This window comes from Parus major, chromosome 6 (genome assembly GCF_001522545.3).
Source record: "Parus major isolate Abel chromosome 6, Parus_major1.1, whole genome shotgun sequence".
Lineage (NCBI taxonomy): Eukaryota > Metazoa > Chordata > Aves > Passeriformes > Paridae > Parus > Parus major.
In genome coordinates, this window is record NC_031775.1 from 14,437,503 (window position 1) to 14,509,591 (window position 72,089).

The 72,089-nt window shown below is 44.1% G+C and overlaps 1 protein-coding gene across 1 annotated transcript; it reads right to left on the reverse strand.

Moving 5' to 3' along the window:
• Positions 1–16,839: 16,839 nt before the first annotated feature.
• On the reverse strand, positions 16,840–35,035 carry CXCL12 (C-X-C motif chemokine ligand 12). Its single transcript, XM_015633612.3, has 5 exons — positions 34,892–35,035; positions 29,754–29,871; positions 26,290–26,376; positions 22,607–22,704; positions 16,840–20,821 (listed from the first exon to the last, which is right to left on the reverse strand). The coding sequence occupies exons 1-5, from the start codon at positions 34,950–34,952 to the stop codon at positions 20,790–20,792; spliced, it is 396 nt and encodes a 131-aa protein (XP_015489098.1). The 5' UTR covers positions 34,953–35,035; the 3' UTR covers positions 16,840–20,789.
• Between the last annotated feature and the right edge of the window lie 37,054 nt (positions 35,036–72,089).

The following is a 72,089-nucleotide window of genomic DNA, read 5'->3' on the forward strand; positions in this document are numbered from 1 at the left end:
GATCTCAGACAGGAAAGCTAAAAAATACAGTCTGTGTTTTATTTGAAGGGTTCAAGACAGCCCAGCTCCAAAGGTGCTCATGGTGCTTAGCCCTGGGTCCTTTTCACAGCAGGAACCAAGCCAAGCTTTAAGCCCAATTCAGCCCTGAGCTTCATTTCAGAACTGTTTGGAGTTGAAAGTTTGGTTTAGACCCAAATCTAATTTGTAGGCTTGCCTGCTTCATCAGAAATGCCTGCACATCCCTGCAACCAAAGGCAGTCCACTCCTCTGTGGTGCCAGCCAGGAGATCAAACTCAGCCCCAGCCCTTGTCAGGGCTTTGTGAATGGGCTTGCTGTGTGCAAGATGGAAAAGAGCTCTGGAGCATGGCACCTGACAGCAGAGGGAAGGAAATGCCTGCAGGATATAGGAAGGAGTTCTGGTACCTCCACTCCTGGATTGACAGAGGACAACTATTGGAAAAGGTGTTGGGGAGAGGAGCAGCTGACAGCCACGGTGGGGCAGAGGTGAAACAAACTGCAGGAGAATGGAAACATTGCAGGGGCTACTCTGGAATGGATCCCAGCCCCAGCAGGACAGGAACTGCCCTGGGTGAGAGAACTGCACTTGTGGCTAAAGGGAGAGATCACCTGGTGAGCCCAGAGGGATTTACCCGGTGGCACCAAGTCACTCCCAGCTTTGCTCTCTTGCAAGCCTGTAATGAAGTCAGGAAGCTCACTGCACAGCCCAGCAGTGCAGGACCTTGGTCTTCTGCTGGACACTGGGCAATGGTGGCAACACTGTCTGGTTGCACTGCCAGCTGCAATGCTGAGAAGTGCTGCCAGTGGCACTGGTGACACCCTGCCTTCCACCAGCCGTGCACCAGTCTGGATTGCCTGTGTTCCTTACAGCTAAAAATCCATCTGCTTGCTAACCTCTGCCCTTGGGCTATGCACAGCCCTGTGGGAGGCAGGACAGCATTGTGAGAGGGCCTGTGAGGGAGGGGAGAGCAGTCAGACTCCTGGTGCCATCTATCCACATTTGCATCTTCATCTGCATCAGTATCTGCATCTCCATCTCCATCTGCATCATTCACCTGCCTCAGGGAAGAGTGTAGCCTCCTCTGCCCCTCTAATACAAAGGTTTGGAAAAATGAAGCGAAGGAAAGGAGTAGAAATCAACCTGGAAAGGACTCATATATGCTGCTTTAAGGAGCTGGTTGGTTTGAGCAGTTTGGATGTCTGTCCTATGCTGTGGGAAAGTCTGTGGTGGCAGATGGAGGATGCAAGTGCTCTGAATTTGTGTTTCACACCATTCATCAGAAGGCAGCTTCTCTGGTCCAGATCAGTGTTATTGCTGGGGGTAAAGGCCAAACTATTGGTGCTTCCCATCTCACCTGTGACACTGCATTTTCCAGATGAGGTGTACTGTTAAATAAGTCTCCAGCCTCTTATGTGTTCTTATCTTACCTGAATCGCTTCCCATTAATCACCAGTTTGAAACCCATCACCAGCAGAGGTTTCCAGCATTTTACTTGACTGGTCCCCCAATGAGTATCCAGCCAACCACCAGAGCTGGCTGCTAAAGAAACTGGCTTGTTTTCACCTGCTCCTTCCACAACCAGAATAAAATGAGAAAATGATTGTTCTGAAAGAAGCAGGCAATGAAAACAGATGCAAGGCTGAAGTGCTAACTCCTCTGCCAAGTTAATTGTCTGCCTCTTGCAGCTCAGTTTTGAAAGCTCTTATAGAAATCCAATTATGTGTTGGCTGTGGAATTTTTATTGATAAATAACTTACCAGAGCAATGCAAACTGAGGAGAAGGGAGGGTGATGAAGGGGTGTTATTCCTACAGAAAGAGTGGGGCCATGGGGGAAGCTTAAATTCATGATTGATTTTTAGGCTTTTAAAACTACTCCCATGTGAATTTCACAAGCAAACCCTGCACTGGCAATAAGCCATCAGGAGTAAAACCGACCCAAGAAAAAGAAAGATATGTGCAGATGCAAGCTTTATGCAGAGCTCACAGAGAGAACCTGCTTCCTTGTGCAGTGAGTTATTCACTTAACAGGTCTCTGGACACAGGATTTCTTTCTTTATGGAGGGCAGTGCTAGGCAAAACTATTACAGAATAGTATCTGCCAGCTGGGAGCACTATGGCCCAGTCTTCATTTTGTACACTTTTAAAAGTCAGCCCAGCTTCCAAACAGCACAGCTGAAATCTGAACCTCATTTTAATTCTGAATTTTGTAGTTTCATTTCAGTGAGGATGCTGAAGTCAGTAGGAGTTGTGGATGCTCTGGGAACATATGCTTATCTCTGCCTCAGCAATGGACCTCTCTAAGTGGGGAAGGAAAGAAATTACACTGGGAAGGAAAAGACAAGGATTTCATCATAGAAAGTATTCAGGCTGCTTAAGAAAGGGAAAGAAAAAATCAAATAACATCACCAACCAGAAATGAAAAGTAAGCTTAACCCTAGTGCTCTAATAGCAAATAAAATTCACAGAATATATGGCAATTTTTTGGTTTGTTTTTGTTTTTGGGTGGGTTTTTTGTTGTTTTTGTTTGGGTTTTTTTGTTTTGAACAGACTTTCTGAAAGTGAGGCCTTTGGCCAAAGTTTGTCACCAGGAACTTTCATGCCTAGAAAAACTGCATTGAATTTTCATTTTTGTTTTTCAGTACTTCTTTGCTTTGGCTTGTTTATTTTGTCTTTTGCTGCATTTCAAAATAAAGGTTAAATGTGCCTTCTGCCCACCTATCCAGTTCAAGAACCTGTTGACTGGCTGGAGGCTATGGCTGCTCTGAATTCATTTCAGAGGCATTAAGCTGCATAAAGACCCCGTGCACAGGTTCTTTGAATATTTATTTCCATTCTCTTTTGTTTCAGCCCTAGGAGACAAGGTCTCTTTTTCTGTGATGGAGTAGACTTTGCTGAGACCAATTTGCATGAAAGACCTAAGAGATTAGATGATTACTGGGAATTGATACAGATTTGGAGACTCTGCAAATGAATGCTGGAAATTTTTCAAATACATCTAGACTATTTAGCTGCTCTCCCTTCTGGTCTGACTGGTGGGAGCTGAAGAATGACCTCCTTTGCAGGATTTCTGCCTTTCTTCTTTCATATCTGGCATTCAGACAGAAAATAAGTAGTGCATGAAAATTAAAAGTAAAAAATAACAAGGTTTTCCCAAGTTCAAGGTCTGGATTTAGTGTGAACCATAACTGGGTCATGCCCTGGGCTATTTGCTCCAAGTTTTAGCCTTGAATTCATTTGGTGTTGGGGCAAAGGTCTGGGCTGGCTGTGAGCACTGCATTTGCATTTAGTCTAATGTCATTCTCCTGGCCTCACTGGCCTCATTAATTCTGAACATGACATTGTGTCACCCACCAGCTGACATAAACCACAGAAACCCTTGAAAGGGCCATGACAGAGAAAGAGGGCTTGGATTTCACGTGCTGGTGGGAAACCGAGAGTGGCTGTACATGAACCTCTCCTGGGGCATTCCTGAGCCCCCTTTTCCTTTCCTTTCAGAGCCAGGTGAGGAGGAGGGAGGGGTCAGGGCAGAGGTGTGCTGGGCTGGGGGGCTCAGGAGAGGGAAAAGCTCTTTCTTGGATGCCTGTGCAGCCACAGGACCTGCCAGGGAGCCACCCAGGCCACCAAGGCTGAGGGACACCATGCAGCCACTGCAGCCCTGGGATCCTGCAGCAGCTCTTGTGACTAGCACTCCTCTTCTGATGAAGCACTTTGATGGATGTTAATTTCTTGCCTCAATGGATTTCTCCCCTTCTCCCAAGAAAGTAATTATTCAAATTCTCTTAAAAATACTACTTGCTTTGAAAATTCCTTTCCACAATTTCTTCATGTTGAAGAAGTGGACACTGAGGACTAATCAAGCAGGGTCTCCTCTCACTGCTATTTACCCTTTTCCATTGGCTTCTTTTTTTAAATGCAATTATCAGCAGAAAAAATTGTCAAGATGGATTTCACCCATCGAAAATTAACTGGAGGAACAAAAGCAGAAAATTAAGGACTGGTTTGTGCATTTGAAAGACACACTCATCATTTTCATGCCTTGCTTAGCTGGGTCTCGACAGAAGTGGCAGCTGTTGGAAACACTCAGATGCTTTAGCATTCTTACATTAAGGCATTTACCTCCTAATACCTTTGTGAGGTGAGGACAAGCTGTCACCCATATTCTACCCTGGAGATAAGGAGAGGGGCTGCAGGAAGCCTCCTGATGGGCAGCAGTAGCTGTGGAGTGAGCAAGGAGCTGGCCCTGCCGGGTGACACCATCACACCATGCCCTATAAACTCAGCAGCCAGAGCACAGCACTGGCAGGTGAGCACAGTGCCCCAGCACACAGGGTCACTCTGGAAGCAAGATGCCATCTGTCAGGCCAGGACTTACTGCTGCAGTATCTCACAGGCCTCTGCTCCTCCCTAACCAGGAGCAATGGTCATACCTCTGTCCGAGTGCTCTGGGCTGCACGGGCCATGGAACTCCTCACAGCAACGGGAGGCTCAGGGCTTTATCACTCTCTGGTTCTTGAGTGCAGATGTGTTTAAGCAATAAGCATCCTCCTTCCAGAGAGAAGTTGTGTTTCTGAGCATCAGGGGAAGCAGAGAGCCTATCACAGCTCATACATCATCTCTGGTCCTGGAGGCAAGTTGAAGGCATTCATATGAGGGTGTTTGCTCCTCAGGTTTGTAATGATTCCTGACAGCCCAGCAGTGAAATACTTTCCAGAGTGGGAGTACAGATGTGGGGTGATGTGGATCTAATTTCTCACATAGTCTCAGTCGTGTAAATATGTGGATTGAAATGCGCAGGGTGATGAAGAGCAGATTACCCAAATAGAAGGCTTGCAAGAGGTTTGCCTGTGAGGAAAACAAGTCTAATAAAAGTGATAGACAGAACAAAGCTGGCTACACATCAGCCACAGGCAAGGCAATGCTCACCTCTCCCCCTGTAGAGTGTCTTGTGCTCTTTCTGGATGAACCACCTCTTCAGAGGTGTGTAAAACACCTCAGACCCACGTGAAGGTATTGGGGCTGTTCCAGGTTACAGCAGCTGAGGACCTGGCCATTGTCCTACTCACAAGTGAAAGGATCTCCTGTGAAGGTCTCCTTCCTGAAGACACACTCTGCCCTTGCTTGATATTGAGATTAGAGCAGGGATACTGAAAAGACTTCAGCCTCAGAAACAATCATTTGAGGGAACTGAGGAAGTTGATGGTGAAGGGACACATAGATCACAGGAGGAGCAAAGTGATCCAGTCTCAATAAACAGTAAGTGGTGAGAACAGGAAGACGATATTGACTGAGAGTATGGATGGAAAGTAACTGGAAAGAGACTGAGGTTTTGGCAGTTGAAACTGCCAAATTTAGGAAACTTAGGGAAGGGATGAGATAATTGATTTGGATTGAACTGAACTGTAATACAACAGTAAAAAAAAAAGTAATCATCACAGAACCATTTCTTTTTCCTAAAATTATTTTACTGTCTTAATTACCTTTTAGACAAGTTTCCTTTAGAAGGAAAAAGGAAAGTATTTTAATTTTTAAATGGCAACCTGAAGTGCTGAAGTACTTTTAAAGTTTGCTTTGTTGTTTTTTTTTCATCTGAAACTTGGATTCAGCCAAGCATGTAGGTAATTTCAATCCCCTTTGCTTTAGCAGTGTTCATTGAATGAAGGACAACTGACACCCTGTAGCACTAAGGGACAGATGTGGAGTGGCTGTTGCCAACACATACCTACTCCAGAGGAGAAGAAATCACAGGCAGGGGCTGGGGGTGACACAGCAGAGCCCTGGCAGTCACACATCACACCCCAGCCCAGCTGGCAGCACCTGTACAAGAGCAGGTTTGTAAGTGTGTGTCACACACTGTAACTCTCTCTCCAGCTCCTCTCTTCCTTTCTCTGCATGCCAGTCTACAGTCCAAAATGGAAGGGCAATGTCAGGGACATTAAGGACCTTTACAGCAATTTAAACATTAATTTGTAATGGAGGAAGGAAAAAGGAATGGCAGAAAAAGCTGAGAAGGATTGCTGTTCAGCACATGTGCAGGGCAGACCAGAACTGGAAATAGAATATAGTCTGAGAACATCTCTTTGGCCTGGCTGTGCTAGGTTGTGCCTGAATCTAATTCTTCTCTGCAAACTTCATGAGGATGATTAGATTAACCTGAGAAACAACAGCTGAGTGCAGCTTAGCCAAATATTGCAATAACTCAGTAGTTCTCTGCCCACAGAGGGTTCTGCTAGTAGTTGGTCCTTGCTCATTATACACATACAAACTTCCTCAGAGCATAACTAGCCCATTTGCTAGCAGTTGTGCATATGGGTTTGTAAAGTAATGGCCTCCTGCAGCACCTCTTCTATGCTAAGTGAGCTTTTAAAAAATGTGGATAACACAATTCTTCAAATGCCTTATCAGCTAGAGACTAACTGAGAAATGGAGTGTCCCTCAGACAACTCTGGTATTTTCTACAGTTTCATGTAGCACCGTGAAGAAAAACAGTGATGGAGAGTGAGAAATCAATTATGGAGCTCATTTCAGCAGTGGGGAGCTGTTTGCAGTTGGCTGACGTTCTGGAGCAAACCCTGGTGGTTTTTTGCAGTTCCCCAATCCTGCTGTACTGAATCTGATCCCAGGTAGTCTCCCCATCCCAGTCTGCAGTGTAATTTCTGGCCACAATGCAATGTCTCTCAAGAAGACATGTGAGGCACTGAATGACTGGCATGAATGAGACACGACTGACAGTTCCAAGCAAGACATTTCACTTCACTTTTCCCAAAGGGAAGATGCTGCCAAAATCAATCTGTTTCTTCAAAAGGCTTTGATCTTCATACAGCTTCAATCTTCCAATGAGAAAACCCTTTAATTTCCAGCAGACCTCTAGCATAACTCTGTCTGGGTGTTTGCAGTGTCCTCTATGCTCCCACTGGAAGGGCTCATATACTTCTCATGTGTCCTTTACAAGGACTAAACCATCTCAAATTCTTTGCAGTGCTGTTTCTTGATTAATATTATGGGTAGCACCAGGTAAGGGGTGATTTACATGCCAAACTCAATAACAAATGTAATAAAATTCCCTATGCTTTCTGGCTGGAACACCCGGGGTGTGATTTTATTGGCCTGTGAGGTTGCTGGCTGCCTTTTACACACATCTTTTATACACATGTAAAATGGATTATATGTCATATATCCACACCAATATACATATACAAGCACATTTATGTATGTATCAATACATCTATGACTTTTATATACACATTTCCCTTAGAAAAGTGCTTGGCATAGTTATAGTTTCCTGTTTCTTTACAATTGAGTGGGCATCAAGTGTTGAATTGTGCACTGGCCCCGCTAAAATTTATATATATGTATGCAAATTTCAGAGCAATAAACTCAGATTGCTTGTTTATTTGGTTTGTTTTCTTAATGTTCACAGTAGTAGTTGGCTGAGTCAAGAACAAACTGAACTGAAGCTACAGGGTGATTTGAAAACCAACGTGCCAAAGGAAATATCAGTTCCTGTGCTACCTGCAGCTCCTTAATCTCATCTCCCACTGGAGGTGCAGCACCTGCTGACCTGCATTTGCTGGGGCTGTCATGGTGTCACTGCTGCCATGACGTGGCTGTGACTATGCAGGAGAGACAGAAGGAGAGTTCTGGGGGTCTCTTCATCCCAGCCTGTGTGTTTGGAGGAAGATGCTTGTTGCAGGAAACTGGGACCCCTGGATCTGTGCTGAAATTGGAACAGAGACCTGGGCATGACCAGGGACAACCACCAGCACCTGGAAGTTGGATGCAAATCTTTTTTTCATATCTACAGTGCTGCTGTCCTTGGGCTGCTGTGTCCTTTGCTCTGCAGAGTTTAGTAGAGGCAACCTGAAGGGACATTTGCATTTGTGAAAACAAAGAGAAGGGCTGGTCTCTATTTTTGTTCCCAGGACCCAATCCTCTGCCTTTGATTTGCCCACTGGCTTGTGTCTGCACCCTTTCTGGCACAGCAGCACTTGCAGGCAGGTGACATTACAAATAAATTTTAGAACAACCAGGCTGTTGCAATGTTGTTCTTCTTCTGCTTGGGGGAAAAAGAAAAAAAAAGAGAGAAGCCATAGTAAATATCCCCTGGATTTCAGTGAATAAGAAATGGCTGTCCCCAGATGATGGTTTGTGCTGCATTAATTCTCATATCATACTAACAGCCTCTTTATAACATGAGCTTTTGGGTAGTTCTTCAAAGGGAATGAGAGGTTGTGTCCCAGCCCACTGGAAATATATAAAGGAGATTTTAAGAGCTTAATACCTGTGTGTTGACTCAGCAAAGCAAGGAATTTGATCAGGTCACCTTGCCTTCCAACCAGCCGAGCTGACTGTCCCTCCTGCAGCATCCCAGGTTTGCAGGCATCACCTCCCAGTGGCAGGGGAGGTCCAGAAGGAGCTGATGGGTGCATCTGCCATGGGAGATGTCGATCAGGCCATGGCTGCAAACTGATCTGTCTGAAGCAGAGCGGTTTGGACTCTACCAAAGGGACCTCTGGTGATTTATGCCAGCAGAACTGTGAAAAATTGGAAGAAACCTTTGCCAGACAACCCTGGATGCTCCTACCTGCTTCTGGGACAGCTTCCAGGAGAAGAGATCTCTGAGGGATCACAGGGCTTCCATTGCCCTGCAGCACTGTGGAGTGCTGGCTACTGAAGGACACTTCATTTCTGTAGGAGTTTTCCTAAATTACTTCCTCAAACAGTTCTTTAAAGTGATTTGCTTATGCAAATTTGGACAATGTATTAGAAAAGCAAATCCCATCTTCCCTAGAAACTCAGGTGAGCAGAGTAACTGAGGTTAATTAGGAGTGATGAAATGATTCAGGGAGACATTTAGGACCTGATCTGACAGTCTGCTGAAGATGCAGCCCTGGAAAGAAGCAGGGTGAGAGCAAACTGTTCTTACACATCCCAGTTGGTCTGTGGCTTCACCTAAGCAAATCCCACCCTCTCTGAAGTGAAAGTCTTCCCTAACTGCAAGCCACCAGCACCTACCTAGAAATGCCTCTTTTCTATAGCAAAACTCTCTCTTATAAATAAATAAAGAACCAAAACAAACAAACAAAACAGCAGAAAAAAACGAACAGCAAAGCCACACAACCTTTCCCTTCAGAATCATCCTTGCTCTGGGATATTTTGCTGCACAATCTGCTGAGAATGATTCAGGGCCAAGCACTGTTCCCAGTGCTGTGGAGAAGGGTGATGACACCCACCCACCCTGGAGATCAGACACATCTCTGTGCTTGAGAAGCAGAAAACCTTTCATTTTTAATGGCTTGTTTAGTTACTCATCACAGTGAATCAGTGTGGGCTTTGTCTCATCAGCCTTCTCTGCATTTCACCCTGCAGGTCACAAAGGTTGCTCCTCTGTGGAAGGACATTTGCCAAAGTCTGAGCAACTGGGACTGCAGGATGAAAGCTACTAATAATCTAATTTAATTCCTCTGAAGGCAAGTGTTCAAAGAGTTAGGATCCACACGTCCTAAGTAACAAGTAAAACAAAGTGATGGAAAGTCCAGGGGGAGCATACTTGGCAAAGTTCTAGTCTTGGTTATAGAGTATAATCCAAAATAAGTCCACAGGCTTTGTTCTCCATGTCATTAAATCCACATACCTGAAACTATTTAGGCCTTTTTTTTTAAGCTTTTTTTTCTAGATGAACAAAAGGACTAGCAGGCGCTTGGATCTGATTTTTCTTTTGTAGAGCTTGGTGTGTAAGATGAGAAAACACACACAATTGTGCTAGAGAGAAACTCTCTGTTAGAAAACCCCAAGAATTAGATCCATTTCTTATACTGATATAATGTGTTCAAAGCAGTTTCACAGATCCAGCAAATTCAGGAGACAGGCAAAATAAAAGAATATACTTTTCTCAGTTTGGAATAAAATTTTGTTAAAAACTATTTCTTCAGCTTGTAATGACATGGGAAAACCCTCCACCCATGGGTGACCCACATGCCCATCCTACACTGAACATGCTCCTGTGGTGTCTGGCTCCTGACTTTACAGACCAATAAGGACTAGAGGTCACAGATTTACTGTGCACATCTGAATGTGGGCTCCTTCCCCACAGGAAATCAGAAGACAGCTATTTTTTTGCCTGTAGATGTTCTTCCTCATCTCTAGGATGGACAAGACTTGTAATCTTGGGTTTTGTCTTTTTCCTCTGAGCAATACCTCTCCACTCTTTCAGTTCACTCACCACAGAGACCCCAAATATTGTGATGGTAGAAGAACATCTCACCCTTCCCCCATTCTCCCAACTCTTCTACCTTTATTTCTGATGCTGTCAAGGCAGTGCACAGCTGCCAAAATGGTGAGAGAGAGACACACAGAGAGAAAGGTGGGGGGTGGTCTGGAGGGAGTGTGGGGGAGAGGCAAGGGGAAAAAAGGCTGCAGAAGTTTAATACAAAACAGGCATAATGACAAAAAATACCATATTTATAGATTCATAACTTGAGCCTTAATCAAACCCATCGCAGAAGAGCCCCTGAAGGGAAATGTACATGAAAGGCTCATCCAGGTTAGCTGTTGCACATATTGATTTCCATGGTTTTCAGGCGCTGATGTTGCCAGAGCATCGTTTTGGGGCACTCTCATACCTTCACCTTCTAACCACAAAGGCTCCCTGCTGCTAGGGACAGATTCCAGCAGCACTGCAGGGATCCCTCAGAGCTTTGCTATGGCTGCAGGGAAAAACTGGTCTGTTCCTCTAAAGTTCCTCTCTCCCAAACCATGGCTGCTAGAAGTGATCAAAAAAAGGAATAATTTTTCCCAAGTACTGCTGATGTTTTGCCGTTTGTTTCCATTACTAATTGACTCAAGGGAAGTCAGTCATCATACCTTCTTGCAGGAAGACTATTTCCACAAAAATTATTTGATTTGGGAATATATTTAATCTCTAAAAGATAAAAACATCTACTTTTGATGTTGCATTGCTCTATTATATTATTAGATCATATTTGAAATAGTGAAGTCAAAACAAGTTATTCTACCTCATCAGAACTACAGGTTCCAATATTATGAAAATGAAACAATTGAAAACTATTGAGAGAAAAATGAAAAAGTTCCCTCAGAGCACTTGGACTTTCCCACTGAAATTTAACCAACATGGCCATGTTCCCATTGAATGTTTGGATTCCAAGAAAATCAGCTTGACCAAAAAAAAAATTGTATCCAGATCTGTTTGTGAGACAGCAGGCAAGAATGATGCTTCTTCTTCTCTCTCTGCTACCTGCCCTCCTGCAGGGTGTGGGATTGCTGCTTGGGGTGAGCCTGTGCAGAACCCCAGGATAAGCCCATGCAGGTGCTGTGGGGCACAGGTGGAGGAGTGGGACAGGGCCAGGAGTGATTTGTTCATGTGAAATATGGACTTCACATGAAAGCTGGGAATTCCTCCAAGGGAAAGGAGGCATTTGAAAGCAAGAGGAAGAAAAAATACTGGCAAGATTTGGCATTGTTTATCTGTCGATCAGTATCAGAGAATGATTCCCCAGCTAAGTCAAATATGCTGAAGAGTACAAACAAAATAATAAACAGCAGATAATTGAAACTTTTCAGAAAATTTAGAAGTGAATGAGAATTTTCTTCTGGAACATTCATGCAATTAAAAATAATTGTCATTAATTTTAAATTTTTCAGGGAGAGTTTGCAGAAATTTGTATACTGTCTGCGGGGTGTCAAACCATAATAGAAAGATATGAGATTAAATTGACCTACTCCCAGACTCTACTTCATGCTCTCAGTATCTTTTGTGAACTTGGTGCTGTGGAGAAATTATAAACTCCTTGAAACACCTTCGGCTGAGATGTTCCACTAAGTCTTAGATGGGCCATGAAAGCACAGTACAGGAGGTGTAGGCTAGCCTGGGGAAGCCAGGGTTGGGTGGATTGCTGGAACTCCAACTCCTATCAGTCACTGTGACACAGAGGCAAAGCCAACTCTCTGTCGATTTGAGCAGAACAAATTACTTTGTCATTTCCTGAGAGAATCCTTTCCAAACTGTCCATTCCACTAGTAAACATGATACTCAGACTTTTTCTGTCCTGTTTTGGAATAATAACAAATGTGAGAGTATTGGGAATCTCTCCCTCTTTCTTCTGGATGAGAATGTAGTTTTGAAGCAGCTCTGGGCACTGGCAGCACACGTCTGTGCACAGCATGGGAGCCACACATTTCCAGCCCAGTGCCTGCTCTGTGCCTCTCTCTGGCAGTCAGCACCATGGAGGAATGATCCCTCTGAGGGTTTCAAAGAGAGGCAGAAATGGAGTAGAAATGCTGTGCCATTTACTTCTGTGCTCTGTGAGGACTTTCTGAGGGGTATACAGGTTGTTCATTGCAGCCAACTCCCCTTTATACACTGACATTAAGGAAAACCAGACATGAGAGATATTCATGTCACGAGCATTTTGTGGCTTTTATGCCTTCTCTTCCAAGCCAGCTAGATTGCTGAAGGCCAGATGGCAATGTGAGATACACTGCTGTAAATCACGAGCCTTTCACCAGTCCCAGAGTGCAGAGTGAGCAGAATCAGGCCCTCCCACCCAAGGCCCAGCACTGCTGGCGATGTAGCTGGGGACTTCCATTTGTTTGCAATTAGGTGCTGGCACTGGAAAAGCCCTGAAGTCACCATGGTCTCTGGGCAACAGATAAAGCTTTTGTTTTTGCACAGACAAAAGGCAGAGCAGGCCAAACCAATGCAGAGTGTGCGAGCGATGGGAAGCCTGATGAAAGGCCATAAAGAATGTCCAAAGTCAGCAACAAATAACATGGCAGCAGGAAAGAGAAATCTTAAAGTAGTTAGAAAAGAGAAAGGAGGGAGGGCAAGAGAAGGGAGAGGAGGGGAGGAGCCAGGATGGCTGGGTGCCCAAAGCAGGGATACACAGGGTGAGTGATGCTATGACACACATGGGAACAAGGCACATGGGGACTGTGTGGAGTGAGCTGCACAGCTCAGACCTACTCATCTGCCTGCACAGCATCCCTCTCCAGGCTTGATCTCCAGTTAACTAATGACTGGGAAGCTTTGTTTCTCCTCATCACTTCCCCATTATCTTCTCACTATTATACTCCACCCCTCCAAGGAACTGAAAAACTTTGTTAACCAAATCTTGCATATGTTGAAAGAGGGGAATGTGAAATTAGATGATCTGTAGTTCTTTACTTGCTTGACAAGCCATCCCATGTCTGGTGTGATGCTTCTCCAGCACCCAATGAGGAGATAGAGCCTTGCATTCCTTGCAACATGCACGCTTTGATTAGGAGCCTGGCAGAGCAGATCTTCGACCATGAAATCTATCAGGTAGGGACTGTCTTTATCCTTCTGTGTATGTGCAACTCCTGCATAATAGGACCTTGTCTGAATTGAAATAATGATGGACTGAAAGAAAATCAGGCTGGGAGATGACATGCAAGGGCAGGAGTTTTCAGGCAGCACATATATTCTGGAAATGCCCTTGGAATCTCCCTCCCCCTTTCTTAGCAGGACCAGATGTCTGAGGTCCCAGGGGGTGGGGAGGATGGTACCAATCCTTCAGTTACTGGGTTGGGGTAGACTGCTTACCAGGCAATAATGCCAGTAGGAGAATCATTGGAACAACCAGGCTGCAGAAAGCACTGGAAGTTACTATGAGGACCTTAATTTTGAATATGGACACTTAGCATGAATGATAGTCATCCAGCTGCTTTTGTGGCTGTAGATCTGGCATAGACAGTTGGATTCCTATTTGCATTCATAGTATTTATATTTTGAAAGAAAGACGTATTTCCTCTCTTTTTTCTCCTTTTCCACATATTTTGTGCAGAATTGTTTTTCTAGTGTTCTGCCTTGTGGAAAGGCTTTAATTTAGAAAAGATGCACTAGGCTATGTAATGGGGCTTGGCATTTGCTTCTTAAAGTAGTCTACCCTTTGTGTAGGAATAGTGTAGTCTGCAGTGCTTTAAGTCTCTCTCTCTGGTGCTCAGAGGCAAAATAGATAGAGTGTGCTAGGTATTAAACTTGTATTGGCTGTGTTGTGTGGCTGTGGTACTGCGTGGAAGGACTTGGCGATCTGGGTTTTGTTACACTCTGAACCACATCCAGAGAGCCCTTTCTTCAGATTTGCTGTTTTATAGGCAACGTACAAACATGTTTCACCACAGCCAAAACCTTGCAGGCACGGCAATAAATCACGCAGCATGCTAGGCAGCTGGAATTGATTGCGGATTTTGGGGTGGAAGAATCACACACATTTTGGAGATTTCAGTGAGTTACAGCAGCATTTTAAACCTCTGTCCTTCTGTTCTTAGGTTGTGCTCTTCCACCTCTCAGCAGTCTGGGCTAGACTTCACCTTCTGTTCCAGCCACGGTGGTCTGACTAGGGTCTGCTGAAAGCCTAGGGCAGCACGTTGGTCCTGCCAGCTCACTGAGCCGGCGTGTCCGGGTTTGGCTCTCTCTATGCTGCACGGGGAAGGCAGCAGACACAGGTCACCATTTTTCCTTGGCAGCTACTGTGAGGAATGGCTGGCTGTAGAAGGAGGAGCTGGGAGCCTTGTGAGCTGAGGATGTGCTAATGAGCCAAAGGGAGTTGCTGGTGCAGGCAGGAAGACAGATTGGACTGCACAGCTGGGAATGAGCCCAAGAGCATAAAAGACAAACAGCTCTGCAGCAGCAGTCATGCAGTTCCTCTCCAAGAGGACCTTGGATCCTGCTCTGTGACAGTGACTGCAAAGGACAGAATGGAAATGTCCTTCCACTTCTTTCAGAGACTAGAAATGGTTGGCCCTAGCCTGAGAGCACCAACAGTGAAGAGAAAGCAGGAATGAGTGCTGAGAATGGTGCTGAGAATAGCGTTAAATCACCAAGGTTTTTCCCTTTGGCTGGGAAAACTGGGTTTGAGAGGAAAGAGAAGGTCCCCAGAAGAGACAGAGGAGAGAACAAAGGACAAATAAGGGTAAGAGGCAAAAAGGACAAAGACAGAAGCTCAGGGAATTCCTACAAGAAAGATCACCTGTGTGAGCAGTGTGATCCTGAGGGCAGCTATGTGAGCAAACCTTTCCTCCCAAAGCTGGGGGTGCATGGACACAGGACAGGGCTGCAGACTTTTCTCTCTGCCACACCCCTGCCCCTGCAGCTGGAGGGCAACCTTCATGACCAGAAATAGAAGCCTCTTACCCCAAATCTGTCTCCTGTGTAACAGCTGGAGTCATCCTCAGCCTCAGTCCAAGGAGCTGGGATGATGATGATATGCAGGTGTTATTAATAACACAGGCTGAGGAATGCTCCCCTGGAACTGGGGCTTTCTGCATGCAATTTCTGAGGCCAGAGGGATCTTCAGCTCATCATGTCTGACCCACTGGTAACAGAGGCAAGGGATCTTCACCCTGTGCCCCCTGAGAGCCCAGCAAGGTATGTATGGCTAGCACACAATGGCCTTCAGCCCTGCTAGGAAGGCATAGGAAGGCTCAGGGCTTTCCTTCCCCCTCTCTTGGGGAATGTGCTCCAAAGGCTAATCAATTCCACACTTAAAAATGTGTTTTCAGTTTGAATTTCTCTGGCTTCAGCTCCTAGATCTTGGGGATTTTGGTTTTGGTTTTTTTCATTTTGCCTTTGCTAGTCTCAATGCTACGTATTTGTTTTATCTGAAAGGCTCTTGGGACAAGTTGTGAGCAAGTAGCTTTACAAAACAACCAAATGCTCACTAGGAGCTCAGAGTGACCCTTATCATGTAGCATCCAAGGAAACATCCTCAGTGGTCCTAGGAAGCAGAGGCATTTACTATGCTGTACTCTGACCCAGACCATGCCAGGACCTAATCAATCCAGCCCACAATCAGTGTCAGGATGTCTGGGGCCATGAATGCAGCTGATTTCCTTCAGCTTGCTGGTATTGGGAGGCTGCCTGTGAAGAGAGCCAGATGTGCTAATAAGGTGGGCTCACCTCCAATTCCTAGGCGGGTCACAGACACATTGCCGTGATGCCTTGATGAGGAAGTGAGAACCAAAACTTTCACATTCCAGAGAACAGACCTGATGAAAGGCACAGCAAAGAGCTCCACAGAACATGAGAGCTATGCTTAATATTAATGTGTAATTTTGTAGCTAATTACTTCCAAGGCATTTCACAGCGGCCTGGGAATCTCTCACTGACAATCTGCACTCACAATTACCTGCTAGCTTTTCATAAATCTCTTAGTAAGTAATGGATGGATTTGCAAAGGGGTCACCAGTCATCTGAGTTTTCTTTTTCCCTTTTTTGCATGCCTTTTGCCTTGCATCAATTTGGCCAAGAAATATTTGTTAAACAAGAAGCTGGAAGAAGCTCAAGCAGTGTTTCACCATTACATTAACCTAGCCCTGACCCTTGCTCCAGGCAGAGCTGTTCGTGGTGCTGGGACCCACCTGTGCTGGAGTGGGGATACACAGGAGGACTGGCACGTTCAGGGTGCTGTGGAGGGCTGGGCTGACCTCAGAAACAGTTTCCCCTTGCCTTGAGAACTTGGTAGATGGGGAGATGCACTGTCCAAAGACCAGTTTTCAACTCGTGGCTTTGAAACCCACAGCACCTTCCCTACAACATCATTCAAGTCAGGATTATACCTACATGTTCTCAGGTCAGTTCTACAAGCCTCTAATTTTTTTTTTTTTTCACCTCCAAACTGAATATTGACCCTGCTGTGCCCTGGGAAAAGCAGCCCCAGGGACAGTGTTGTTCACATCTGCTCTTTTGTCAAATGCACAGACTACATCTGAATGTATTTTCCTGAGTGGAGACTGTAGCTGTTCATTTGTGAAGAGAAAAAGAAAAAAAGAATCAAGCAAAAGCTTTATTCAGACATACATTTTTATTAAGAAAATTTTAAGTGCATACACATTTATGTGAGAAATTACAACAATATAAAAGTGTTTATTTTCAAAAATTTTCTATGAAAGGAGTAATTTCAAAAGCATAATATAACTCCTCCATAAAAGCTGCCTTACAGGAACACAAATGCAAAACCCTTTTCACATTATTTGGGAAGATACTTCTTTTTACTTAATAAAAATATAAAGTACAGTATTTACCACATTCTGACAACACAGAGTTCTTAAGGAATGGAAGATGGGAGGTTCATGCAGCCCTTTTATTGTGATACATTTTTCTTCTCGGTGGCAATCAAAGTTTCATGTTTTCAGACAAGGATTATCTTGGTGGGATGTTGATAAACAAAAAATAATCAAATTTTACATGATGGATTCACAAAAAACCTTGACTGCTATAAATCACATCACTCAGAACAAGTTGCCAGAGAAAAGGACCTTCTAGAGGCTAATAAAGGGAAAACGGCAACAAAAACTTCTATAGGAACTGCATTTTCAACAAAATGTATATTATTTAACTTTGAAAAAAAGTTTTCATTGCAAAATAAACAGTCACCTTTGCTCAAACACCTTAATCAAAAACACATCAAAGTCACCCTTCATTTCATTCTTCCTCAGGCAGGATTCAGATAAGATATTTATACATAAAAGTATAAAGCTAGTATAAATAAAAAATTGACACAGCAATAAATATCATCTACTCTTAATATTGGGATTTGACAGCTGCACTTTGAAAATACCCACATGATGATTTCACATTCATGGAAGCTGCTTTTTCAGCATGGTTCAGTGTTATCTCTTTTTCCCTCCTCTTCACATGTGGTCCCTACCTCACTCCCATCTCCTCACGCTTCCTTTCCCTGACTGTCTTTGGTCAACAGTTAAAGGCAGAAAACCAAGTGCTCTCCCCAGTTGAGAGGCTGCCAGTGTTGCTTCTCAGCCTGCTCTGGTCCTGGCATCAATGGGACAAACATGTGGTACACTGGGGCAGCCCATGATTGATCCCTCTGGTGCAAAGGGCATGGCTGCTCGCCCCAGTACATCCTGCAAATAATGTCAGGCTAACAGCAGAGCTTCCCACTCAAAGCTGAATTTTGGTCCAAAGCAAGAGAAAGCTTTTAAAAAGTCTCACTTAAGTCTCTGGCCAGGTCTGTGTCACCTCTGCATTCACGCTGTGCTCAGCCTCACCCAGGTGAGGGTCACGGTGCTGGCCCCTGAGAGCAGCCCCATGGCCTGAGTGGTCTCAGACACACGGGCAGTGAAGCATCACCTGCACAGAGGTGTCAGTGCCCAGTCTCTGTGGGGGCTGTTACAGCCCCAAAAGCACCCAGACAAACACCTGGCTGTAAATGGTCCCCTGCCTTAGATGGAGTGCATTTTCCTCCTGCTGCTACTCATGCATTTCTCCCAGGAACAAATGTCCCTGCTTTAGCACTGCCTGCCCCTGCAGCCCCTGGAGGAAAGGCTGACAGGAGAGCCCCTTTCCTGCAGTACCTCCTCTACCTGGCTATCCCGTCCAGAGCCGTGTCCCTGGGTTCATCTGGGGTGCTTCAGCACTGCCCATCCCAGTGCTCCTGTCAAAGCAGTGTCTGCCCAGGCTGTAATGTGGGGTTGGCATGTTCCCAGGGACCTGTCCCTGCTGCTGCTCACCCCAGATGCACTCCCTGATAATGAGGACTGCAGCAGAGCACTGGAAGGCTGTGCAGCCACATCTACCCACCCCAGCTTCTCACCGCCTGTTTTCCTCTGGAAAAACTCTCACAGCACCTATCATCACGAGCAAAGCATGCTGCTGAACCAAAATCAGAGGATTATGTAATTCTCCATTTACTGCAAGGGGAATCAACCAGACCTCAGTCCTTTGATAGGAATTATGTGTGAAGAATGCACTTTCCTGGGTGACTTTTTCTGCAGTCATTCTTGGCTTGGACACTCACATGTCCACCTCTGGCAAGTACAGGTACATGTGTGGGACAGGGAATGGAACCTAGGATATCAAATACAGTCCAGGAAACATAGAAGAAACTCTGGTTTGCTCATAAAATTTCTTTCTTTCTGTCCCCTTCCAGGAGAGGATAATTTCCTACTAATATTAAATCAAAACTCCAATTCTCATCAAGTACAGTGGTACCAGACCTTTCAAAACAGAGACACAATATACTTAAAGCACCAGGCTGGTAATGATAACAAGAGAAGGAATGTCAAAATCACAAACACAAATATTTTAGGCACAGCAGTTTGTTTCTGCTTTAAAGCAAATGAGGTGAGGTGTTCCCAGCAGAAGGCCTCTCTGCAATAGGCCTGTTTTGCAGAAAGGAAAATACAAGATTTTTACCTGAATCCACATGGAAATAATGTAGTCCCTGGATAGCCAAAGTGCTTCTTTGGCACTAAAAATGCCTACCACAAAAAGGAGAGTGAAATACCCCTCTCAGTGTTCCTGACACAGGCTGCAGGGAAGAGGGAAGATTTCTTTTGAATCAACCAGCTCAAAAAAGACAACCTTACAACATTTTTTTGTTTACAATACAAACACAGATACATACAAACACAAGCATTGTGCTGCACAAATGTGCTTCCCCCCAGATCTCAGTGCACAGCATGACATGATCATTGCAGTGCTGCAGATGTCTTTCCATACCATATAGCAGATATTGTGTATACAGGAAGGAATAAGGAGAAGGAAACTTCTGGCTTAGAGAGGGGATCGCTGCAAGGAGTGGTACCTGTCCCAGGCTGTGCTTTGCAAAGGGAATTCCAGAGGCTATCCTGCTCACCAGCAAGCCTATGAGGGCTGGTGAACAGTGAGTGTCAGCCTTCATTTCCACCTCTCTCCTTCCACAAACTGCACAGACCCTCTCTTGCCCCAAGCATCTCTTTTCCCCAAGATGTGGCCAGATATCCTCTTCTGGGTATCTCCAGAGCAATCAGGGATGTGACTGCCCTCAGGCAGGTGTGACTGTTCAGTAGCCCAGCTTTGGTGAAGGGTGAATGAATCTCAGCCTTTTCACTTCAGTGCAAAGCCAGGCAGGCAAGTTGAAGTCACCTGCTGTGGATGGGTGGGATCCCTGCATGGCAGCGTATCTGGCTCCTCCAGCAACTTGCAACATGATCGTGTGGTTAGAGATTTAATAACCCATTCCTTCTTTTTGCTTAATTTATCATCAGAAACACAGGAACATAGGAAATGCCAGATGACATCAGAACTGTATTGTGGCTCCTAACACACACAACTACTACAAACCAAGTATTAGCACCTTGCAATAGCAGATGTGCATTGATCTAGCTGCTCACAGCTGTCAGCAAGGTTTCTGATCTTCAGAGAAGGGCTTTAGCCCTGTAGCCCTGAGTTTAGTCACTCACCCAAAATATCTTTAAATGCCACTCAGGATAATGTCTGCTGTCATCAGTCTGATGCTTTTGAGCCTTCCTATGTTCTTGGCCTCTATGATTTCTGAAGCAAGGAGTTCCACCACTACTTACACAACATCATTGCACTGTACAGTTCATGTCCTTCTAGGTTTAAAACTCCAGGAGACTTGCATGAACCAAAAGAAAGTTAAATAAAGCAGGACCTCTACACAACAAAGGAAATAAAATATTATATAATAACAGGGTTAGTTTAAATTGGTATCTGCCCCCAGTGCTAGGTAATAAACCAACCTGTATAAATTTATACTTTTCTCAAATAGTTACATCTTACTGTATAAAAATAGCACTGTGAAAGCAAGCCAATTTGTGCAAGGGGGAAAAAAAAAACCAAACAAAAGACCCCACCAAAAATAGCCAAGAAAAAAACCTTTGGAAATGCGTGAAGCGTTGCTTTTGTGCTGCATGTTAGCAGTGAAATGTATTCATTCCCTAATACTGGTTATCTGCTCTCTGGGTCCTACAGTAAGAAATCCTGTAGACGGCTTACAATGCTTGCCTCTTACATCTTGAACCTCCTGTTGATGAAGAAGAAAGTGAAACACTATTAAGGTTTATTTTAGTTGCAAAAGGTCTGTTATCAGGCCTAGTCAAACAGAAAATCTGTGTCTGGACTAACCCAAAGGCAGCCCCTCCAACCAGTAATTTCTGAACATTTTGGGAGAAGTTCTCCACAAGGAGCTACTGGGACCCAGCAGGGCAAACCCAGCAATGGGTGTTATTTTGGGCAGGTTGTGCTCATCACAGTTAGTAAGGTGTTCAGAACTAATACAGGAGGAAGGCTGGCTAGAAAGCTTATTCTGGACTTGAGAGCCGGAGCAGAGTATTATCGGTGGGCAAAGAAACTCGGCAAAAAATACAGCAGGGAAAGGAGAGATTAATCATTTGTGAGCAGCCCCACTAGCAGAGCAAGTGGCACTGGGAATGCCTCCTCTATCTGCTCCTATCCCACAGCTCTGATGGAGATCATGGGCTGCAGCTCCAGAGAGTGCCAGGTCTCCGTGAGGATGGAGGAATGTTGAGGACAGCCCATGTTCTGCTCGTTCGGCTTCCACCTCAGGGTGGCTGGAGAGTAGAGGCAGCCAAAGTTCTGCCAGCCAGGAGCCATCCCTGAGCCTCCCTGCCCTGGGAGCTCACCTGGTGAGAGCAGCTGGGGACCACACCAGAGCCTGTGGTGACCAGCTGCCCAGGGAAGGCGAGACGACAGGCAGGGCAGGCAGGCACTGCACAGTAATCGTGTGAGGCCTGAAGGGAGGAGGTGGGCAGCTCAGGTGGGGTGCAGACAGATGGAGTCTCCCATGCTCACACTGAGCATGGTACCCAGGAGAGTGTGGGTTAGGCATCACAGCAAAGTGCAAGTGTCTTGTGTGCATGGGTCACTCAGAACAAGGAGCCAGCTTGTGCTGGTAGCCTCCAGGTTTTGTCTGAAGTGACCCCTATTCCTGCTCCAGGCCGATCGGCCTTCTGCAGCCTAGATGAGGTCACTAAGCCTGAGTTACAAGCATCACAGGGTAAACACTGGGTATTCCAAAACTGATATCTCAGCACCTCTTGTCAAACACTCCTTCCAATGCCTGCTGGACAACTAAGGCTCTGTGACCACAGCTAGAGACTGTGACTCCCTGTAAAGGCAGTCTCAGAAAACTCATCTAGGCACAAAGACAATGACTAAACCATGAGGAAAATCTTTCCTCTGAAGATATCTTTTCCAATATCCCACAGCAGTAGCCCTATTTCTTTTGGTGCAGAAAGGCAGGACAAACCACCCCTGTGAGAAAAAACCTGGGACATCCAGAGCATTGGCTCTGGATATAACATCATTCTCTGGCACTTGCCTAGCATCTCCCACAGGAAAGGCATCGACCAATCACCCATGCTCCACATCACATTGTCACCACATGGTGCTGCATTTCTCATTAAAAAACACCAGTGGCAAATTCACAGCTGTTAGTGTTTAACTCTGTCAGTTTGATATTGGAGCTAAAACAAATAGGGCTCCCAAACCTTTACCCTATTTTTGACTTTGCTTCAGGTTTATATTGGTCTCGTTGTGTGTCCATTTTCCCATTTGTAAAATGAAAATCATCCCACATCTGTTGTAGCTAAGCTTTCCCCCTGCTTTGAGAGTTTTATCTGTATAATACTCCTTTTCTGGAAGGGGAGAGATGTTATCCTCAACAAATATGGGGGGAAATGGAGGTCTGAATAGGCTAATATATTTGCCCAAGGTCCCATAAAATGGTCAGTGGAAGAGCAGGGACTTCAACCTGAGGTGTCCCAGCTCAGAAACTAATGCTTCCTACCATTCTTTCTCCCTGGAGACTTTAGTGGTGTTGCACGGGAAGGGCAGAGTGGGCCCCGTTTCTTCTGTTGCTTTTTTTTATGAGTGCGATGACGTGGTCTAAATTAAAAGAAAAATACAAAAAAGACTGCCATAAATTATCCATATACAAAGGCCTCATTCACATTTACCCTATGGTCCCTTCATACCGTGCTGGCAGGGTGCAAATGTAACATCCCCTTTCATATAACCTCTGTCTGAGAGAAATTCCAGACAAGTAGAAGTGTCCTGGTGGAAGAACATTTGCAAACTCTAAGGCCAGAACAACCCTTTTACCCAAAGTGTCAAAGCCTCCCCATATGCCTTCCAGAGCTTCTCAGGCAGGAGGCTCACCATCCAAAACACTCCCCCTGAGATCCAGTGGAAGCAGAGAGAGCTGGATTTCTGGCTTCCCACACAGTATTCCTGCTGACATCAGCAAGAACCAGTGGCTACTCTGAGGGGGTTTGTGGTGCTTTAAAACAAGGCTGTAAAGGTAATCACCCACATTGTCCCCTTCGTGTGGGGCCTTGACCCAGCCCACGCTTGGTGGAGAACTGGGAGGTTGCTGTTCTGGCATCTTGTGTTTCAACCAGTACTTACAAATTAGCTTAGAAATTAGGAGGAGCTGCCGCACCAGGGTTTGGGAGGCAGCGGCAGGGCTTGGCTACCAACACAGACAGCCTCTACATACTCAGTTTCTTTTCCTTTCTCCCAGTTGGCTTAATGGAAAGATTTTTCCCAAGTGATTTTATTATCTTCTCCAGATCCATCAAATCTCTCTCGTGTGTCTACAGTAGCCACTGAGCTTAATGGACTCCAACTTCAAGGCATCTTGAAGTGAGGGAAGTTCTGAAGTGAGACTGTATTAACATGATGGTGGGAAAGATGGGCTTTGTTAACTCTGTGAAGGCCTTATTTTGCATATCCTTGTACAAAGGAAGGAGGGAAAGGGAGTCAATGTACTCTAAATGATGACTGGGATTGTGCAGAAGTGATCAAGGGTTCGTTAGCTACTTCAAGAAAGGACTGATTTGCCCCATGTCTATAAAATGGATGAATGTTGAATGATGTTGGCCACAGCAGCTGCACAATGATTTTTAAAGCCAGTTAAGGAATTTGGATTCCTGACAGCCTGAATGTTTTACTGATGTCTCATGTATATATTACATGGAGATGTGATGAATGTAAAGCAATAATAAATGCTAAGCAGAATTAGTGAGCAAAATAATTCCCTAGTAAAAACCATTTCTGGTTTCATATTTAACTGTATTTGACTACTATTTTAAGAACTTTTCCTTGCCCTTAGCTGCAGATTATAACACTGAAGATATTCTCATATTGAAGTACTGGTATAGATTGTCTTCACAGTTTGGATTCTACTTAAGCAATTACAAGAGCCCTTTCTACAAAACGTATTGATTTTATTACAGAAAAATAAATTCCCATGTACAATTGGGTTTTCATAACATGAAACAATTAGCCATTTTATTGCTAGTGCATATAGGGTAATGTCACATTTCATACAATTTTGGTACAAGTGAAAAAATATAATATATGGCTGATTGAAACTGATAGCTACATTAACATTTATAGATCTATATAGATTCATTTTACAAGCTGTTAGTAGTTTATAGGGATATCGGTGTTTTAAACTACCAACATTCATATGGCTCCAATTCAAATATATGAATTGTTTGATGCGTTATAAATATATTCCAAAGTACATTTCATTGAAGAAGTCAAAGCTGTGCACTAAAATATATCAAAAACATGCCTTGTGAAAATGCTACAGACAGAGCTCTTACTGTCTGTGGAGCATGAAAATGCCACTGGCATTACTAGCTGGAAAATGAACACAATGCCATGATTAGGTGGTAGAGATATATGCTTCCTGCCATCTTATTTCATAGAGCTGGGAACAAACCCTCCCTTGTTACTCAGTGTAAACCAGGATGAGTCCACCAAGGTGGCAGAATTGCTTGTGTATTAGCATTTGGTAAACAAAACCCAGAATCTAGCTGGAGATCAGGCAGACTCACTGGTTTCAGTAGAGCTGGTCTCAGATCTTCACTAGTGGTACTGAGAGCAGAACATGCTCCAGCTGAGTTGCTCCCATAAGTCAGACAGGCACATAATCGTATTTGCCCAACCTTGCAGATTTCTAAAATGCCTCCTAAATCTCAGGTTGGGGATGATAGCAAACAGGAATTTAAGCAGGAGCTTGAGGGTTTTCCCAGTTTGTAAAACCAAGTAGCCCAGGTCCCCAGGATATTCAGCATGGGCCACATCCTGCTCCTTAGGTTCAGTTGTGCCTAATCCCAAAGCCATTCTGGCAGCATTAACCTGGATTACCTCTGCAGAGAATTTGTCCAAAGGACAAAAGGGCTGAGTGCTGGCAGCAAAGAAGGCACTGAGCATCAGATGAGATGGGAGGAGCTGTCAGGGCTGGAATCACATTGACTTTGTTAGCTGGCTTCCCTTCTTCTTCCTCCTCACTCTTGGCCCCAGTGCAGTCCCCAAAAGGGACACATGGAGGAACCTCTCTACTTCTGGTGGCATTTCCCCCCTTGCTTATTGTAAAAACACAAGGGGACAAAGAATTTTTTGTCTTTTTTTAACTCTGCCCCTTGTTTGGCAGATGCATTTACAAAGCAAACAGTGGAGATCATTCAGGTACCTGTGCCTCACATCTGCCCTGGGGCCATACCTTCCCAATAATACATTATTTTTGCGAATGATGAGATTCCAGCCCTGCCTTCACCCTACAGATGCAGAGGGGACAAGGTTCAGCAGGGTTACAGCGCAGTTACTGTGGGGTGGGAATGTGATGGCAAGGGTGGCAGGGATACTGAGTGCACAGGTAGGCTAGAGCTGGCCAAAATGCTGCTGCTGGATCAGCCAAAGCCCAGGGCTCTGGGCAAGCAAGGAAATGCTTTGTACCATCATTTGGTATGTACCATCTTTCAGTGCTGGAAGGCTGGAGCCCTCCCCTGCAGTTCAGCAGGTGCTCGGTCCTGCTCTTTTCAGCATAAAATTGAACAGAGATGGGCTGAGTCCACCTCAAAGTAGAAATTTGCACCCATTTTCAAGGGAAAAAAATAGATTTAAAAAGGCCACATCAGCCAAGTTTGTAATCAGTGGTATTGTGGGAAAGGCTTATTCATGGTAGCTCATTGTGCCTTGGCCAACATTAACAGCATTCCACACTGGGCAGCAGAGAAACAATTTTTAGCACCAAGAATCCCTAGGCCTCAGCTGCCTGTGCAAACAGACACCCAGTGTAACATGGAGAAGGGGCTCCAAAGACACCAGAACAATATAGATTCTGAAGTAATTGTAGTTTGGTTGGGGAAGAAAGGGCATAAAGGAAGAATTTTCCTTGGGAGAACAGCTTTTTTTTTTTTAAAGAGGATGAGTTTGGGACCCCAGAACATACTCATTAGCATAATTTTTGCCTCAAACCCTGGCAAAATTCTTAGTTTAACATCTAGGATATATTAGAAACTGTTGTTTTAATACAAATTAGGTCAACTCCAAACCCTTCTTTGAAACAATATCTGATTCCACAAGCATTTTGTCCACGTGGTAAAAGCCAGCCCTTAACGTTCTACCCTTTAATAACTCAGGATGTTAGCTGTTAAGTCCATTTGTCTCTTGCCTTACTTGTTTAAAGCTTTCTCCAGATATTCCTGGATCCACTTTAACTTGGGATCAATGCACACTTGCTTGCTGTTGCTCTTGAGCCTTGCACTGCCAAAGGAGAAAAGTCAGAGTGAGTCTGGTGTGCAAAGCTCCCCAGCCCACACCCACCTCCCCACCCCTGTGCCTTATTCCCCTTGGGTGCCAGTGCTGCTCTTGGTTAACCCATGAACAGGATGGGTTATTTCTCTCACCCTCCTATTATAAATATTCCTGGTTTGGAAACCATCTCTCTCCTCTGACAGGCTCTTGTGGTCTGTACTAGGAGTCATGTGAGAGTGGAACAGACACAGAACTTGAATCTAAGACTTCCAATTCATACCTGGACTGTTAATAAGTTCAGTGCCAACAATGGAAAAAAAGCATTTGGAAATACTGACATGGTAAATATAGGTAATTTTTGTAAGAAATTGATTAAGAACAGCTTTTAGATTCAACCCAAAACTGAAGTTTCACATGTTCTGAGGACAGACACCTCTTGGCTGTTCTGAAAGAAAGGGTGTGGTCACTTGCTAGTGGCTTTGTTTTATACAAGACTGAATTAACAGGTTGCAGGGAGGAAGACAACTGAAGGTATCATAGTGCCAGAGGCAAGTTTCCCCTCAAGCATTCACTCAGCATTGGAAACAAAGGCAGAAACCTCCTGAGGGGTTTCTCCTGGATGTCCAAGCTGCACTTCACACAGCTAGCATTTTAGCTAACTTGAATTCCCTGTGAATTTGACATTTGGGCTATCTGAATCTCTCATGGACAAATAGCTTTTCATCAACAGATCTCACCCTCCAGGGATCTCAGGACCTCTCAAGAGTTGTTATCTCCCACATTCACTGCAGCACCCTGCCTCTGCCCCAGCTTCTCCAAAACTTCCCTCTTAACAGCCTGCCTGCCTTGGGAAAGTGCAGACAGCAGCAATTTTGTGGAAGTGCCCATATGAGTGAGTTCAGTACTTGTTTAAACATTTGCTGGATGGAAGCCATAATGTTCCTCCCTTAATAAAATGAAATCTGCACAATATAAAACGATGGCGTAAGAAATAACAGGTCAAAAAGGCTCCTTGGTCTGAAGTTATGCAACAACACAGTTGTAACATAAACACATCCAGGATCCATCCTGCCACCCCTGAGCCAGAAAAAGAGATGAATGGGCCTAATTCATATTTCCCTTACAGCAGTGCCAAGCTGGAGCATTTCCAGTTAAGTGATACCAACAGAGTGTAAGAATGGATTTGCTGATGTTAGCAATGCCTGGGAAATCTTGGGCTGACCTCACAGGGTACAGAAGCAAAAGCACACGTAACCAGTCTCCAGCCACATTCAACACAATTCCTCTCACCTAATATTACCTCTCACCTAATACTGAGACACTGATTTCTTCAGACATTCATTTCTGAGCTATCATCCCCTGCTCCTTGTGCAAGGAAGAGACATAGGAAATGGTATGGACTGGGTAATCTGGACTGGTTTAGGTGTCTACTTTCTAAAAATGCTCATTTCCCTGTACTGAAAAGCAAGGAATTTGTGGAAAGGAAGCAAGGAAAGTGTGGACTTTCTACTTTTAGAAGTAGACATTGACAGAGGAGGTAACTGGATTTGGAGAGATGATTTCCAATAGAATGAAAGACACAAGCCTGCTCTTAGGCTTTTTGTTCAGGTAAAATCCCCTTAACCAAAAAGGAAAATATACTTGTGCAAAAAACAAAACAAACAAACAAAAACCAAAGAAAAACAAACCCCACAAAATATCTTCTAGCAACTGTGCTTCACTTAGATTCTCTCTTCCTGAAAATGGCAGCTTTTAATTTATTTACACTTTAATTATTTAATGCTTAATATGAATCAAAGTGAGAAATTCACGTGTTAGTTTTGATTAATTTCATCTCCTATTTTGATAAAGGTCTAGTTTGAAGTCATGTTTCAAGGGTATTTGGAGAGATATTTTAAGTACCTTGCTTGTCAAAATAATAAAAAGAAGGTGAACTATGGGTTCATATGTTCTGTGTACCACAGACAAATATATTTGGGTCAGGAATGGGCAAGACAAGAATGTGAGATGTTTCTATTTCTGCATTTCATGCTCCAATTTATCTCTAATTACTATAATCCTACATTAATTAAGAGATAAATATATGTTCTACCCTGTCATAAATGCTGTCATTTTCTTGAAACTATTCCAGAAAATTCCAAATTCCTTAAAAAGCATTAGCACTGGGATTCTTATGACATCACTGGCAGTCCCAGAGCACAAATCCATGCATGATTGCCACCAAATTTTTTTGTAGGTAGAGATGGGAGGTAGTCACAGCTGGTTTTGCCATTTTTCTGAAAGGAAACTATTTCTCAGCTGAGGATTACAGTTTTCTCACTGTCCTCAACCAAATCCTAAGGCAGAAGCACATGATAAATCGTGCATGATATACACAGAGTGGTTTAAAATAGGAAAAAACCCAACATACTAATAAAAGCTGGTTCATGAATGGATGCACACTCACATAAATTCCTCAGCAATCTTGTAAAACCACATCAGTTTTCTGAGTGCAAATATGTTTTGGATGACAAAAATTGATTTTTACAGCATTTGAGTTGCAAGAGGAAGGGCTCAATATATGGGTCAAAGACAGAACCAATAACGGGATCACTGCACAGAAACCAAATCTAGTCCCTGACACCCTCTTATAGAACCTAACAGAAGCTGAGAGTAGTAAGGTTCCCTTGCAAGTAAAAGATAAATGCTGTTATTTTTTCTTTCAGAAGGTATTGAATTTTGGGAGGGGATCACCCATGAAGAAATGAATGAAAAAAGACCTTCCTAAAACATGCACACACAAATCTACAAACATACAAACAAACAAAATCCCAGTGTTCCCTGAAAATGAGGGTTGCTTTTCCAGCAAAAAATAAATAGGTTATTTTCCATTGGGAATGATCTTTTTGTTCTGCTGCAATTTACTGAGTCGGTCCCTGCCTGGCAAGCATCCCTAGATTAGTCCATCACACTTCTAGGGTCTGTACCTCCTGTGAAGGATACATGGGATACATGAAGGAATTCCTTTTGCTCGTTTAGCTCCACTCTATGGAGAAGTGACCCATTAGAAGACTCAGAGCACTGTGAAGTTTTTACCCCAAGGTGTGAAGCTCCTCATCCAAGAAGCCTGTCTGACATTCCTGCTCACACACCCACGGGGGAGCAGGACATGGGATCACACAGTAACAGGGAGATCACAGAGAACACAGCTGGGAAACAATCAGCTGGGCTCCTCTATGCTGGGTAAAGCAGGCTCCAGCTGTCTCTGACACGGGGGGTGAAGAGATGGATTGGGAGCCACGGCACAAGGCAGACTGAAATTCAACCATCAGAGCAGGCACCAGCTCTGTGACACTTCTTTTTGATACCCAAGATTTGCACCCAGCTGAAAAGAGCAATAGACTTACACAATCTGAAGTGAGCAGTTGGGTGTGGAGAGGATTTTGAGGTGTTTAATATTGGCTCTTGCCACGTTGCTCTCGTAGAATCGACAGGGACATCGGTAAGTCAGGCTGACGGGTTTCTCTGCGGGACAAAGGGAGGAAAAGGACACGTTACCTCTTCTCCCGGCACAGATACACCGATCCGGGCTCAGAGAAAGAAAAGTCCTCCAAACATGCAGGTGGGAAAAAAAATCAACAAAAAACAACAAGAACCCCACCACAGCAGAGAAGCTGTAGCTTTGGGAGAGCATTTGCCCACAGCTCAGAGCACAATCTCTTCAGCTCAGTGGCCAGCCTTTCAATAAGGGTGCGTGGGATTTTGGAAGACAAAAGAAGAGGGAGAGAAAATAGAGATAAGTAAAATGGAAGAGATTAGAATAAGGAGCCACTCCATTGTGCAAGGATGCTCCTGGTAATTAGACAAGATAAAGGCCAAAAGAGGGGGCACTTGTCCGCGGTGTTGTTCTACTCAAACGATTTTGACCCGAGGCCAAATTAGAAGGTAACCAGAAGAAAGCGATGAATTCCAGGGAGTTCAGATCAAAACGGCTCGGCTCAGGTGCAGGCTTTTCACAGGGGACTTAGAGGCTACAGAAAAGCTCTGGTTTTGCAGACGTTCCCAGGGCCCAGCTGACCTTTCCCCACCGCAGCCAGCCCTGGCTCCCAACAGAGGTACCCGCACAAGGGGGTGAGGCTCAGAGATGCCAGATCCCAGCGGTTTCACATACGACTCTCGGAGTCTTTTGAATTTCTAGCCTGCGGCTAAGTAAGGCAATCGAGGAGGCAGCTATCAGCCAGAGCATCCTCAATACACTATACAGGGGCCACCAGACTGGATGAGAGTTCTGTCACTGGCATCACTAGGGACAGAATTAAGTTTAACACCCTAGGCAAAAAATCTTCCGTGTATATGTACGCAGAACTGAGAAAAGCAGCCTGGCGCCCACCACAGCCCGATTTCTCTATGGGACAACTTAGTTACTGGCAATCAAATGCATGTAAGTAAAGTCTTCACTCGGAGTGCAAGTTTGAAAGCTGCATGCACAATAAAATATAAACACAGAAGCCTTGCCTGAAGTCTAAGAGATGCCTAAGACTTTAAAGAATTTCCCAGTGGAGCTGTTTTCAGCCTCTGGGTGGAATTAAATTAATACACCTAACCCTTAAAACCTGGCTCATGCTGTAGCTGGCCAGATCTATATCTGATCGGGGCTTGAGATCCCACATGGCAATCTGCCATCCTGTTTGTTTAGCCACACAGGAATACTTACAGCATCCAAACCCGGTTCCCTTTAAAGGCAAATGGGGAGATAAGAGCAAGGGACTGGAATTCCTAAACAGCTGTCTAGGAAGGTGAGAAAAGAGACAGGTTCTACAAGTGCAGCGGATCTACATATACTGCATGTTTTCGATGCCTGTCTCTAGCACCAGAGAAAACAGGGTGAAATTGGCCTGTCCTGAGGAGGAAACCCCCTTTTTTCCCAGTGTCTCTATCAAGAGATGAGGCAGAATCAGATCACACAGGAGAGGAATTAATTAGTGGGAGAAGAGCTTCTCCTGACACACCAGAATCTGGACTATAAAATGAAAAAAATCTAAGGACTTTTCTCTCAGTTTTCTGGCACTCCAAACAGTGGTTCCACCTGTGAGTTAAAATTCTGCAGGGGGAGGAGGAAGGAAGGCTACAGAGAGAGTCTTGAGAATATGGATTAGACTGGCTAGTGCTAATGTGGAAAGGAGTGAGGAAGGTACTAGGATTTCCCACTGCAAATGTGTGCCTGATAGCTACACATCTGTGAATTTGTATTGGAAAGGGAGGCTGAAACCAAATACAGTCATACAACAACTCTCAGCACAGCTGCAGTGATAGTGTCTCTACAAGCTTGTCCCAACCAAGTTTAAGCCAGCTTTAACTTAAACAATCTGCAAGAGATGAACTGTTCAGATCCATGATTTGATAACGCAATCCTGTCCTCTCTCAGACTCGGGGTGGGATTTTCAATCCCATACCACTTCAAATCAGGAGCAGAGAAAGTATAACCATGACTAAACATGTCTGTAAGTCCCTAAATTATTTCTTGCCCAAGAAAAGACATCTAGCACAGCAAGGAAGAGGGGACACCCCAGTGTTCAGTGTTCTGTCACCCCTGTGCGAGGTGGGATGACAAATCCCCTCCAAGCACAAGAATCCCTTTGGTATTTCTGTGTGCCTTTCCCGGTGATCAGGAGCAGGCACTGAGCACCAGAGAGAGGCAGCACAGGCACCCAGAGGGTCAGCTCTGTATCACCAACAGGGAATCAGTAACTCCTGCTGCTGCCCTTGTCTCACCATGCTATCAACAAGGCTGAAAACCAGGGAAAACTGGTGCATGTGGCATCTTCCAACACATGAACCCCCACCTTCCAAAAGTAGGAGGGGGAAGGGGCTGTTTGGAGTCCGTAATTTAGGAGACAACATCTCTGGTCTTACTCTGAGGCTGACACATTCCTTATCTCCTTTCAAAATTTGAAACATATTGTCGCACTTACATTAGAACTGATTAAGCTGACTAACTCATCTACCAATTTGTACTGTGAGTTCTCTGATGTCTATCCAACGCTGAGCACAAGCTGAAGCCAATCCCTCAGTACAGCAAATTAGTATAATCTGTTAATTGCCTTATTACATGAAAACATATAACTGATGGCACACAAAGTTTTGGAGGCCTTTATCTGGCACATTTGGTTAAAATGGACGAATAGAGTCAAGAGTTACAGAACAGCGAGATGCTAGTTTGACACCTCAATGCCATTCCTTCAGACTAATTTTACTTAGACATAAAGAGAACATCTCTGTTGGCCTTGACTAGAAGAGTTTGAAGGGGTCTGGGGGTTTTGTGTTTTGGAATTTTTTTAATAATAAATAGCTTTATTCTCTAACTCAACCTGAGTTTTGTTGGCTCTGAACACCTACTTTTGCTGACAAATTCTCTCTAGAGACAAAGCATACACAAAATACTCTGTGTGGCCACTTGTCAGTGCTGGAAAATACCTATTTAATCCCACAGAGGTCTGCTTGTCTTTACCCACACTGGAATTGGAGAGTAAGGGAAGAAGTGAGCTGCCAGTTCTGCTGCAAAGTTATCAGTAACTTACTGTGTGGACGAGGAAGCTCTGGATGCTTGAATTGAGAGGGAAGCTATATCCAGGCAAGCAGGCTGGACATGAACAGACAAAACTTTTGATGGAACCATCATTTTACTTCTGTTTAGCCTTGAGTGCATTTGTCATTATCAGGAGATAGTTGATAATTTTTAAGTGTAGAACAGCTCAACTTCCCTGGAAAGTGAGGCTGGGATAGACAGACACAGCTTTACCAGGTAACTAAGAAGAATTCAGAGCTCACCTGCCCCCCAGCACAAGGCGGCCCTTTGAGCCCTGACATCTGGATCAGGGCTGAGAGCACCGCATGATGTACCAAGTAGGCAAAAACCTCCACTCTTAACACTGCAAGACGGTGGGGTCACTTTCCTCACAGTGGTTTATCTCCAGCCCTTGTGAGCCTTTTCCTTCCTCAGGTAGCGGGGTCCCCACACGCTTATCCCGACTTAAGACACCCACTGCCAGCAAAGGAGAGCAGCCGCGCTGGGGGTGAACCGAGCTGCAGCTGGGCAGCTCTGCCGGCCTCCCAGCCCTGAGCAAAGTGTTGCCAGAGGGAGGAAAGGGGGAGGAGAGCCCCTGAGCCCCGGTGCCTCCCTCCCGCGCCTCCAGACCTGCAGAGACGTGGGAAGCCCTCTCAGGTACCCCGGCACCGGCGGCCCCAGCCGCCCGGGAGCTGGTGATGCTGGTGATGCTGGCGGCCAGGGGCTGGAGCTGGCATTGCCCCCCGTGGTCCCGGCTCTGCTATCGCTACCTGCCGCTCTCGCTTCGCAGCCCGCAGCCCCGGGGTGGTGGATAGGGCGAACGCGGCGGGGGCCGGAGCCCACATGCCCGGGACTTTGGAGCCTCTCCGGGGCAGTGCCGGCTCCGTGCTCCAGCGGGACGGGGATGTTGTGCCCAAAGGGATCGCGGAAATCTTCGGGGAAAATTAACTCTCTCAGGCTAAACAACGAGGGAACCGGAGGGCATCCTCTGCCTCGCTGGGTGGGGAACACCTAAATTTCTTTCGCCAGAATGGGAGAACAGGACGGGAGCGGCGGTTTGGTAAGGCGCTCCTTTACCCAAACAGAGAGCTTTCGAGGAGGGGCAAGAGACGGCAAGTCTCTGCCAGGTGAGAAGCCAGCCGCACGAGGAGCGTCCGGAGGATGCCCAGAGGTTGCGGGCAAAGCCCTCGCCCCTCCACGCTGCCCCGCGCGGTCCCCGCACTCCCGGGCCCGGGGCCACAGGATTCCCTGCGGGATGAGGGGCAAAAAGCGCGGGTTGCCGCTGTGTCCGGGGCTGTCCGAACGCGGAGGCTTCCACAGAGCGCAGCTGGCAAAGTAAGCTGGGCAGCTGTAGCTGCCACCGGGCTGCGGGCGGGACAGCGGGGAGCGGCGGGATGAGGGACGGAGCCAGCCCGCGATCCCCCAGAGCTCCCGTCCCTGCAGCTCCCTACGGCCCCGAAACCTCCCCGTGCACCGCGCCGGGGCTGCGCTAAGTGCCTGCCCAGTGACCGCTTTGGCTCGGCTCTGCCCTGACCGAGGAAAGATAGATCACGACAGAGGACAGACGAGGAACCGAACAACCGCCTGTTTCTAATTTCTTGTAACTTTTAGGGTTGGGGTTTTTTTTGTTAGAGGGGAAAGTCGATATGCATATTTTCAGCCGAACCACCTCCCTGCAGACCGAGCGCTGTTGAAAGTCTTCCCCCAGACGACTTCAATCTGGCGCGAGTTTGGCAGAGGGGACCGCTTTGGCCAGCTTTTTGAAAAAAGCCAAGAAGGGATGGAGGAGAGAGAGGAATGGGAGCCTGCCTACTTCCAGCTCAGCACAGCCATCGCTTTGGCTCTCCAGACACATCTGAGCCGCGGCCGGAGCCCGAGCCGGGAGCGCGGTGTAGCTGCGAGGAGAGCGGGGATTTCCGCGGGCCCATCGCTCTCGGCCGGGCTGCCGGCAGGAGCGGCACAGCCCCGCAGCTCACTTACCCTCCGAGAGGGAGACGACGGCCAGGGCGAAGGCGAACAGCGCCAGGGCGCGGAGGTCCATGCTGCGGCGGCTGGAGGACGCGGGCAGGCGCTGCTCTGCTCGTCCCGGCGGCCGCGGCGCTCTGCTGGCGGCCCCTCCGCCCCTCCCGCTATACAGGGGCCGGGGGCGGGGGGAGGAGAGCCAGGGGGAGTAGCTAGACTGTGATTTATTGCCCGTGGCATGTTATTACATCCTTCCTCTGCTAAAAATGGTTGGAAAGGAACCAAAAGAGCGAGGGCTCCTCTCTTCGCTCTGTCAGCCCGGCAGCCTCCCCCCAGGCACAGCGCCTGTGCCCCAGCTCCGCGCTCCGGGCCCCCCGCGGGACCGCCGGCTCGGGGCTGCGGCGGTGACCGGCATCACCGCCACCCCATCCAGCCCCAGCCGGGGGAAGAAAGTTATTTCCTCACCAAGCTGTCCCACCCCGGCTCGCCGGCTCCTGAACCAGAGCTGCTGGAACCGGGATAGCGGTGGGAGACGCATCCCTTAAGTGTTCACACCGGGGAGAGAAGAGAACTTCCCCATCACTTTCATGGGCGCGAATCTAGATTTACACCGGTGCCCTGGGCATCATGTACAGTGCCTCATACAAAGCATCTTCCCAGAATTTTATGTGGGCGTTTGAGGGGAGAAAAGACAGAGAGAGAGAGAGGCTTTCGTTTTTTGCCTCTGCGTGTTTGGCCCTAAACACCACCTCTTCCCTGTATTAAGTCAACCTAGTAGTGCATTTGCTGCCAACATTCCACTTGCTTTGTATTGCAGATGCCACTGGGCTCCCTGGCACCTCTGCTGAAAGCCCTGGTAGGCCTGCAGAGCTCAGAGGCCCAGCGGTGTCACTTGCACTCAGCTATTACAGTATTGTCAAGTGTAATCGACTTAAGCATGTCCTCCATGTCTGCAGCCCAAGCCCACAGGGCTCTGTTTGTTGCCATTAAAAACTTAAAATCAGAGCTTTGATTGACTTTGGACTCCTCATCTGCATTTAAAACAGGCTGGGCCAATGTGGGGCTGAGTGGGTACGGCTAATCCTTGTGTGGAGCTGTTTAAAGGACAGGTTCACGATGACACCAAAAGCACTAGCATGATTGTTTTGTACCCTGGGTAACTGCTAATTCTCTCAGCCACAGCCCACGAGGCTGGACACAAGAGTCCAAACATTGCACCTTGCTAACCTGTGGCTGTTTCACTGAGAAAAGATTGTTTCTGAAAGCCAGGAGAAATGCTTGCAATGATGCTTGGTGATGAACAGATCCCTACCTGACAAAGACACACATCCAACTCCCTAAATCTAGTTATTTGTATTTGTTTGTCCCTTCTTACCAAAGAGATTCTTACCAGCTTCTTACCAACTGATTTCGTTTAGGCTAATCTTCCTCCCAGATCCCCTCCTTTCTTTTAGGTGAGGTAGCACAGTAGTGCACGAACCTGATGCACTGAAAGGACCAATAATTGTAACCAGTGCTGTGAGCCTGGCTACTGCTGCTGTGACAGCTGTGACACTCTGCAGGGATGGAAGAAGCTCATCGTAATTGCAAACACTGCTAGGAGTGCTGCTGAACCCCCAGTGCTCCCACTGGCACACGAAGACATCCCCGCTGCACTTAGCAGAGACACTGTTACATCCACACCACACTTAGAGTCACAATTACTTAGAGTAATAACACTTAAAGCAATAGCGTGTCTTTGCTGTTTCTATTTCCACAGAGACAAACATCTCAAGGATCTAATCAAAGAGCCTGGGTAAATGTGGAATGAAATCAGAGCCAAATCTTTGTAGCAGTCTTCCCCTCGGCATCCCGAGACGTGCAGGCGTGTTTCAACTGAAGGTGAAAACTAGTTGGGCTCTAGGAAATGTCTGGGCAGACTTCGGAGCCGAGTCGAAGAGTCACAGCACGCAGATGAAAGGGCTCCCTCTACACCTCGGGACAGGTGAGTGAACCAGCAGCAAGGCAGGAGGATGCTCGTCTGTCCTCCCCGCCCCGCCACGTTCGCCCCCGCATGGGAGATCAAGTCTCCGGAGGAGAAAGGGAACAGGAGGAGCGGGATGCCGCAGCCGGCACCATCCCTCCACAGCCCTCAGCCAGCCCGGGAAGGGGATCCCGGCGGGGCAGGGAAGGGTGGTTCAGGTACTTGGTAAAGTCCCCGGGAGCTTGGCGGAGAGGCCACCCCGCCGTGCTGAGCCCCTGGTCCGAGGGCTGCCGGGGGAGCCGCGGCCGCTCCGCATCAGAGCGGGCAGCGGGGCGGGCTGCGGGGTATTTTGGCAGGAAGATTTCCCGGAGCAGCACAGGACGGAGGGGAGGTGCTGGGTGGGAGCGCAGCCGAGCCCGCAGAGCGAGGGAGAGAGCCCGCAGAGCCCCACAGCCCTGCACCGGGGCTGCCTCCGCCGCCCCACGGCTCTCATCCTGCCCCGGGGTGAAGAAAAAGTCTCCAGGCAACAACCGAGCTCATCTGAATGAGCTCCGAGCCATTTTCGGACTCGAGGGTTTTTGGTTTTACTTCCCGTCAAGCACAAACTGCTGCCTACGACACAATAACAGTAAGCTCAAGATTTAAGCAGCATAAAGTAGCAGAGCAATACAAAAGACCAAAACCCCCTCTCAATGGGAGTCTCGTGGTTTACTCCCCCCAGCCCCAAACTAGAATTAGGAACTCAGAGAGATCTGAACGAATTGAACATTTAAAAGAGAAGCCAAATGACTTGCAAGTGTTAAATTCCTTGAAAAGTTCGTTTCAATTTTAACTCCCACAGAATTGACCAGTGTTTATCTGAATGCTCAAAAAATCCAGCCTACACCCCTTGATGATCTGGATGGCTGAATATCTCCCTCTCCCCCTTCTCCCCCCAACCAGCTGCAGCCAGAACTCCTTAATAGCCAGTAAATTCAATCTTTTATCTGAATGCTAACAAAGAAAGGATGAATTCAGAAACCTTAAATAGACCTACTGTTTACTTCAACACAGCTTGAGACAGCCTTTTTTAATAATAAAATATTCCAAATTTTTAGTGTGTTTGTATCAAATTACATTTCCTCTTAAATGAGGAGATGGCAACATTTCTGTTACTTAGAATTTTAGACTGGCATAACACAGCAATGAAATCATTATTATCTGAAGCTGTTTTAAATTCCCATAGATTATGTCTAAAGCCATTTCTGGCCAGCACAACTTATTATTAAGAAAATTTTGTGTGAGTCAAGAATTAAATTGAATGTCCTTAGGTTGGAAATTAGTAACCTTGTTTTCACCTTGTTCTCACTAATACTGTTTCACTGACATCTTCCTTAAAGTTTCCTGGATTTATTACCTGCAACTAAATGCACCGCTTTTTTGGATGACCATAGCATTCACACAGAATCCATATTTAAGTGGAAAAACACTTAAATAAACAGTGCATCTTAACAATTTTAAGTAAAATACATTACATTACTGTGGGTTCTAAAGTTAAGAAAAATTACATGTAGACATCTGTATTTATTAGGTTGTTGGACTGCATTGACCTTATCTCTCTGTCTGGGCATCTACTAGCCCACACTATAATGACTGCAGCAGTTTATTAACATCTCTAGATGCAGGTCTTTTTTTTTTTTGGTCAAGATTATGTTTTTTGAAGCATGTTTATATAGCTTATTTCCTTATAGTATGATACTGTGACAGGAAGGAAATGAAAGATGATAAAATGTAGCTGCTGCATTCTATCCTTAGTGCACAAAGTTATGAGTACTTGGAGGTTTTAAGTGCTTCAATATTTTTACGTATTTTTATTATTTCATAATATAAATAACTTATATATATACTTAATATGCTTAACTCTGAATTTCTATCATGTTTAAAGAAAGAAACCAATCAAAACCAAAAAACCAACCCAGCAAAACCAAAGCATCCATATAAAATTCTTCCTTAAGTTACTACATGACCTTAACTTACTTCCATCTTACTGTCATTTTTTGTTTTGCTTAAGAATTCCTTTTTTTAAATAGCAGTCTTACTCTTCCAACATTCCTAGAGAATGTTTTTCCCCCAAGACCATTAATCAGGTGAAAGCTTGAAGACTTTGTCATCTTGCTGCACATTCAAGCAGCAGCTAGAAAAGGACAACTGTAGTATGGCTTGAAGATCTTCCTTGACTCCTGTCTTTGACCTTCTTGTTTCAAGTGTTAAGACTATTTTCCCTCCTTATTGCCATGGCAGGGTTCCAAAATCATCCTTTACAAAGGTTCTGTGGCAAACAGGACCTACAGTAATTAAATATTTTCAGCAGACCAGTATAAACTAGCAGAAGTCACTTGTTGGATTTGTCTGTAGAAAGAAAAAACAATTTCCCCAAACAACCAGATTTCAGATACAATTGCAAGAGATCTGTTATCATAGTAGTAAAATAGCCTCCAACATTCATATACACAGAGATATCCATAATGTATGTTGGCCCTGAAAGATTCCTTGGAGGGCAGAGGGAGAGATCAAATAGAGGTCAAGTGAGTAACTGTTTATAGATGGTTAACTAGAATGACAGAGAACTGTGGTAGCTGCTTTTGTAGCAGTATTTAAAAGTTTAAGCTTTCTTCCCTGGGAGTTTTGCATGTGATTTCGGTGGTTCTGAAATTGGCCCTTAAGGGCAGACCCCATCTCTTCTTTTATCCCAGCAGAGTACATCCCAACTTGGTCTAACCCATGAAGAAACTCAAAACGTGATAAATTTTGCTTGGGTTTAAGTTTTGTTATGAGCGTAGCTCTTGGCCTCGCTGCAAGGAGTTTCCTGAAATCTTGGGGTAAAACAGAGCCAAGTTTGCCGTGTTCTGCCTCTCCCTCTGAGCACCAAGCTGACACCACAGAGGGGATTTTATTCCAAGAGTGTTTCAAACTGTGTGGCTTTGCTTGGGTTTCGCTTGGACTGTTCAGGTTCACTGAGCTCGCAGGCCACTGCAAGGAACCTGGACCTCGGCAGTAAAGGCTCTCTATTCCCAGCAAGAGAGGTACCTGGGAGGTCTGGCCAGGGCCAAGCTCAGCTCTGCCTTTATACTCCCTGCATGGGAAATGATGCACAGACAACCAGAGCATTAGAAATGAAATGGTTTAAGAGTCTACAGGGAAAAGATTTAGCCCAGTGTTCAGGTCAGAATGGTCAGGGGTCCTTACAACACCCATCTCATTTCTTTCAGGCTTTCATTTGGCTAATCAAATATGAGTCACATGCCTCTTGGGATGTTTTTTTTCTGTTATTATTTGCTTTTAATTTAAGATAGGCATGAACAAAACACCATAACCCAAATATCTATAGACTTTGGGGATTTTCAGACTCTGAAACAAAACTTTCCAGCTGCATTCTTCCTCAACAAAGACCAGAGTTCTGTCTATATTAACAACTTTGCGAGGTGCAATAAGAACATATGTACAGAGCAAAGCAGTCTTTCCATTCCTTTTCAAGAGGCCTTTTTTAGTCTAGCTGTAGTCTTGTCCTAGGAACTGAATTGCTATTTAGCAAGAAGACTACGTGCAATTCTGGAGTTAATTTTATGACTTTTTTCATCCTAAAAGAATCCCCTTCACACATTCAGAGACATCTCTGCGATTCAAAACAAATAGTAATGGGGCTTCAAAAAGCCCACTCCAGAAGCAGAGCCCGGCTCCGGACTAAACGCGAGAGGTGGGTGCGAGCCCGGAGCCGCGTCCTGGGGAGCCCTCTAGTGCCTGGAGAGCCGCTCCTGCCGGGAGAAACACGGCAAAAGCCTCTCCCCACATCCAGCTCCGTTAGCTTTGCCTTTTAAAAGTCTTCTTTCTCCTTCTCTTTTTCTTTATATTTTTATTTTCCCTAGTTTCCTTTTTTTTTTATTCTTTTTTCCCTCTCTTTTGCTTTCCCGTTTTCTTCACCCCCCCCCCCTCTTTCCTCCCCTTTTTCTTAACCTGCTTCTTTCTGCAAATATTCAGGAAAAATCTGAAAATTTGAATTTTTTGTAAACACCTTTCTATAATTAAAAAAAAAAAAATCGTTATTTTAATGTTGCTTTGTAAAAGTCCTGGAGCCAATTAAAACTGTGAATATAGTAATTTTGGGCAAGAGGAACCACAGAGATACATCACATAAAAGACAAGAATAGCCTGAGAGCCACATCATCTAAAAGCCCAGAGTACTAGGTAAGAAAAAATGAGAAAAGGCAAAAAAAGGATGTGTGAGAAAAAAACTAGTGTTCTATGTGCCCAAAGCCAGGTATTAGGGCCTGGGCAGCATATTCAGGAAATTTCTGCCTGCTGATGAGGCACATAAATTAAATCTAGTTTAGAGATTTATTCTCTGGGCTATGGGCAGCTGTATTATTCTCACATTGAAGTGAAATCCAGCAAATGGATTGTTTGTGGTGATGGAAAGATTTCATTTGCTGGAACTGTTCTGACATTCATTGTGTAAAGTTGCCAGATGGCAAAAATGTTTAGTTTGCAATAAACAATCATTAGGATCACTTAAGATACATGTCACTCACACGACAAGAACATGTGTCTTACAGGTCCAGGCCTAACTGGGCTGTGCAGATTGGGACACGCCAAATGCAATGTTTTGCTCACTTGCTGGAGTGAGGTTATACTCAGAGCTTTCTTGGATCTTACAACCACTAGCTGACTGCATAACTGAGGTTTTCAAAGCCAGCTCCTAAACCTTTGCTCACTTAGAGGGAAACACTTGGCCAGAAATGAGTCCCTGAAGGACACACCCGTGACCTGCCACTCCCCCAGCATGTTAGCAGAAATATCAGCTAGTCATTTCTTCTCCTTTGAGTAACTCTGGTCTTGTGGCTGTAGCTACTCTTTTCTGCTCCAGCATTTTGGGCCTGAATACATGTTTCAGGAGATTATCACTATTCATACCAAAACACAGGGGGAGTAAGACCAGTTGGTACTCCTACAGTATCATTCAACCTAATGGATCCCCAGCTGCTTATAAAACTCCAGCCATCCACAAAGAGCATCAGAGTCATTCAGTTGCAAGACATGGAGAAGTACAGTAAAGACATCTAGCTCTTTTTTCTCACAGTGCAGGGTTGTTTCTGATTGAAGATTTATTGCCATTGCGTTCAGCTGGTGCTTAAAAGTTTTTAGAGATTCAGCTTCTATTTCTTCTCTCAGGAGGTCTTTCTGTAGTCCAATATGACTTACCATCAGAAGTCTTTCCTTCCTAATGTCTCTACTTTTAAATCCTCCCTTCTGGAGCATAAAAAATCTATTTATGCTAATTTAGTACTTTACAATATTCCTCTCTGGAGGTTTCTGTTTCTTCTTTGACCCACACAAGCAAATGATAAATGTCCATGTTATTTCATTGTCCTATATCATGAGTCCTAAAAATGTTGCTCTTGTTGTATCTCAGTTCACAAAAAGACCTGACATATGCTGCTGTGTAGCTGGTTTTATACTTTTAAGCTTTTGTGGCTTTGTTAGCTCATTTTCAATGAGTTTGCATGCCATTTTCAATCTGGAAAAGACCATATAGGTAAGGGATTCCCACAGACTGAATTTCATGTCAACGAGTTTAGCCATGATTTTAATTGACCAGACTGAAATACAAGTGTGCAAACAGCAAACATTTGAAAAAAGAGTCTGTGTAGGGGTTTGTAATTTCATTTTTATGTGTTGCTCAAAATTAATTATGTTGCTCATTACTATATGGCTGCAGGTATTGGTTCATCAGAACTTGCTTCATTCAGTAAAAACCACTGAGATCTAAACAACACAGTTTAGAAGAAAATTCATCAGACAGTTTTGTATTTCTTCTGATCTACAGTGACTGCTCACATTTTCTGGAAAAAGGACTAACTCAAAATGCATGTATATGTATTTAAGCCCTTGCACCACCTTCTTGTTTTGTGACACGTCCATTAAGCTAAGCCCTAAGAACGTGACATACACATTAAGCTAAGCTCTAAGAACGTCAGTCTCCCACAAGGGAATAAAGTAGGTGTTTAAACTTGGCATAGTCACCCCCTTCACACATGCATACAATCAATTCCCCAGCATCTGCAGCACAGTTTACTACAGCTTTTTTTGGTGTGTGTTAATTTAGCATGTACACAAAGCTCTGACAGTGTATCCCAGGTGGAGGGACTGATCCTTGGCCCTGCTCCCATTTTGTAGAGCAAACACAGCACAGAGGTGTCAACATCTGTTAGAGCTTCTCAGCTGGACATTCCCCACGTGCAATGAAGTGCCCAGCACAAGTCTGCCTGCAGCTCTCCTCCTGCCCTGGTGCAGCTCCCTCAGTGGTGTCTGGGGACAGGTCTGCTGTGGCACCTGAGCTTGGTGTGTCACAGAACAGGGAGACTTCACTGACAGAGCACAACCAGCTGACAGCCACTGTAACATTTACAGATGCTAGGATGCAGAGGAAAATGCATGAGAGCAGTACAAAGGCCACATTATTCCAGATCAAAGGTCTGTGTAGCTCAGAATCCCCTCTCCAGCCATGCTCAAGAGCAGATGCTCAAGAGAGGAGGGCAAGCATGGCTAAAGCTCCCTGCAGCAAGCCCTCCCGGCACATGGCCCAGAGTCTGGGCTCAGCTCCAAGAAGGATGTGAAGCTCCTAACATCCCACTGATTTCAGCAGTTTCAAGCAGGTCTCGCATCATTTGATTTTAGCAGGGAATCAGAAACTTCACTAGAAAGAAAGAACTGTGGTTATAGACTCTGGTTTTTGAAAAATTCTGCACTGTTCCCCCTGAAAAAACAAAATCCAGCTTCCTCCCCCACCCCACCCTGATTATAAACAGCCTTTTTTAGCTCCTGCAATATCTGAAAAACTGCAGTTAATATTTATAGAATAATAAATGTCTGCTCTCAAGATAAAGTCAAGAGCACCTGGAAACAAGAATAATATTGTCCCTTCCTTGCCCAGCAGGAGCTCATGGCAATATTCCTGTGCAATAAAGTACCTATCAATAACCTCATTGGAAAAGCCCAAATGGTAGAGCTACTAAGCAGGCACCAGAAAGGGAATTCAGAGCAAAGAGAGACTTTAGGCTTAAAAGATCAATCCTAAAATGCTACACCTGTGAGGTTACAATGGTGTTTCTCCCTATGTCCAGTTAGCAAATTATAACTAACTAGCTTTTCTTGTGAAGAAGAACAAAATTAATTTCTGTAGTGTGCCCATCTAAGGACATAAATCCTGGGTTTTTTCAATCCCTTTTCCCAGAATAAAACCACAGCAAATATCCCCTTCTCTTGTAACTGAGGAAATGAGGAGAAGGAATGTGCCTGGACCAAGCCACTCTGCACAAGAGGCCAGTATCTCATGTGCTGCCTCGTAAATGACACAGGAAGATTTTCTCTGGATTTACAGCCTCATTGGTTCCATGGGGGCTGTAGTTTTCCCTCTTACATTTCTCGGAGGTGTTGCATGCACTCTCAAACAGGAGATCTGATGTGGAAACAAAAGCTTTTCAGATCTCCCACAGAAGGTAGCTTTTTCCTCCCAAGCAAACACCCTGACCAGGTGGACTGCCTGCAGCTGTGATGCAGGAGCAAGAGTAAGTTGTTTAAAGGTCATAAAAACCCTTGGGCTTAGCTTTTATTTGTGGAAGAAAAACCCAGGTGGCAGATGCTTCCCTGTACTCCTCCTAAGATGTGCCATGAAAATGAACCTGCCTGAGCTCAGTCTGCAATACAGGTGAAGAATAAAGCAGCTGGGTTGGCTGTATGAAATATATCTCTATGTAGACATTGCAATGTTCATTGTAGGTCTGTGGGGTACCTGCCTGGCTTCTAGCTGCCATCTCAGAAATATTGGGGTCTGCAAGCTTCTTATCATCTGACAGGCACGCTTCACACGTGAGCTGTTCCAAACAGCATTAGAAGCCTATAAACCTATACCTAGGCATCCAAATCCAACACAGAGGAGTCTATCCTGGTGTTTTATTCCCATTTTAAGGATGGAAGAACCAAGGCAGAGTGTTATTCCAAATAATGGCTACAAGAGTGTCATTTCATTCGGGGTAAAGCAGTGTCTGGAAGGCCAAATCTTGCTTGCTGCAGATGAGTGCTGCCAGGTCCAGCTGGCTGCTGTGAGTATTCCAGACTTTGGAAAACAGCTGCTCAAGGAGAACTATGGCACTAGCAGCTATTTATGGAATTTGGGATTACTCAGAAGTCTGTACTAAAGGCAAGCCTAAGCCCAGGCTCTCAAGTGGTGCAGATTACTGCCATAGCTGCAGTGATCCTCAGCTACAATGGCTCCTTGTGAAAGCTGAGAGATTTTCAGATGTTGCCAGAGACAATTAATATTCCTTGTCTTCCTTTTACCTACTCCAAGCCATGGAACCGAACCCAAATCCCTCATGGGACACAAGACAAACATCCATACAGCTCAGCTCTTGCACAGTGCAGTGATTTGTCCTGGCATGCCCATGCTGCATGTAACTCCCACAAACACACTGCCACTGAGCATGAGCTCAGCCAGCACCACTTACTGCTCTGTGCCTTCAGCCCAAGCCCAGCCTGATTCAGTTCCACACATGGGGCAAAGAGTTCAGACCTGTGCAGATCACAGCCAATGGCCCTGAGAGACAATCTGGTGTATCTGTAGGAAAGTGTGGAGTTCCTGGCATGTATGTGCAAGGCAGTGGCAACAGAAACAGAAGTGGCTGAAGCACATGGCACAGCATCTTCTGTCCTGACTGACACAATGACAGCTGCACCAGAGCACTGATTGAGAGATTGAGGACTGATGTGGCTGATCTGTACTGCCCCTGCTTTGCTGCCTGGGTCCTTAGGGGAAAGTTGCTGGGAAGAGATCAGCACTAAAAAGCAGCAAGTGCAGTTCCAGGCATGGAGAGTTCAAGGCTATCAGATCCTTGGTGGCCTGAGACTGCTGCTTCTCGAAGGGTCAATACAGAAAGGATTAACTCACTGGCAAAGGGCCCAGTGAGTGTGGGGCTTCCTTCCAAAACCTCCCAGCCTGAAGGGCTTTATTCAACCCTAACACCAGATGCTGTAAAACAAGAGGAATAAGGATTTCCCAAACATTTACCCTGCTAGGGCTGTGAGGCTGGAAGAAGGAGGGAGAGGATCATGTTCATCAGGGAAAACCACCCAGAGCACTAAGGTAGAACACTGCAGTGAGGCAGTGGCACAGACAGATGAGCAAGAGCTACCTGGTTTTTACACTAGAACCTGACTCAGAGAAGTCATCTTCCGTAATTTCCACTGTCTGCAAGCCCAGAGGTTGCTTATGGCATGGTCTGCAGCCAGCCCATCCAATTTCCCTATTTGTTTTTATTTCTGCCACCCTCTCATCCTTCCTTACACATTTACTCTTAGTTCATTTCCACATTTTTTAAAATTTTGTTCCTCCAGCTCCCTACTTCTCCCTTCCTTTTGCCTCCTCATTGTCCTGCTCTGCCTCTGTTCTGCCTCTCCTTTTTCTCATCCCACTCTTCCCACATGCTCCACTTTCTTGGAAGCATCTGCTGAAGACTGGGTCCCACACAGCCCTTAGAGATACATAAGCACTAGCAGTGTCCTTGGGCATGAGGAACCTGACCCTTTACAAGATACTGCCCAAACATCTCGTCCTCAGGAAGGAGGGCTTAGAAATATCTGCTGTGTCCTTTATTCTGTGGGATGTATCAGACTGTTCTTTCAGCATTCCTGTGTGGCCAGTACTAGGTCCTCTGACTTTTGTAGAAAACATTTAACTTCTAAAAGCTATAAAACTGCGTAGGTTAAAAAGGTTTGTGGACTCCAGGGTTATACAACACAAGAAAAGATCTTCTGGTCTGAGTCCAGATCCCATAATCACACAAATAACCCTCTTATTCCACACCTCTTTAATCCAGTCTGATGACAGGGTCTTTCAAAGCCTGCTTGAAATGTTAAGGATTTTCTCTTAATTGCAGCCTCAATTTATTCTTCATCCATTTATCAATAGCTTGTTCTTGCGTGATACAGTCTATGGTGTGATGAATCTCTACTCCCTCATTTACAGACAAAACTTTTAGCCAGTCTTTTTGGGAGTTTTTTTGCAGATCTGGTCATAACAAACCTTTTGGTGTTTACGTGTCCAGTGCAGTTAGCAAAGAAGTCACAAGCAGGACTATCAGCTACAGCCCCATCATGCAATCTTCAGTGTCATCCTTCATCTATTTCCACTTGAACAGGGTTATCTAGCTGGTGCCATCTAACTCTGGAAGGTTACACTTCATTTAGATGTATTGAGTAAATTTGCAGCTCCACTGATACTCCATCTTCTAACAGCAGGGGTAAAAGGGCAGACGATTGTTTATGTTGGTTTCAGGCTCAGTCATAATGTAGGGTTTTGTCTGAGTGGAAGTGCAGAATTGGAGCAGCTGGCAAAATTCAGGAAAACTATAGGATTCCCTCCAGATCAAAGGCAGTCACTTTCTTCTTTATTCCCACAACTGATCTTAAGGAACTCTCTTGTGCGCTTTAAAAGAAAAAAAACCTCATCATTTCCTCCTCCATCTCTTTTTTCATTGAATCTGATTGAAAATTTCTCATCAAAGCTTTTTCGGTAGATATTTGAGCTCTCGGTGAAGAGAAAAAAAGTCTCAGTGCCCTTGGAAACATTCAATTTTTCACTAAATAAACAAACCAAATTCTTTTTAGATAAGAACTGCAGAGTCAGGGGAGAAGAGCAGGAGGACTCTGGGTCTCAGTGGAAAGGCAGTATGTTTTGTGTCAAAATGGAATATATTTCAACAAGCAGTACAAGCTCATCAAAAGTTCCTTGAATTCAACTTCTGAAAATGTCCAAAGTTAAGCCAAAAAATTGTTGAAAAGTAAGTCTGTCTCTGCTTGCCAGTCCTGTTGAGTCCATTGCTTTGAACCCTAAGACAGGCTTCTGAGTGGACTGCTGTCTGAAGTTGAGATATGTGCTTGTACTTATGTTCCAAAATTAAAACTTTGTTTCGAGGAATCTCAGTTTGACCCCACTCCTTGACATGCTATGGGTTTGGGGGAGCTGCACATGGTTATTTGTAAACTACTTGTCAAAGTGGGCTAGGAGAAAGCTCCCTTCTCTTCAAAAAGCTCCCAATCCAAGGAGAGACCTTCCTTTTCATGGCATGGCAAACACCAGAATATTGCACTTAGAAGCAATCTGTGCAGTGCATAAGCTGCTTCTTCAAACACTTGGAAATCACCTGGCACCTGGGATGTTTCAGAAGTAAGGGGTCTTGAGACCTTATGAACAGAGCCAGAAGTGTCACTGGAGCAGAAGCAAGAGTGATCTGCAGCTGAGCAGATGCAGCAGCACGAAGGCATCGAGCCTGCCTCGGCTCCTGGCATCCAGCAGCAGGCAGGACTCATGCCTGGCCTCCCAGCTACTGGAGGTATGGATATGTTCATGCTACAATCTAGAGGAGCACAGAAATATCAAAACTTGTGAATTTTTATAAAAGCCACACAGAGGATATGAAGGCCACCAAATCCCAATGACTTGAGTAAGAACTGTAGTTCAGCTTCCCACCCTGGATTCAGCCTGGTACAAGTTTTGAAGAAGGGAATAACTTGGAGAACAAAGCTGGGTGAAGCCTGTATGGAAATGCAGTGCAGGTCTGTTGCCAGGGCAGACAGCACTCTTGGAGGAGTTTAATTTTGGTGTCAGGCTGCCCTCCTATGCAGAAGGCAGTGATGAATTTTGCACCGCTGAGTTATGCTGTCCTATGTGACTGTAGCTCTGTTTATTTTGAAAACTTGCTGTGCTGGAGGGAATTTACGAGCCAGCAATATTTCTACTTTATAGCACTTCCTTCATCCACATTCCTTCGTCTGGTCATTTACGCGGGCTGGGCCCACGAGGAGAGGTCAGGGGGCACTCGAGTGGTATCTAGAGGCTCAGAATGGAAACATGTTTTCTCACGCAAAAATAAATAAGGGAGAAATGTTTCCACTGCAGAAGAGGAGCAAAGGCTGGGATCCCAACAGAGACCTACCAGGGAACAGCAGGCTGCCCAGCCAAGGCAATTAACAGCATTTAACAGCATAAGCACACTGCACATAGCATGTCTATTCTAGTGACATCCTCTCTGGCTTTGGGACTCTTAAGTTTGATTGCTTAAAATAGTCAGCAGCTGAAATGCAAAATACAGATGCAGTTGTATCTGAATAAATGGACAACCAAGGAGGTGTCTAAGGAGCAGGCATGTGTCCCCCCTGTGCTGCACCTGAATGCAAAGCAGCTACTCCCCTTGGATCACAGCTGAGGATTTTACATCTGAAGAGGCAATAGACAAAAAAATCCCAACTGTCCACACTAATTTTTTATACATACATATATACACTCTCACTCTTCTGAGAAGTGGTAGATGACCCATCCCTTGATGGAAATATTCAGGGTGCGGCTGGATGACACTGTGAGCAACCTGATCTAATTGAAGGTGTCCCTTCTTATTTGAGAGAGTTTGGACTAAGACCTTTAAAGGTCCCTTCCAAACCAAATTATTCTAACATCCTATGATGCCCCACCCTTGCCCTTCTCAGGCATTGACTGAGATCCCAGCTTGGAATACTGTTCATCTAAAGTTGCCTGAAATCTGTATCTCATAAAATTTCTTTATCTAAATCTGCAGCAAAATGAAAAAGACATCTGTGAATTTTAAGTATATAATCCCCTAGCCAATCCCACCAACAGATCAAACAACCACCCAAGCCTTAAAGATCTACAAGATCAGCGCAGTCTTACTAAAATACCAGCAAGTATTGGAACACCCAAAAGTGTGACCATCACCAAAGCTGGAGTAGCTCTGCTTAGGTTCCAGTTTGCAGCTGGGTCAGCAAGGTTCCACACGGTGGTGTAAAGCTGTGGGAAGCTGTGTCACTGTGCCCCTCACCCTGCAGAAAGCACTGAGCCCAGCTGATGTGATCTGGCTGTGTACACCTGCACTGGATATCAGACATTCCATACAGAGGACTTCTCTCCTATACATGTGCATGCAGACCACCACCTGCAGTGGAAGGTCTTGGCTACTTTAATACTTTTCACATATTTGTTATGAGTCCTGTTGGTCTCACTCTTGCCTTCCCACCCCAAGATGTCTGTATTTCTGCTTTAGATTAAACAACAATTCCCACACAGGCAGTTTGTTAAATGTCCTCGCAGTGACAGACAATACCTTAGAAAGACACAAAGTGCTGATTTATCTGAGGTTACTAGCTACAGCACGTGGTTTAAATCAGATCCTGGCCCATGACAGTGATATAAGGGAGAACTCTACTTAATGGTAGTGAAGGGAGTACATCTCCCTTCCTTAATCACACACAGATTTCCAGTTGGATAGAGGCAGGGCTGCCTATTTGTCCTTCATTATACAAACCATAAACACACACTGGTATACCCAGAGCTTGTCCACTCTAATCATCTATCAAGAATTCCAGATTCCTCATGCGTTATCCAAAGATTTTTTTTATTATAACATCCTTTCCTAAAAATTTATACAAACTAACTTCTGTTCTCATCCTATTCTCATCTTTTCCCAACAGAACTGAAAAGACTGGGCTCCCAAAGAAGCGGGTTCTCTGTGCAGATGTTCTTATCTGGGTAAGTGCAGAAGTGTCACTTGCAGAGATTCTGACACTCAGCAGCATTGATTTTGTGTCATTCTCTTTTATTTCAGTTTCAAACAGCTCATCCAAAACCTAAATCAGATTGGACATTTCCAAAGGTACAAAGCAGAATTTAGTGCCCATTTCTAAGTGGCTCTCGTGGTTAAGTTGAACACCACATAGATATTTGTGGCTTTGAAGACAGAATCCAAATACTGGACATTTGGCTCCTGCCTTAAATATCCTTGAAAAGCTTTTTTTGGCAAAGACAATTTTCTACCAGAAAGATTCGGGAAAAGCTTTTAAAATTCCATTTGCCATCGGATGTAACTCAGACATGATATTTGTCATCAGAGCAGAATTGCTGACATGAACAAGAGTGTGGGCAGTGACTTATATGGGACCAGGATTGGGTCCAGTTTTGACATTTTCTAGGCATTTTTTGCTAAATGTTATTTTGTATAAAGAAGCATTTGTTTAGACTCCAGATGTTCAAGTAACCTCCTGTCATATTTTGTCTGCATCCCAGTGCTCCCATCTGTGATCTGAAGTATTATGAGGTAAAAGTGGAAGGATTTATTTTGATCTCACTTCCATCTGTTTTACACTCCCCTGACTCCCTTCATGATTTGTACCAGTGTTTGAGAGCAGGGCTAAAGTGCAGTGGGTGCAGTTCTGCACTGCTCTTACCAGTGTAAACTCAGAAAACAGGACATTCACTCTGAACTGACCTCTGACAGTTACTTGCAGAAGTATTTGGGATAAACAGTTGTGATCCAGGAAATCAGCAAACTCTGTGCAGGCACTTGTTCAGGGAGAACATCTGCTATGAAACACTTCAATTGTTACCAGTGCCTAACAGATGGGCACTGCTGAGACTAGTGATTGTGAAATATGAACTTTACAATGTTTCTGAGCAACCCACAGCAACGTTACCACAGCATATCCAGTGCTGACATCTCTTTATCTACTCTCAGAGTGCTCTGAAGGCAGCCTTGACTTCAAAGCTCTGGGACTTATACATTAGTGTCAGCCTTAGTTACAAGAATAGGAAATTCATGAACACTGCCCTTAATGGCTCTGATTATAATCAGACTGACAACCTGATTTGGGCCAGAATGGCCCATGGTCGTGGATGGCAAAAGCTCCTCGTGAGTGTCAAAACATCTGTGTATGCTGGGGGTTGGAGATCTTCCTCCTCCAATTCCTAAGACACAGGCCTCTGTTCCAGGGCTTTTCTGCGCTGTTCTCCATGACTGGTCAGACAGGGGTGTCTGAGGGAAGAGAACCATCCTCACTACTTTAGAACCAGACAAAAATTAGTGTCAGGGAGGTCTGTGTAGGCACTTAAGATCAATTTATAGTTTGCACCAGCTTACATAGTTCAGGCATTTGTCTAATGCTGCTGAGAGGGTGAAGATGCATCTGCAGGCAATTAAAGGTTCCAGTATTTAATTCTGTAAATAGTTTGTATTGCAGAATCCCAGCTGGAGGCAGCAGGATCATCAGCATAGGAAACAGGGATACTTGAATTCCAAATGGGTAAAAGGTATCCTACAACAATACAGAGAACAGCAAAACAAAATTAAAAATACCACTGTCCAAGAAATTCAGAATGACAAAAACCTTCTGCTTCCATCTTCACTTTCTCTCAGCAAAAACTGGCAACAGATCCAAGGCAGTGGTGGGGTGGAGGGAGTGGGGTGGGAGGGGGTGTGATTTTTTTTATCTCTTTATGCTGCAAGAAAAAATTTTCAGAACAGTTTGTCGGAAAGAAATCATTAACACAGGAAACATGAATTAACAGAGACTGCAATAATCTTTGTTACCAGTGACATGGACCGGGTTTACCTCCCAGCTGCATCACTGGAAATCCACCAAGGGAAACATTTTGGACAAAAAGATTCTCCAGAGCCTGGAGCACAAACTGTGTCACAAAGATTACAGGAAATCTTCTGCAATGTAATGCAAACAGATTTTACAGGAGACCTGAAAATTTCCATGCCTGGTCCAGAACAGAATCCCCCGATGCTCAGCTATCCCTGGCTGCTGAACCAATCCTAACACAGCCAGCAGCCCAAGGTGATATCACTTGCTAAGTATGAAGTTTGGGATTGAAATGCCTCGTCCTTTCTCATTTTGCTTGCCAGCACTATCCCTCAGCTCTAGTTAGGGCCTCTTATTTTCCTGAGAACTGAATTTAACCAGAATAGTAATAGTTTGCATGCTCATTTGATACTAAAAGAAGAATCAGTGGACAGATTATTGGCATGTGGAATTATCTGTTTTCAGATTTTCTGTAATAGCATGGCTATTAAACCAAAGATCATTAATAATACACCGTTTAGCTTGTTTTTGAAGGGTGGAGGAAGGACTGAGAATACATAGATGAAGAGAGTGAGGAGAAGAAGCTGGAACTTCTCCTGGCAGCAGGCAGGGAGACAAACCCCAGCTGTGCTTGCAGCACACTTTGATGTATTTGTAAGGCGTTGAGATAGCACAGTCACTTCCAAATGTGTTCACTCACAGTGGTAGTCCAGCCAGCTGGTGTGTCTGTGTTCCAAGCTGGGAAAGATCCCTGGTCAGCAAAATAAGATGATACTGGAACTGGGGCTGTGAAGAAGCCTGGCTGCCTGTCTCTGCTACAGCTAGTGTCTCCTGGTGGAAATGAGTGTTCGCTTTTAAATTTTGCTTTTATGACAGCAGAATCTGGTATGGGGTTCAGGTATGTAATATTCTGCTGTAATATTCCCCCCCTTCCACTAAGAGAGGCAATTATGAAAACTGAGATGCTTTGGGCTCACTTAAGCAGAAAATGCCAGTCTTCAGATTTCTCTTTTTCTCTGTTTTTGGGCTCTTTTTTTGTTTTCACACAAAAGATACCCCTCATCTCTGAACTGAAACTGCATATCAAAGGGAAGAGATGTTTAATAATAGCAAACATCAGATAGAGTTCAATCTTCCACCCTCCCACTGAGTAAGGAATTAATTCTGGGAAAGCACCTCTCAAACCCTTCCAAATCTTCCAAACCCCTCCAAGTCTGCAATACTGGACTATAAAAATGCTGAATAAATGAGGGCTGTGCAGAGCCCATGCTCTCCACTCTGTTACTACATGACAAGCCATTTAGTTCAGCCTTTCTCTGCTGCCTGACAGTGCACATCAGCTGAAGCAGGACTGGCAGTGACCCCAGCTGACCCTTGTAATGAAAGAGAGATGTTTGTCTAACTGGAGACCCATGAAGGAGCCCAAGATGTTGCCATTCCATAAAGGTGCTCAATTCCTTGCATAGCTCTTGATTTCTCTGGGTAATTGGTTGTATTAATTGTCTCTCTTATACAATGTTGTGTTAAGGCACAGAAGGATTTGTAAAGTGATTTGACTGTTCAGCCCTGAGACAGGTAAAATTGCTGGTTCTCACCTGAGACACAACAATCTCTACCACATTCATAATCTTCCCTCACATTCTCCTTGAACTGTCCTGAAGCAATTGAGATATGTATGAAATAAGCTATAGTTTTATAATGCTTTGTGACAAAGTGCTCTTTGATTTTGATAGAGATACATCAGCCCCAAACAGACACAGCTTCCAGTAATGCCAAGAATGTTATGACTGGATGTGAGACCATTTCTTCACCAAAGGGGTTGTCAAGTATTGGAACAGGCCACCCAGGGAAGAAGCAGCTATACATCTTCAGAGCATTGAGAAGTCTGTACTTGGTAAGGATCAGGCTAGTCACACTGTCAGCTGCAGCTTTGCTCATCGTGCCCATCACACCACTCCAAATTCAGTCAGTAATCTCATACCCAGCTAGAAGAGAGAACCAGGGAGATTTGGTAATTATCTGCTAAAGCCTGAAGCTCCCAGCAGGTGCCATCTGCTCTGCAAGCCTTGCCAGGTACCAAAAAGGCCACTTTGCTCCCCCTCAGCTTTGATATACTTCCTATAATGCAGTGCTCTTCTCAGGTGCTGCAGCTGGTGTCACTGCAGGTTGCAGGGGGAAAGCCTTGCAGTGGGAATGGATGCCGATTTTTAAAAAATCTGTTCTATGAAAGATTCCCCTGGACAGGAAGTTTTGCTTTTGGCTCAAGATCCCGTGTCCCTGGACAAGCCATCTCAGCAGACAGAATGTGCCCTGAAATAGAAATAATGGCATAGTGACAGGGCCTTCATCTAGCAGGCAGGACTGATGCTGCCAGAGCAGTGGGCTCTTCCCTGCAGCCTGAGAACACAGCCCATCCCATGGGAAACTGCAGACCTGTAACCCTGATGTGCGACTGCCCAGCCTTACAAATGGGTTGGGATGGCTGACACAGATTCACAGCTTCTCCTGGCTGCTGCTCTTTCATACATCATTATTCATATTTATTCTGAGGTATATGTTTGGGCTGGGTGGGAGAATGTAGACTTTCTCTTTACATTTTTTTTTCTTTTTAGTAATGAGTAATTAGATTTCCTGCTCCTTCTGTAGGCCAAATTCAAAGACTGATGAACAAGCTAGTGTAAGACCAACTTACAAAGTTCTTATCTTCAGTCTACAGCCCTAGACATGTATGGAAGCCACTCATTACATATCTAGGGCAAAGCAAAGCATCATTTCAGACAGAAAACCTGTCTGTCACAGGTATTTTTTGCATGTTTCCCTAATTTTTTACTTTTACTCTTTACTTCTCTCACATTCAGGTGATGAATTACACCAAGCTATGAATGATACCACTCTTACCCTTAACTTCACAGATAATTTAGGTCAAATTCAGAGGTAATACAAGGGAATCAAAGTGGAAGTAGTAATGTAAGACTGCAAAGCAAGCCTCTCCCATGCCATACACAATCAGGAGCCAGAAGGAAGCTGTGACACATACAAATCTTAGCTCCCTCTGGGACTTTCCTTTACCAATGTAAATCTTCTTAATAAACAAAGCATGACAATGCTTTATCATGCAAAGGCTTTGCAGTAGTTATAGTGCTGCCATAAACTATTGATGAAATGATTCAGAATGGAACAATCACTTGGTTTTCTGCCTTCAGTCACATAAAGACAAGAAAACTTTGACAATAAGGTTGTATCATACAGGAAATCAGTAGTAAGACAGCGCTCTCCTCATGACAAAGTGCATGGCTGTAGCATTGCTGATTCTGCACAGTTTGCATTGTATTCACCCCAAAGACTTCCCAAATGGTCCTGCAAATCCAGCACTCACAAACAGCATAGGCAGTTTCTAACTGTACAGTACAGTCAAGATAAGGTCACTTTTAATTTCTGCAGCTCTTTCTTATGCCACCCAGAAGAATTCCTGCTGCTTAAGGTCAGTCAAATACTGCCCTTTTTTGGGGGCATGGGGCTGCATAGATTTGTGAGCAGTAATACTGTTTACAGCTCTGCAGGTAAGAGAGGGTTAAACAAGTTTTATGTTCAGTGCACCTAAAAGGGTCAAGGGGTCATTTCCTTCATGTGTAACCATTTGACCAGGTGCAACTGTGGAATTTTCCCTTCCTCAAAAGCCTCAAGGTATAGATTACTTCCCAGAGGTGCGTAATTAATTTAATTGCCCAATCCTCCTTGGATATGGCAAAACTTAAAAATATTGAGCACACAGTGGCTGAAGAGACTGCAGAGATTTGTTTGACAAATACCACCATCAGCCTTAGTCCCACTTTTACATGAATCATCATTTAGGATTAGGGAGGAAACGGAAATGGAAATGTCTGTCTGAATCCCAGTGAAGTGAGTTCAGCACTTATTTCCATGAGTTATTTCTGCATTACCCTTTTAAAATCACTGCTCTTTCCCTTGGCACTTCAGTGAGCCAATGACCCAGAGTATATGACAAAAGTGCCAGAGCTTTCAGAGTCCTGAACCTTTTCTTCAGACTCCTATCAGAAGCAGCTAATGTTTTTAAAGCATGCTAGTGAAGCCTATTGCTTACAAATAACTGAGGAAAAACAAACAAACAAATGAACCATATAATAGCTGTTCTCTTTATTTGGTGCTGTTTTTTGGGGTTTCTTTTTGTTCCTTATTATGGATACATTAGATCTGAAATGTTTTTTGACTTAGAGTTATTTCTCCAATTTGTTTCTGTGTAAAGAATGTCATATACACCTCAATGGAGCCACAGGGAAAATTCCTATTTTTTTCAAGATGACTGGGATGGCAGGCCAGAAATACGAATTTTGGACAAGAATTTCAAGATCAGGCAAGAAGAGCACACCAGCCCAGAGGTTTAAAGTCTCCACTAAACACTGTAAGCATTTTTGTAAGTGCTACAGTCCAGGATCCTGAGTGGTACTAAGGTATTGTGGACAGTCAACACTTTCAACTCCACTGAAAATAAATAGACTCAAAATCACTTGATTTAGATTGTGTCTTGGCCCTATCAGTCTCTCTCTGAAATTAGGGTGGACTTAGGTTTTGGCATACAGTTTTACTTTGTGTTTGGTTTTGTTTGCTTTTTATTAGTAGAGGTTTAACTCAACACCTGAGAAACCCTGCATGAAACAAAGGTCCTCATTAAAATTTTAACACCCTTGCTGCCTCAGTTTAGAGTCAGGAGAGCTCCCACTATGCATGTAATTGTTTTTCCACAGTAAAATGCTCTTTGCTGAAGGATAATTGATATGAGGCTTAAAATTCTAGCACCAAAATACCCCAAAAAAGTTAATAACTTCTCTAAGTATTTATATGGGCCTCTGATTCCATCCTCTGGAGTACCATCATGTTCTTCAGGGGTGGGCTAGTAAATTGTCTTCTTGGCTGCCTCACTGGCCAAGTTCACCCACACACATCTCATATTCCAAGGAGTCTGATCCCACAGGTCCATGTAATGTAACCAGTTTCTTTCCTGCAAATGTGCAGAGAGAATGTGATACCATTTTATTTCTGATGTTAGATCACAGGCACAGGCAGTTTACTGGCCTCTGAACTGATGGGGAAGAGCTGCCAGGCACTCAGTCCATAGGCAGAGAGCATCAATCAATATGCAAATGTGTGTCTGTGTACAAAGACCAGACTGTGGCTGTCTCAGTCAAAAGCTAAAAAATGTGCCAAGACATAAAATTACTGTTTACCAGTATCACCAGCTGAAACTGCCCATACATGCAGGATTTTGCTTGTTATTAGGAATTCCTTTCCTGATCATTCCTCAAACCCATCAAGAATATGAGGACACTTCTACCTATCAATTTACCAGCAAATGTCTTCATTCTGTCAACAAATTAACAGCTGAGGGAACTCCTCAGCCCTCATTCTACTGATCCTCTGCCCTTGCTTGTTGAGGGAAAAGCTGCATAAACCACGCATGTTAATTACATGGTGTGTAAATTCTGTGTACAATGCTGAAATGATTCTGAGCTACCTGCTAGTCTGGAAGACATGCATGACTGCCTCAACTTTAGCCTGGGCTGTAGCACAGTTTTCTCAGCTCCTGGACAAGTCTGAGGCTGCAAAGGCACAAATGTGGTTTGAAGTCACTGTCCTGCAACTCTTCCCCAGGATGGGAGTTGTGCTGTATCACCTGGAGACACATCACATAACCTCATCCTGTCAGCTCAGACCTAAACAGGGCTCCCCAAAATCTCTGTGTGTGCAGAGCTGTGGGAGCAGGGACACTGCATGGCCACACACAGCTCAGTACACTTGACCAATACTTTCCTCTGAAAGATGGACCCAAACTTCAGTAAAAGCAATCCAGAAGTGTAGGAAGTAGATGTTAACTAGTAAAGCACCCATCTTGTAATCCTTTAGGGGTGGTTGTGTTGGAGCTGCAAGATTGATTGAGGCTGGAGCTGCTTAGCTTGACAAAGTGATCTAGGGAAGGTGTGGAGACACTGAAGTCATTTGCAGATATTGAATGCCTTTGTGCAAGTACCATGGAGAATAGGCAAATTCACTGAGGTGCCAGAAAAATAAAAAAGAAGGGATAAAGAAAGGAAATTAACAAGACATCATGGCTGTCAGGAGGAATTTGCTGATATTACTCAGAGGAATATCTCCCTGCTTCAAACACATAAAACTAAACTAAATAAAATACTATAAAAATACTATAAAAATTATATATATATATATATATATATACATATATACACACATATATATACAGTAGAAAAAGCAATCTGGACTCAGCTTCCAAGGGTGGAAAGAAAAAGACCTCAGGAAGACTTTGCTGTCTATCATCTCCAGGTTTCTCTGAAATTTCAGGCTCTTCTGGGAGTGCTCATTCAAATTTATGCAAAGTTGAATTAAATAACATTGAGCCACTTCTGAGTATTCCACCATAAATTCCATTCAGAATAAAATGAAAATATATTTCTGGAGGCCTGTAAGATCTTGTTAAATGAGCAAAACCAAGTGGGGCTTCCTGCCTAGATATCTTTTTCTTGAGATAATCCAAAGGCTCTTTCTTGACAGAGATTCCCCAGATTATTATCATTGTTGTTTCCTGTAATAAAAAAATTCCTTGAAAGTTAGTTTGAATGAATGCTGAATCTGTGCTTCTCCAGCCAAGGAGCCCTTCCCCAAAACCACTGGAGGCAGTTTGCCACTGTTTTATGTTAGTCTGTCACTGATAGATTGACTGAATGCCCAACCATGTCTGCCTGCCAAAGATCAATGGCTTCCTCCAGAAAGAAGTAGCCTGGGGGGGAAGAGGAATGCCTGGACCAAACAGCTTCCTGGTCTCCCATGCAGTTTATGGGTCTGATAATCTTCTTGCTTATCTCAGGGCAACACCAGAGTTCATCCCTTCCATAGGGAAGAGAGATATGCAAGATAGTGACACTATCAGTGCAGAGGCCAGTGGTAGCTTGAAAAAAATCACATAGATCTTTCTTAGGTTTCCTCAACATTTTATCATCAGGAGAACACAAGGTAAAATAAGACAAGGAAGACAATAGTGTGGCAGACTTCCTCATGCAGCAAATGAGGGGCAAACTTTGCAAAATTCAGATGTCATTTGGTCTGGATCAATAGCAAAAGTATGTTGAAGCTCACTTGTGTGCCACCCTCTTTGAGAGACACTGACAAATGTAGGGAGTCCCAAGAAAGGTGATGAGACATTTGGGAGTCTAGAGCACGTGAAATATGAGAGGCTGAAGGAACTGGGTTTTTCTAACATGGGGAAGAGAGGGCTGGACAGGGAAGGAACCAATTGCATCTCCTCCTTCCTGAAGGAACTTGTAGCCAAGACAGCTCTAAACAGAAGAACAAAGCTTGATTTGGATTCTAGAAATTGGGAAGCTTAATGTATACATTGATTTGCCAATATCTGCATCCAACACATAATACAAGATCAAGTAGATTTATTGTAGCATTTTTTTCTTCACTGAGTTCAGAATACCTGAAGCAGCAGCAAATTATGATCCAAACTCTGAAAAAAATACTGTAGGGGTTCAGAAAACATGATCAGACTGGATCTTGTTTCTTGTTGGGAATTAATTTAGAACTGCAGTAGTAGTCTTCTGTTTGGCCTTTCCTCCAAGACTTACTTTAACTCAGTATTCTCCAGTGGAATCCAGTGAGTTTGCTATCAATAAAGCTGAGGATAGATAAGAGATACATTTACACACCTCTACAACAACAAATGAAGAGTTCTGGCTGCTTCTCTGTGCTGCTCCATCCTCCTGACTTACCCCACTGTGGGCAGCTGTACTGCTTTCTACTTCCTTCATAAGGAGAGGCAAGAGATGCAAAGAAACAGTGGGAGAGTGCTTCACTTACACTGGGACCCAGTCCTACCTCAAAGACTGTCCTATATATCCATCTGTGGTTAATTATGAAACACAGAAACTACAAGACAAACATTTCTTACTTTTTTTTGTCTTCCATGACAATGGGGTAGACTGCTCCTATAATTCCTTTCTCACCTTCCCCCAGCCCCTTCTCTTATGTCCACCAGCTTCTTCACTCTTTTATTCAGGCAAATCCTTTATATTCTCACTGGTGAACCTAATATGTGCTGCAGGAACAAAAACTAAACCAGATACAAGAACAGAAACACTCCAGGACAGAAAGAAGAAGCAGTTGCTGGTGACTAAAACTGACTCTCTAATCATATTTCTGTAGATAAAGTTTCAGTCTCTTAGATATACCAGTGTGGAAAATGGCACTTATTTTTTTCCCTCCATGAGCTGGAGGTATGATTTTCCTCTTCTCAATTGTGCCAGGCATAGAAAGTGGTTAGAGTGACCTGCCTGAGGGCAACTGCCCCTCCTGGCACCCAAATTATTCCTAGTCTGCACAGAGCACTGCTCTCCTGCTGCTGTAGCCATCAATGTTAAGAGCACCAAAAGGCAGGAGGTCATATAATCTGCTGAGTGAAACTGCTAGAATGAATATGGGCCATTATCTCTAAATACTGTGTTTGCACATGACCTCTGCAGAGCTGTGCACTTGAATGGCACGGCCAGACGAGGAGCCAGGCGTTAAGGCAGCACAACTCAGACTGTCTTTGATTGAGTGATGCTGGATAACACCAGAGGAGGATGCAGTGGCCTCACAATATTTGACATCTGCCCCTCTATAAAGGAAAAGGATTTCTTGGCAGATATCCTACCTTCAATATTTAAAATTTGAAGAGAGTTTTTATTGCTTTTTAATTGGGATGAAGGCGGGAGTATATTTTCTTTGGATCTTACTTCAAAGCAGATGATCAGTGTTGCTGAAAATAAAGAGCCTTGTTTAGGGCTCTTCTGATCTTACCCACTAAGAAAAATAAACTCACATGGGAGCATCTCCCTCCATTCATGCTCTCAATGCATGTCACTTCCCTTGTAGGTTTATTCAAAAAATAAGAAATGCCAGGATTGAGTCTGCAGAGCAATTGCCCATTCTTAGGAGATTCAGGTCTCAGCACCCCGCTCCAAACTTTGGCCTTTTGGCCCCACATAGTCAAAACAGAAAGACAGTAGTCAAAAGTTCTTGTCTTCGAGCTGTTTCTTTCTACATCTTCATGCTTACAAGAAGCCACCTCAGGAGGCCACTAGTTAAATACAGGACATAACAAAAGCTGACATATGTATCCTCCCCCTATTTCAACCCAATGTTTCTCCTGGCTAAGGGAGAAATTTCTCCCTTATGGGAGAGCTAAAATGTTTACCTTTTCCTGGCCTGCATATCTGCATCAACTTTATTTAATGCAAGTGGGTTGAAAATGGGAATAATATTGTGTTATAACACTGATAGAGAGCTTTCAAATTCGTTGTTCCTCAGTTGTCTGTGATTGGAAATACAGCATTCAAGCTGATAGGGTAGGAAGCAGTCTTTTTTCCTTCCCCCAAGTATGAAAAACTGAATCTTCCAAGGTATGTTGTGCTTCCTCCAAATTAAAACTCAGGATTAAGTGACTGATAGTGTCCCAAAAGTATGGCACATCTAGATACTGAACAAGAATAACAGGAGCACATCTGATGACCAGAATGTGTGCTGTACTTCTGAAGCCTCTCTAACTGCTTGTTCAGCCGAACTGGTTCCCTACAGCATAGGCTTTCTTTTTCAATGATAGGGCAACTTGCTTCAAGAACTGCCTGGATTTATCAAGTGAAGATGTGTAGGACTTGAGGATGAATTTCAACCTGATAGTCTACCACAGGACTGGAATAACTGGGCCCCAGGTACAGCCAGAAATGATCAGTAGATGTGTGCACATCAGCATTTCATGGAGCGGAAAAATGTTGGACACAGCTCTGCTGCCTCCTGTTGCAGTGAAGCTGTGCTTCAGTAAAGGCTTCTGTGTGCACTTCATTATACCAGACATCAAGCACCCTGAGTATCAGAGTGCTGATCAGCTTCTCACCACAGCACAGGGTATGTTGGTAAATAACAACACAGGATCTAGGAATGCACTATAGCCATTGAGAAAAATGTTCCCGGTGCACTTTTTTAAATGCTAAAATTTCAAAACCTGAAAGTATTTGGCTGGAAACCATAACAGCTCTGACATGGAGGCCCTGCAGGACCTTCTGGGAACTGTATTTCATGTATTTCACACTCCTGTTTTCCCCTGGGCATGGTTCTAGTTTGGGCTATATCTGCTGTGATGTATGATCTCTCTTGCTCTCGTCTCAAGCTTTGAGGCTGACGCAAGTAGCGATGGATGATATATCCTGAGTTCAGCAAGGCTTATGACATTGTCCCAGGTGACACTTTCAGAAACAGTGAGGAAAACACAGCCTAAATGAAGCTTCTCATTGATGCCAAAATGATAAAAAAATCAAATAGAAATTACAGATCAGTTTTAAATTGCTTAGACTCACCCTAAAAAGATATATGGAACTGGATTACTCAAGGGTCTGTTCTGGCTCTGGCACTACTCTTTGTTTCTATTAATGATTTTGCCAATGGAATAGGGATTACCTTTTAAAGCCTAAGTATGATACCAAAGTAGTGAGATGGAACAGAGGGAATAAAGGTTGGATGCTATAATTAAGTTAAAAAGCCCCAAACAACCAAACACCAAAACTCAACCAATTTAAACGATTATTAGAAATCAAATTTGTGGCTTGCCTGGTTGTAAGTCTGTATTGACAAAGGTCAAATACTATAATTAGGCAGAAATAACCAACTGAACAAAAAAGTCAAGAGATGGTGAATGACCAAGAACACAAAAGGTCTGCAGCAAATGTTCTGGGGACTGCACTGGATAAAAATCTGAAAATCAGCCAACACTCCCACTCTGCTGTGAGAAAATCCAACTTGAAACAAAAAGAAGTGTCCTATGACAGACTTTGCAAGAAAGTCCTCCAGTCTGTTCAGTAGTGGCAAGGTCTTAATCGGAATAGGGACTGCAGTTTCAGGCACTGAACTAAGGATACAGCTAATTTTGGAGAGATCTCTCCAAAAACAGCAATAATAATCAGAAGATTAAAAAAACAAAGAAACAAAGAAACAACTCAAAAACTGCCACCCCTTACATGAGGAAAGGACTTTAAAACTAGTACTTAATATTTGGAAGAAGCGTGAAGGCCACAAGTCTTCAAAATAATAGGAGGGAAAAAATCTTTAATTAGCCATAGTTAAACAAATACTGGCATATATAACCTAAGAATGTTTGAAGCTTTCATTGTTGCAAATTCTTAGAAACAGATCAATAAATACATGTGAGGAAGAAGAAGGTTGCAATTAATCTTGCTTTAGGGGAGTAGGACAGGCTAGGTGACCCATTAGATGAAAATTTCTTCTGTTATTTCTCCAAACTTATGATTCCATGTGTGGTGAGCACAGCACCTACACCAGAGCTGCACAGGCACATGAAGCCAGCAGCTCCCATAGGACACTATGAGAGCATTTCAAAATGGAATACTGTCTTTTAGCAAGGGTATTATGGCTAAGATACCTCAGTTTTCAAGCATTCTAGATTTTGACAAATTCAGTTAGAAATTTCTAAAGGAAGCAGACCATTCTTCTCCAGCTGGAAAATTTCTTTCTGTTTAAGTCACAAATTTGACACAGAAAAGTATTTTTGAGGCAAACTTTCAACCACCTCCTTGTATTGGGAAGCATATTGGGAATGTGGATTTTTAACTCTAGCCTTCACAGTTTAGATAGAAAGCAGAGGAAAGAAAAGAGGTTAACTTTCACACTGGGGAGGTTACATATTTGCAAAAAGTTATTACTTATTTAACATTATTGCCAGAGGTTCAGAGAACAGCCCAGGAAGGAAGCGGGTAACACAGCAGAGAGAAACAGGATGCAAGGTTTTTGACTTCAGCATCCTCTTCCCTCTCCTGAGCACAAGGCTGAGAGCAGGACTCAGCCCCCAAGAATTCCCTGGGGGTCAGTGCAGTTTAATGTATAGCTGCTTTAGGCCTCTTAAGTAAAAATACTGATCTAGCAAATAAAATCCCACATCCTGCGATTTCTGGCACCTATGTGATCCTGCACTGTTGCCCTCCTGTCAAACAGGCTCAGTTCAGTGGTATGGTTGGCACTTGGCAGTGAATTATCACAAAACTTTGCTGTTTTAGCTATCTCTTTATCTAGTCTGATCCACAAAGAGCCTCAGCCTTTGGAGTCTGATATTCAAATGCCAGGGCTGTAGTCCCCTCTCCATCTCAGGGTTAATGGTGACCACACCTCTCTCTGCCCCTTGGATCCTGCTGCTTGCACTGGAGCCTGCCCAGACAACTCATGTCACCCGTCCCAGATGGCACTCAGCACTGGGTGCAGTGCAGGGACCCCTGCAGTCCCCAAGACAATTTCCAAACTGTCTTCATTTTAATTTTGGGTGTGGTGGGGGAAAAGCCAACCCAACAACAAAAAATGAGCAAGGAGCTTTGGTCGCATTCTGTTCTTCTTCCCTTCCTCCCCTGTGCACTGGCACTCCAAATTCCACTGTCTCCACGGCCAGGATGGCAGCTCTGTCTAACAGGTCAGGAACATGGCAGAGGTAGCACAGCACACAGGCACATACACCAACTCCCCAACCCAAAAAAAAGTGTGGCAACCATGAAATTTCCCCAAACCCTGGAGACTTTGTGATGCAGCAGCTTTTCTACAATGGGAATTTTCTACAAAACCAACAACTCCTGCAGGCAGTGTTGTAGTGAAAACTCAAAAGATAAAGGAAGAAAACCTCAGAGGTATTTACATTTTTCATGTAAGATGTGTCAATTTTAATGGGCAGCAAGTATTCAACAGCCAAATCAGTAAATATATTCAAGGTGCCTAACTCAGTGAAACTCCTTGTGATGCAGGAATACAGGGAATGCAAGTGTGGCTGACTAATGAAGCCTAAGGTCTTCTGTGCACAGGAAAGAGACAGCTAAGGTACCTGCACAGTTGCTTTTACCCAGGCTCCCAAGGAAATAAACCTAAACCTTTATATTTAACTTCTTGTAAAGCCTGTTTCTTTCTGCACCATCTTCTCAACATACACACACACACACTCTGCAGAAGAGAACTCCCTTCTGCAACAAGACTGACCTGCCCTCTTGACAGGGCTCTGAGGTGATAGTGAAGCTGAGTTATAGCTGGGGTAGGTGAAGCAACAGGCATTTGTTGTTTAAACACTACACAAGGTGTTACTCTAATTACTGGGGGAGCCCACAGGGGGGTGAACAGCAGCTCCCAGCCTAGTGCAAAATGGCAGCCCCTTGATTTGGAGATTAAATTAGTGATTGGGTGTAGAGCAGAAGGGAAATGGGCTGGTGGGGGAGAGAGGACAACATGCTGGTGGGAAAGGAGCTCTTGCTTTTCCTGTCTGATCCTAGCACCTTGGCCTTGGCTCTGTAGCCCTGCCAGACACAGAAAATTTCTCTTTATCCTCTCCAGGCTAGAAAAGGCTTTTATTGAATGTAGCAGCATTTTTCCTAAAAATGACTCAAGCAAAGGCAAAAACAAACAAACAAACCAACCCCTAAAAAATCCACAACACCACAACCCCAGGCAAATTTATGAGGTTTATAAGCATTTCAAATCCTGGGTTATTCCTTCACTAATGGGGTCTGTCTGGTGTTACTGAGATCAGAGCCTGGCCACTGGTTACAAGGAACACAATGGAATTTGAGGCCTAATTAACAAAAGGAATGCCTCCACCTGTCTTTAACCAGCCCACGTGTTTCCAATTGGGCTTGCAGCCACAAATGGATAAAATTGTGCTAAACAACTCTGAGCACATGACAGAAAAATAGCCTCCTGAGTTACAAGCCAAATCCAGATGCTCAAGGGACCACAAGAATCAAAACAAGACCATGTTCAGGGATGTAGATGAGGGGCAAAGGGAAGAATAACTTTGTTGAGAGAAAACCTTTACACTCAGCAGCCTGGTTAGGTGTAAATGGCAGTAGCTGGGAGGCTTGTGGTAAGATATTAGTGACTATCTCAGCGTGAAGGGGTCAGGGGAATGGGCTTCTCCACAACCCCTTATCGCTAACATCTGCAATTAGGACTCTCATACAACTTATGTGAAACTTGTGCATTCCAAAGCAGCACAGCTGTCTTGTCCCTGCACACAGCTAGGCATTTCAAAGGAAAACACAGAAAATATCCAGTAAGTAACAACAGAGCCAGGTCAGGAACATTTTGCTCCTCAAAAGAAAAAGTTGTTTCTCACTTTGGAGAAAGATTAAAAACCCTTCAGCCATCTGCTTTTATCCAAGGGCTGTGGTATGCACAATAGCACTGTATATTGACTGCCCAAGCATAGCTCTTTACACAGCTTAGGTGACAGATTGTAACAGGCCTGCTGATACCTCCTGTGACTCTGAATCAAAGGGTTCACAGGCATCACTGCTGGGCTGCAGCTACTCCACTTCTGTAGTTGAAATGTAAATGTAAGAAGCTAATTACAACCTCTTTTCATCCTAAAACAAAACATTTTATGCTTTGTCCAATAGTTGCTGGCAAGCTGCTGATGCTAATTATTTATTTATTGGTTTTATTATTATTATTTTTAACATCCTCCAAAACTCATAAAAATGCAAAGAATTCAGATAAAATTTTGGGTCCCTGTTGTGTAAAAAGTGCTATCCAGATGGATTATTTGCACCCAGCCCTTAGGTACCCTCAGGGACCTGCTGGAGACAGGAGAATCAGTGATGCTCAAGAGAAATAGTGATGCCTAGTGACACTCCCCCAGCTCAGGGCACACAGATGAAATCACACCTGCTTTCAATGAAATGCCCTAGGTAGGCTGTGCCTTCTGGACTTTTTTAAGAAGTCACCAGAAATTTATCAACTAGCCCTGTCTCTCTGCTTTCCACCAGTAATACAGATGACTGCCAGCCACAACCTTAGCCCCAGGGTTTAGGAACTCTCCAAATGCTTGAACAGCCCATTGTCTTCAGACAGGGCCAGTTCTGGAGCTCACTCATGGCCTGCACAGACAAGGAAGATGGTGCTGCTGCTGTGTGGGTGCAGAGGACAGGTTTAAAGCCCCTGTACAGAATGTGTTCAGTTCCAGAAGAGTCTGGATAGCTTGGTATGAGAGAGAACCTTCTCAACAGCACAGTCTGGGAGGGCAATGCCAATCCTGTGCTGAAGTCGCATATTAGAGAGGAGAAAAGTGCACTGTAGCACTGGTAACAGTCCTGGCCTAACCATTTCATGATCACTTCAATTATCACTAGAACTTTTCTAGCTCTAATTTCTATTAAAAAAAAATTAAAATATATTTTGCTAGCTTTAAGATTGTTGTAAGTCTACTGTATTTAAACCTTGTGATAGACATTTCCCATAAAGGCTATGGCAAAAAAATCAACTTAAAAACATGCAGCTTCTGATACTGAGTCACATGTCTCTGGAAAGATGGAATTAGATTACTGTGGATATACCCACTCCACCCTACATGAAACCCTGTGAGTGCACAGGTGGGAAGGCAGCCAACCCAAAGAACAAATACAGTCCAAAGCCAAGTACAGGGGAGATGAGGGAAGGAGACGGGTGGCTATGCCTGGCCAAGTCCTGGAAAGGAACATGAGCTACGTGATCTGCCAGTTCTGCCAGGGGCAAGTTCGGGATGCAGCCAAGTTTCTCAATAACCTCGGTTCACTGTGCCATGGAATCTGAAGCATGCTGTGCTGGTAATCAAATGTCATGGGCATTGCCAGCTGCTCAGGCTGTTCAGGTCCTGCCCTCACCTCAAGCTGGTGACAGGAATGCCAAGACTGCTTTTACCAAGTTCACTTCTAAAAGGGATTATCAGCTCCAGCTTTCTCCCAACAAAGGCTCTGTGTGCCAGCAGGCTAGTCCACAGAGAGAGTGGCTGCTGAGCCTTGTTTCCTGCTGTAAAAGGGAAATGTGCTGCATGGCGTAAAGCAGGGGTGTTAGTGATGCATCCACCTTTGAAGTGCTGAATGCACTGCCTGGAGCTGGTCATTGTGCTGGTTATCAGTGCCTGCTTGGAAACCTAGAGGGAGAGTTGTCCTCTTCCACAGAGCGAAAAGGAACCATCAGACAGGAAAATCAGGACTACTCTCCTGCCTTCCTGGGAGAAGTTTCTCCCTTGAAAACATCAGTAGCTGTGCTACTAAAGATCAGATCAAGTCATCAAAGCTCTCCTTCCTCCCTGCTGCTACTGACCATCATTCAGCAAAATCTACAGCCAATCATGCCCGCTCTGCCCTTGGCCATGGCTCCCTGTGAATTAGTCATAGATGCAGATGGGAACACACCTCCCTGCTAGCAGAAGGAAGCTGGTTTGAAAAGAAAGATTTCCTGAGAAGAAGGGAATGATGAGAGATCTCTGAGAAGGCCAAGACAAAGTCTACAATGTAGAAAAAGGGGTTTGAAGAAAGAGGACTTGGAACAGGATCCTTGAGAAAAGAGTAAGTTGTAAAAACATAAAGGAAAGAACAGGCATTAAGAGAAGAACAGAGCACAAGGGGAGGGCAGAGAAAGGGCATGGGGAACATGGAAGGTGGAATTCAGTATGGGGAGATGCATTGACATCAACCTGGAAGGCAAGCTGTGCTTGCAGAGATGCTGAGGAGCACACATGGACCACAACAGCCCTGCTGGTAATATGACAACCACTCCTTGATGTCCAAATGTGGAAACCTTTCAAAAACCATCCAAACACAGACACACATTCACGCCTGGAGCAAGCTATTTACTAGTGGAAACATACCTGTGGTTGACTCACAAATAAAGGAGGATGATTTGCTACATTATTTTTATTATCATAATTAACATCTGTTCTGAAGTGAGATGCATTATTGTGAAATTTCTAGTGTCTCATGCCAAACATATAGCACCAACACTGTAAGCACAGAATGGACTTTTTCAGGATTTATCATTTTGTTCAGTTACTAGTTTCTGAAGTCCACTTAAGAAAAATCTACCACCCCACACACAGGAAAAAAAACCCAAACCAAAAAAAAACCAAGAAAACAAAACCCAAAAGAAACACCAGACAGTTTATTTTGTTTTATATAGTAACAGACTACTGGGATGATTTTCCTTTACATCAAGAAAAAAAACATGCATTTTAAACCTCCATGCTTTTTGTATGAATTGAAATCTTGAATGCAGCCTGCAGTGTGCATGGGGGAAGATCATCAGCAAAATAGTTTATCAAGTCTGTTTTAAAAGTTGCAGAGATGGAAGCATTAGCCCAAAGTACTCAGTCTAAGCAGACCTGACTTTTGCTTCACATACAAATCATATTAAAGCACAAGTTCACATCTAGCTAAAAGGAGAAACAAACAAAACTTGGAAATGGAGAAAGGCTTTGAAAAATCTTAGACTAGAATTTACAAAGTTCCAGTATACCATGGTGCACATGCATCATCCCATTAATTTTAATAACTACTTAAATTCCCTAGGAAGCTGGGAATAACTTCAAAGTTAAATTCTTCTTATATTTGGATACTTCCTTTAGTTGACCTGGGTTTGTTCTTTGAAAGGAGAGGTGAAAAGAGTGTTCTGTGCTCTCTGCTCAGACAGAGCTCTACAGGCTTCACTGCCTGAGCTTGCTGTGGCCATCATCACTGCTGCCTTCTCTCCCACACCCTCATCTCAAGCCCCCTTGAATGCCATTTGTTTGCCTTGCTGCTGACAGAGACTGTACAGATCACTTGGGAGAGGACAGTAAATCATTACTGTATGACAAGCTGCTTCTGACAACAGGTCTCTCTTGTCCTGTTTCTGGAACTTTTTTGGGCTTTGTTTTATGTGTTTTTGTGGTCTGAAATATTCAATAAATCTCTTTGAACCTTTCAGAGCCTCCCTTTGTATCTCACTCACACAGTTCTGCAATTACCTGTTGGACTGGGAAGGTCCAGAGCTGACAACTCACTTTTAGCCTGGCTACAGTTACTGTATCATCTCACTAGCCAGCTCCTCAATAATTTTCCGTATTAAATTTTTTTGAACAAAAAAAAAAATATTTAAGCAGCTATAGAAAATGCATAAATAGCAAATGCATAAAACCTTGAGCTCAACACCTTTCCATCTGCGAAAACATCCTTATAATCCTGTTATTTTAGACAAGTTCTTCCTCAAAGAAATATAAACACATTAAAACATGAGAGCTCTGTGAGAGAACCTTTCAGAAGTCAGGGACTGAGGCTTTCAGCATTTTCACTGTAATTCAGTCTCATTTTGCCTCAATTTTCTTCTCCATGACACTGAAATAAGAGCAGGGCACATTTTCCTTGGTAAAAAAAAAAAAACAAACACTTTTTTGACAGTTTTGTTTTTCCATGATGGACCAAAAAAAAAAAAAAGATACTTTGTCTGAAAAGTGAAAGTGGGAGTTTGCAAACTGAAGGGGTGGTTGCTTGAAGCAGTTCTCTAGGTAAAATTAGAAATTAAGAAAGTACAGTCAGCAGATGGTGAGCAATTGTATTGTGCATCCCTTGTCTTTCTTGGGGTTTATACTCAACCTGTTATCTTACTGTCCATTGAAATTATTATTATTAATTTATTTCAATTATTAAACTGCTCTTATCTCAACCCACAGGTTTCCTTTTTTTCTGATTCTTCTCCCCATCCCATTGGGGGATGGAGGGGAGAGTCAGAGAGCAGCTCTGTGGTGCTTAGTTGCCAGCTGGGGTTAAACCACAATACTACCGTAAAAACAGAATTGAAAACTACCCTCAGTTCCACCTAAGGAACATTTGAGAAATATTGTTATCAATACTTACACATACATTTCAGAACCATGATTGTAAGTTAATTTCATTACAATATTTACTCCTTAACAATCTTTGAAATAGATGAAACATGTGGTTTACATATGATTCACATCCTTGAAAGATATATGTAATGTCAGTCATTTGAAAAAGTCTTATCCGATTCCATAACATCGAGCAGTACATTAGGAACATGTGTTTTATAATTTTTTTCCTGTATTAATCACATAAGAAAATGCATGAACATAGTCTTAAGAATGAGAATAAAAATCTCACGAGCTTAAAAATCCAAGGTAACCATAAAGCAATGACTCTAGAGAGTGAAAAAGGACTTCTAGGCCTAGAGAAACAAAACTGACAAGTTGTAAAGTGCTTTCAATTGTAAGTGCAAAAAACCTTGAAACATAAGAGAAGCATTTTGTTTCTGAATAAATACAGTTAGGCACCAATTCACAGTGGCTTCTGTCTTTCCTTAGAAAGGATTTAATTCTTAAATAATTCTAAAATAAAATAATATCCCAATTTAAATGTTTAAAACTCCATGAAAATGGTACTGCCCATTTCAGTTAAGACTAAAGCACACCTGGAAGACTAAAGCTTCCCTGGAAATTAGCTGTTTTTCCAGTGAGATACTTTATCAGAGTAAATACTGCCCAAGCTGCGCAGATATTCAATATACTGGCAGGACAAACACTTCCATGGAAGAGCAATAACTCCTACAGGGCTATCCACACAGCCAGAAGTCCTCCACAAGTGTATGGATCAACTCAGTAGCAATTCCACTGCAGATATGGGGAACTCTTGAGCTAAAGATAAGAGCTTAAATCCCTGAATTCTGTTTAAATCAACAATATAACTATATGAATAATTCTGTGATGGTCTTCAAAAAATCACCCATGAACCAAACACTAACAAGCCCTCTCCCCAAAAAACAACCAGTTCTATGGCCCAGCAAGTTTTTAGATGCAATATTTTCTAAAACAATGCTTTCTTTCTCCCCATGCAATAAATAATTCTAAGTTGTCATCCCTGCATCTAAAGTCTTCTC

Bases quoted from the DNA above. Each gene is read 5' to 3' on its own strand.
- CXCL12 (XM_015633612.3), bottom strand. From the start codon at position 34,952: ATGGACCTCCGCGCCCTGGCGCTGTTCGCCTTCGCCCTGGCCGTCGTC. The intron at 22,705-26,289 runs GTAAGGCAAGAG...CTTTTAATTTAG, and splicing joins CTGGAGAAAGCTTTAAACAA to ACCACGTCATCGCACTCATA. The intron at 20,822-22,606 runs GTAGGAAGCATT...CTTCATCAACAG, and splicing joins GTCTCCAGGGAGAAAGAATG to GAGGTTCAAGATGTAAGAGG.